Genomic DNA, 72089 nt, shown 5'->3' with positions numbered 1-72089 from the left:
AGATGAAAAACTTTTGGAGACCGATGGTGGTGATGGCGGCCTGTGAATGTGAAGGCTTAATACCACTGAACTGCAACTTAGAAATAATTTAAATGGTAAATTTTATGTTATTACAACTTGGGGGGAAAAACACTCACCAGAATAAGACTGTGGTCCAAAAATGCTTGACTTTTTAATAAAATTCCCACTGCAATGAAAGAAAAGTTGCCACGGTTTCTGAGGAAAAGATGTGCGCCATCTCAGTGGATGGGAATGAGGACCTTGGAGGAAAGAGTATCTCAGAGGTGTCCAGACTTGCAAAGAAATCGAGAGCGGGGGAAATTTCAAAGCTGTGGTCCTTGTGCGCTGATGGCACGACAACGAACTCTGAGCAGAACATCTCCGTGCAGGCAGCCACCAAAGAGCCTTCACTGCCAGAATCACCGCCCGAGGACAAAGGCTAATGGCAAATTTTACCTGAAACCTCGACAGCTGCCCTTCTCCTCCTCGGTAGACAGAAAGAACCTCCGCTCCAGGTCTGCACTGGGCTGCAGCCAGGATGCTCCCTGCGGTAGAAGAAAATGCCGCCACTGCATCTGCTGCTTCACGGATGACACATCGCCCGTGGTGTCTCCAGGGCCAGCCAAGAAAATGGAGGAAAAGGACCTCATTGTTCACCAGAGCCCAAATGGATAGGTGCCGTCCCACCTAACATTCTAAGCAAGAGCTGACAGGATGTTCACGACAAAGGAAAGAATAAGTGAAAAGTCAGTCACCCAAACTCTTTTCTTATTACTTCTGAGGGATACAAGCAGTCTTTTCCATCTTCAGTTACAAGAACTGAACTTACAGGGCTGACGTGGTGAAACACCTATGGGGGAGATCAGGGAGAACACAGAATTTCTGAGAGCTGAGATCTAGTACCCAAAATAAAATTGGTTGGGATGATTTGGTAATGGGTCTGCTCAAAACAGTGGCAGGGATTCATTGACGATCGAAAACCCCTTCTGTGCTTGGAAGTGTTTACAACACACGGAATTCTGTTCCCCAGCTGGGGCTATAGAGTACACAGAATACGGAATATTAAAATCCAGGAATAAGTTATGAAAAAACAAATTTTAGGAAATTAAATAACCTTTCTCGGAAGCCCAAAGGTTGATCCAGAGGAGGAAATGGTGTCCTGTTCTAAATGCTACTTCCTACAAAGAGGCTAGCTCACCAAATCACAGACCTGAAGAGAAAGAATCAGAGGTTTTGCTTGTTTTCTCCAAAATTCAGCCTAGAACAGTGATTGCCACCATCCAGCAACACCCTCCAACAAGCATCCGGGATGCTTCACTCATTTATTCATTTGATTATTCAACACGTATTTAACCCACACAGGTCAGGCAACATGTGTCTATCAAAGAGGAAAAAAGATACAAACTCAATGAGTGATAGTTATAACTCGGTGGTCTTAGTAAGCCCCTCAATTTTTTAGCTTCCTTTGCCTTAACAGCAATTCCCAGGCTAGAGACAAACATTTGGGAAGACAGTATTACTGCTGTGACTTTCCAAACGCAGCAAAGCAGAGAGGGCTTCACCTCTCTGATCATGACCCCTCCATGCCCCGGGCTCACGGGTGTGCCCACTACCAAGACCCTAGGGCCCACATCAGGCATGCCCCCTTGTGCTGGGCTCTGTTCAGCTCACACTTGCTGGCACAGTAGAGCGAAAGAAGTAATTCCCTCCTCTAGGTTCTGGGCCTGACCTCCTAAACCTGGCTCCCAGCTCCAGAAGCAGGCAGCACTCAGAGCTGTGCTCTTCTAGTTCCCAGCACACTGACTGGGGCAGACCTCCAAAGCCAGAGCCCTGGGCTTTGTAGCAGGGAAGCCCCTGAAATAGAGATGCAATGCAGGTTACCATCTATGTCTTCATGGGAGGGACAAAGAGCCTATCAGGAACTGAAAGACACCTATTGTAAATTCACATCTTTTTTTTTTGCACCGTGCAGCTTGCAGCATCTCAGTGCCGTGACCAGGGATTGAACCCAGGCCATGGCAGTGAAAGCCTAGAATCCTAACCACTAGGCCACCAGGGTACTCCCAACATTCACATCTTGTGATCTAGGACTTCCATATTCTGACACACTTAGACCCAGACAGCCGAATTCCAAGGTGTCAAGAGAAGACTTGTCAGTGTGGCCATGAGCAGGCATCAGTACATACTTGCTCTCTTGAAGACTCAGATCCACTCATGGGCCCCATCATTTACCTAAAGCTTTACCCTGCAGTGTCCTCACAAAGGAAACAGAGATGAAGGGAAGACACAGCTGAAGCCTGAGTTAGGAACTGATAGCTCTATCTCCCCTGTACCATCCAAGCTGTGAGTAAACTAAGTTTCTTTTTGTTTTTGTTTTTGTAGTTAGTATAAAAAAAAAAAAAAAAACAGGATATAAATATGGCTAGGTCCTAATGGGGAGAACCAAAGTTAGGATAGTTTCTCAGGAAACTATTTTCCAAAGGGAAAAATATCCTGGTTCTCTGGAAGACTAAAAAAATAATGTCAATTACCACTTAGGCATCTCTTTCTAGGATGGCTGGGTGGCAAGTCTATGTTGGGGGGGGACTATTTCCTAACTATCAGATCTATGCCAAGCAGAGATTCGTCAATCCATTTTAAGCTTTCAACTTCACCAAAATTTCTTTTTTTTAAATCTTCTGCGACCTGTATGGATCATTTGCAGATGGAGAGTCAGGAGACAAGCCTTCAGAAACAGGCTTACCTCAAGCCCATCACAGCCCTAAACAACATGAAAACACAGTAATACGAAATACAGCCTCTCAACTAGCACTTAACTCAATAAAAGTCAGGTCTGAATTCTGTACATTTGCAAATAATTCAACTTTAGATTTTAAAATGTGACAGGCTGCATCACTAATCAGCTGCTCAAGTATTAGAAAATGACTGATATTTGGGAGAGTCATACATTAGGTCACACATTCTTTCATGATGTTACTTTCATTTTAACTTAAATTTCATGATAACATAACAGCACAGAGTAAAATGTGCATGCACAAATTTAGAGCATTCACACATGAATGGAAAACTGTCTACAATAGCCATTTCTGTTATTTAAAAGTAAGGACATTAAAAATTCGTTCTCACTTTCTTATGAAAACTTTGATGAAAACATGTTGTTACACTATTGTTTTTGGTAACAAATTGCATGAGTCCATAAGAGCCCTAATTTTTTTTTACTTTTTGTTTTCTTTACAAACTTTATTATATACTTTCAATGACTAATAATTCATGAATCCCTACCACTGTTTCTCATTATATACTTTGTTTTCATTATCATTCATTTATATAAGGCTAATCAAGATACCCATTCAATCAGAACTATCTATAGACATAATTTTTCCATATCCTTTGAGCATATCAAAAACAACCAAACAAAAAACCTAAGTATTGCTAAGTACTGAGGGCAGATGAGAGTTTCAAGATCTTTGGACATCTGGCCAGTTCATCACTTGTCACTGAAATTTAAAAATAGGTTTTAAAAGATGTTACATTTATAATTAAGAAAAAAATAACAGGAGGAAAATGGGCATCGAAGCAAAGGAGATTTCCTGAACAATGAATAGATTGCATTTGACAAGGGCAATAACCCGCCCAATCACGTCTTTTGCTCTCATTTGCTATAAGTATACAGGCCAGCGGAAGCACGGCCCATTGTTTTGACCCTCAGGGCTGTTGAAGCTTCCTGGTCTTACCTAATATATTAAGACATATGGTAAAACCTTCCCTAGATCCAGAGGATTTATAGATCTCCCACAACTGATGAGAATGATCGCCTAGTGCTTGTAATATATTCTTTTTTAAGAAAATTTTCGTGGTTTTATTGTATCATGCGGCATTGAAACATCTGAACAAATCAATATCTCGGTGGTGAGGCAGCTGCTTTCTCCTTCACTTCTTTGGGTTACTAGAGCAACTTGTCAGTAGATTAAAAAAAAAAAAAAAAAGACAACCTTCCGCATTACTTAACTCTTTCCAAGGCATGCGCTGGTACAACACAAACTTCTCCCGTCAGATGCAACTAGTCTAGCGGCCAAACATCATGCACAATACCTCGGCAGCAGTAGCGCACTGCGCCCACTCCCACCGCGGCCCTGCTCATTTGTGTATGATATTTGGAGCATCTGGAGGAGCATGAATAATATCGGGAAGAGGAGGGAGGAGGAAACAGCATGAGTGCCTGGCTGGGAGGAGGTCAGCCGAAGTTGTGCAGGGCAAGCCTGAACATGTCATTGGTGCAAACCCAAGCATCATTGATGTTCTTTAATAGGAACATCTGGTGGAACCCCATGATGGGGTCTTCATCGGCCTTAAGCTGGCCCACAACCATGCTGATGATGCAGCTATGTGGCGTGGGCTGACGGTCCTGCGCCGTGATGCTATGCTGGATTTTCTGGAACGGAAGGCTAGACAATTTCTTCACAATGGCAGCTTTCCCCTGGAATTGCTGTCCTTCCCACATAAGGCATGACGCGTCAATATAAATTGCGTCTAGTTGGGTTCTGTCGTTATCAAATAACTGGTAGTAATGTTGAATGAAGCTGGATCCAATCTGCTCCCAAATTGGCTTGTCTCCCATTCTGGAGCGTCACCCAGCCTAGTTGAGACCCGAGGGGCTGGCACGATGGCTGCAGCGGCGGCAGCAACCCAGCGCCGTCTGCCTTGTAATATATTCTGATTCTGATATTTAAATTCACCTTTTAAAATATTTTTATTCCAAAGAGTTGTTTTCCCAGATGACCCATCTTGGTTTCATTTTTTAACATAAATATATATAAATACATACACGGTTTCTCTACTCAACAGAAAGAAGTGTTCTATATACAGTATAGAATTGACAGTAAGATTTATACAGTTTAAAGAGAGCCATCACAAGCACTTGGGAAATTACATTTACACATGTATTTATGAAAGACAAGCAGTCAAGCTGTATCTGTTCCTATTGCTATGCCCTTAATACAGCTTTTATTGAGAACAATTCTCTTCAATAGTTGGCTGGAAAATCCTTGCAGCATTTCTGTCATTTTCATAACACCATAAGGTCAGCACACTTTATTAAATAGTTATTGAGAACATGAGAAAAAGAAAGACATTGATCATAAATATTTGATAAACATGTTTGCATTATTATACATTCCAATATGATATACTGAATATTTAGATTGGCTTGTAAGAACACAAGTGATGTACAAATCTTGCATGGCCCAATTAGAGATGTTATTCAGCATCAGTATTTTTACTCCTTTTTGGGAATCAGTTACAGCCTAGTATAACGGCAATGCTTTGAAAACTAGAAGTGTAGTACATCAAACAATGATTTGTTTGAATAACGGCAATTTAATTGAACAAAATCATTGAAATTATTTTGCATTCCAATAAATATAAAACCTAGAAATGTCTTAGCCTGTGTAGTGAGCAAGAGAGAAAGCAAAGACTGGGAAGAATTTAACTGTAAAGGAAGTGCAATTCACACAAACCTCAAACATAAGGCAAACAAGCTATGAGATTCTGGTTGTCATCTAAAATACACTACACAGTTTTTGTTTCCAAAAGTCCATTGTTCAGAGAAGAGCTTCTTTTTATACAGACTCTACTCAGGAGTTTCTCTTAGATGGGGGGAGGGGGCGGGGAGGAGAGAAAAAATAATTCAGGGAAGACTTCCATTAGCTCAACCCTAAGGCTAATCTGTTGCACGTGTAGTTTCTACACTAGTAAGCAACTTGTAGGAAACAACACTGCAGCTGAGCAAAGGAGAGCTGGAAACTGTTCCCCTGGGTATGATATCACAAAATGACTTGCCTAGATCCCCTCTCCAGCCTAGCATCAGGGCTCAGGCAGGAACACAACCATTGCGCCCCCAGGGCAGCTTCGTGTGGTTAGATAAGAACCCTCTGCTCCATCACTCTCCCTGAAATCTCCTGACCAGAAAAGCACACAGAAGCAGCTCGACCACGACAAATCAGTCCCTATTCTCTCTGTACATTTTTTTTTCCAATTTGTGTTCCTTTGCCTGGTAGGCTCTGAATGGCATTGTTAAACCAGACCACACAACTGGAAAAATTCACAAGTTTTCACACACATACACACTTTTACACCCCATATTCCAAGTATGGATTTACTGAGTTTCCATTATATAAAATAGCTTACACTATTTACTTATAGCCTACAATGTCACAATAACTACTACGTTCGTAAAACTCCAAGAGAAACTTTGAGCACGATTTCAGTTAGTCTTTAGCTAAATCTATTAGTTAAAGTTTCACGCGGTATCGTACTTTAAAGTACATAACCCTAAAATCACCAAACATACACAATAATTACACAAACCTGAAGCAGTAACTTCATGATTTCTTAATCAACTACATTACACGCAGGAGATTTCCAGTTCATTAAAAAAAAAAAAAACCCTGCTTTGTTTAGCATGCCACAACTTACAACTATGTATTTCCTTTGGCAAACAAAAGGGCAAAACTACCTTTAGTGAAGCTTTTTCGGCTTAGAAGCACGAAAATAGTATTTCTCCAGACAACATGAATTTTCCATTATCCAAACGTCCTCTGGACCCTTACAAGAAGTTTACCCCTGAAAACTGACATCTCTTTCTAGTTAGAAGGCGTAACTAACGCCATGGCTTATCTAGCAACACCCCACCCCCCATCCTAGGCACCACTGCCAACTACGATCCCCTTTATATTAACTTCCACCACGTGCAGTAGATGATCCACAACTCACATGGTTTGGGGTAAAAGCAAAATCCTTCCTGAACTGCATACAATAAAACACCTGAAAATGGGATGACAGCGTGGCTTAAAATGTTTTGTTTCAGATTCTCTAACAGAATAACATATGATGCAGTACAATGGTGAGGAGCTTTTGTGTTTCCTAATAAGACAGCTCCCAGCAGAGAGTTTCCCATGTTTTATAGTGACATCTATCAGCCAGACCCGGGGAATCCCAACGTCACTCAGCTTTCTTCAGCACCACTGTTTGAGAACAGCTTCCGGCCACAGAGTGGTGCAATCTTAACAGGTCTCTGGCGCACAAAGTGCATGGTGAAAATAAGGCAATGGAGGATAAGCAATGCTCTTCCCTGACATCAAAACCAAATCGTTAGGCATTAATTAACCGCAGGCTACAAGCATCAGAAATGCCAATCAGAAATTTAAATAACTGGCCATCACCTGATACGAATTGAAAAGAGCTGACACACTTTGCATCACAGGCAGACTGAGCATGGCATGGTGCTGAGTTTTGTAAAAATTCAATTAACCCAGCCATCTATCAGACGGATACATCAAGACCAGGGGAAAATCTATTATGCATGTTAGAATTTGTGATGTGTAATCATGTTAATTTTTGGTTTGAGAAGAAACCCCTCTATGTTTTAGTGATTACATGATCATCAGGAAATTACACAAATATTTAGAACCTAGAAATTACTTTATGAATGGCATAAACGTAATGCTACTTCAGAAATGTAATCAGATTATCAGCTGATTTCTCAGACCTGATAATACTAAGGAGACCTGGGAAGAACCCTCTGCAGTGGTAAAATCGGGAAAGGTCTTTGAAACACGATTGCTAAACTTATCTTCCGAAATTCTCCTTAAGGGCCTACGTGTGAAGCTCTATAATGACGCTCATCTGTTCCGACGCACTGACGTGCCAAAGCATACTCCAAACGAAAAGACTGGGAAAACAACAATTCTTGACACGATGTCACCAAAAAGAAAACACCCAACTTTATACTTCTCACATACACATTTTCACAAGGTGCAGACTGCACCTGTCTGTTCGGACGTGACTTCGCCAAAATCTCTGCCACATCGCAAGGGGAATCGCAGTGCTCCGTCCTGTTCTTGTTGGACTCTCCACAGACACAAACCCCTGACCAAGTCCACACTCCGGACTCGAAGTGATGGGAAGACTTTACAGTCCTGTCTGACTCACCTTTCCTCCTTCAGAGGAAAAAGCCCCTCACGGCTGCCCTTAACAGCAACTCCTAACGAAAGAGTTCAAGAAGGCACGCGCAAGAAAGCAGCCGGCCCATTTCCATTCTACTTGGCGAATGAAACCCCAAGGAATTAAAAAGTTTGAGGCGGCCCCAACCGAGGACCAAACTTGGGCTTTCAGCAATGGCAATGCCTCGAAACAGGGACACTGGAGAAGGCGCTGCCCGTGGAATCCAATCCGCGAACCTTCCTCCTCTGAGGATCGCCCAGAGTCTTCCAAGCCCGAAACTCCACCGCTCAGACCGCGTCCGCCCGGAAGCCGTCGAAGCCCGGCGCCCGCCACGCCCCGGGAGTGCGCCCTCCCCGCCCCGCCCGAGCGCGCCCCGCGAGGCGAGGAACTTACCGCACCGCTTGCACAGCACCCGGCTGACTTCCTTCTTGAGGTTCCGGTCCGTCTCCAGAGGGGGGAAGGCTGCTCGGAAGGCGGCCGGCGCGCGGCCGCTGCTGTTGGCATCGGGCTCCATGAAGAAGATGTACCTGCTGTCCTCCTTGAGCCGCCCACAGGAGGGGAACGCGGGGTGGCCCCAGGCGCCCAGGCGCACGGTGAGCAGCGAGTCCTTCTTCAAGCCCCCGGCTTTCACCGCCCACACCTGGTGCACCTTCACCAGATAGGACGCCTCGTCTCCGGGCTCGGCGGCGCTGGGCGCGGGGCCCGCGGGCCAGTGGGACACGGTCCCGTTGGCGGCGGGCAGCGCTCCCGGGCCCGCGGCTGACGGCTGGCGCTCGCCTCCCCACGCCCCTGCCTCGCCCGCCGCCGCCGCCGCCTTCCTGTCGAGTGCCCCCTGCTGCCGCCGCGGCGCGTGCACCTTTCCCTCGATCACCACCGCGGCGCGCTGAGCCAGCTCCTGCACCGAGCCCACGCTGGGCGGGGACTCGTAGCACACCGAGGCCCCCGCGGGAGCCACCTCGTCGCTGGCGGCCGCCTCAGGCGCCAGGACCGCGGTCCACAGCAGCGGCGGCGGCGAGCGGGCGGCGGGGCAGGGGCGCTGGGCCCGGGGGCCGATCCTCCCGGAGCGGCGCGGGGCGCGTCGCCATCTCATGGTGCGAGGTGCGTGCGGGCTCCTGGCTGTCGGTTCCGACTCTGCCTCGCTCTCTCGCGCTGCCTCCCTTTTCCTCTCCCCTCCTCCCCCCGCACCCCTCCCCCATACCCTCCTCCTAATTTATTTATTGGCGGGAGCTGTGGGAGAGTTGTTTACGGGAGGAGGAGGAGGAAGAGAGAGAAGAGGTGGGTGGAACCACAGAAAGGCCAAGCAGTATAAGGGTTAAAAAAAAAAGTTTTTTTAAGCAAAATAGAAAAAAAAAAAAAAGCCGCCGCCGCCGCCGCCGCGGTTGCTGGGAGTGACAAGTCGTCCCCGCGCCGCCGCCGCCGCCGCCGCGCCCGAGCCCGGCTGTCGGGGCTGCCGTCACCGGAGGAGGACGTGGAGGTGGAGGAGCGGCTCGGCGGGGAACAGTCCTTTGTGTGAAGCGATGCTGCGGCGGCTGCCGAGGCTGCGAGCGGGCGGCGGGGCGAGCGCGCGAGGGAGAGAGCCCTGGAGGCGGAGTTGCGTGCCTGGAAATCGCTGGGCGGCCGCGGCGACAGCGCCCTGCGCCTCGCCGGCCTGTTTACCTGCGGGGCGCGCTCGGCCCGTGCCTCCCTTCCCCGTGCTGATGCCCGAGCCCGGCCCGCGAGTCGGTCCTCCCGGGTCTTCCCCGGCCTGCGCGCCGCCTCCCTCTCCGTCGCCCTGACTGCTGCACTGGGAGGCCGGGCGGCGACCAGGCTGCAGTCCGAGGGGGCTGCGGAGATTTCCCGGGGGCTGAGAGGTGACGCTTCGGTGACCGGGGACCTGTTAGCCGGCGCAGGAAGGAAGGGGGCACGCGGGAGATGCGGGGCCTCGTGGCAGAAAAGTTTTGGGTGAACTGGTTACCGGAGAGTCCAGAGGGAGCAACACGTTCGCAGGAGACAGGCTGCAATTAGAACAACTTTCTGTCTCGCTCGCTCCCCTGCTAACGCGCACACACAGGGAGCTCTTCAGGTTTGCTGCCTCTTCCACGGCTCCCCTCGTGGGACGCTTCAGGCTTGATTACCCTTGCCTTTTCTGCTGTGAAAATTCCCCGTTCGCCGTGATTTTCTGACCTGTGGGGTACTGCTGATCTGAGCACTGCTTGAATAAAATAGTGGCTCAATAATGCCGCTTGGTATAAAGTTTCAGGCACTTCGTCAACTAGTCCGTTTTTTAAAAAAAATAACTGAATGAAACGAAGGACGCCTCCGTGCCTGCTGGTACAAAGGATCCCAGGCATGAGGGGCTGTAGGTTAAATATTGTTCCATCTGAATATCACACCCGCCCCACCCTAACTCATCCCATCCCCCTCTGAACCCTCCACCCGCTGTCCCGCCAAATTTAAGAGGCTACTTTTATTTTTTTAAGAGTTTTTTTTTGTTTTGTTTTGTTTTTAATATTTTGGGGATTGATTTTACTTTCTTTTTTTTAATTTTTACTTATCTTTTATTTATTTATTTATTTTTGGCTGTGTTGGGTCTTCGTTTCTGTGCGAGGGCTTTCTCTAGTTGTGGCAAGCAGGGGCCACTCTTCATCGCGGTGCTCGGGCCTCTCACTATCGCGGCCTCTCTTGTTGCGGAGCACAGGCTCCAGACGCGCAGGCTCAGTACTTGCGGCTCACGGGCCTAGTTGCTCCGCGGCATGTGGGATCTTCCCAGACCAGGGCTCGAACCCGTGTCCCCTGCATTGGCAGGCAGATTCTCAACCACTGCGCCACCAGGGAAGCCCCATCAACAGAATTCTTTTATTCAAACTACCCTGAACAAAAATATCTTTCGATTCATTTTCAAGGGCCCAAGTGGTGTGCAAAGTGAGAAGACACACACTAGGGAATTTGATCCATACCCTTCCAAGTCTTAAGGTCACCCAGGAGGCATTCTCGACCTCTTCACCCATGAGGCAGCACCAAATTGTCCTCCAGAGAAGGACTCCCCGACTATCACGTCCCTTTTGTCTTATGGCTGAAAGGGGGTTGGGATCTGGGAAGGACATTTACCTCTGTGAGCTGCACACCAACTCCGGCTCACACAGCCTTGATTTCTGGTAAAATAGGATCAAGCCTCCAAAAGCAGACAGGTGAAGGCAGGCAATGCCTAGCAGCAGAGGTGTCCAGTGAGAGGGCAGTAGGCTTTGCCAAGGGGGAGGATGGAGTCAGGACGTGTAGATGGTTATCAGAAGCAACTGCCGGAGGGACCAGCTTGTGCTATGAGAGCACGCCCTCCAAGGACCTGCCTCTCCCTTTCTTTGGGTTTTTCCTATTTGAATGTGACCCCCATGGGACCAAGAACCTGGTCAAGATTCTTGTGGAAACTGGCCATAACCCTCAGATTTTCTTGAACAAAGCCAATTTCACAAAATATTCTTTCAACAAGGTCACTTTGATAGGTGTATAACTAAACTATGATTTCATGGAAATGTTCTAGAAGACTTTCTATACAAATGATCTTTTTTAAATTAAAACTATTGTTTAAAGTCTTAATTGTTTTAAAGCAAAAACAACGGGGCAATAGCTTATTATGAAGATATGAACAATCATTTATGGAGCCCCTCTGTGTGAGGTGCTAAGGTACAAAGGTGAGTAAGCAAAGCCCATGCACTCAAGAAGTCTAAAATCGTGCTCTCTGGGTCCTACCATCTCTGCCTTTTAAACAAAGGAAGAACGGGATGGACCCCCTGGGAGTCACTGGACCTAGGTCCCGAGACCACACCTAAACTGTTCCCACCTTTTAAATAATCCAGTCCTCCTGCTAGAGGCGTATCATCCAACTACTGCCAACTTCCGTGTCCCCTCTGGACGCCTGCAATAACTTCCTGCTGGTATCCTTCATTCAGGGTACCGGGGTTCTGGTAACTGTCCTGTCCGCAGCCCCTCTCTTGGTGACTGTCTTGAACTCACTCAACGCACTGTCCTGCCTTTGGATATCAGCACACCAGGAGGGCACCTCTAGCCCGTGCCTCTCTGGGCTCCACGCCCTGGGCTGGCCCCTGGGTGTCCTCACCCTCCATCAGAGAGGTAGAAAGGCTTGATTGGGAAGAAGCTCTGAGGACAAAGCCCCCTGGTCCCTCTCCCTTGCTGCCCCATACCCCTTGGCTGGGGGCAAATTCACCTCTATGCCACTTTAGCCCTGCTCAGCCTGGAGCAACATGGACAAAGGGTTTCGTCATGTCCTTCTCCCTGCTTCTCAGATCTTTCTGGTCTCTGGGTCACAACCTCAAGGTTATTGTGGCGGGGGGGGGGGGCGGGTAGGGTGGAGGTGGGTGGGAGCGGCCACCATCCAGTGGTGTAAGTTCTAAGCTTGGAAGTCATTCAGAAACCACCTTCTCTTTCACACCCATTATCCACTTCATCCATTTTTACCTACTTCATTGTCCCTCAGATCTATTTATCGCTCATTTTTCTCCACTGCTGTCACCCTCATCCAAGGCCATACTCTTTCAGTTGATAAAAGAAATGTTCACATACTGAGGTATGGGGCAGTCATTCTGGCTTAATTTGAATTTTATGCTAACTAGAACAGCCCGTTTGTGGCTATCAAACCTACTTTATACATCTGCTTTAGTTATTAAAGAAAAGGGTGCACTGACCAAAAGTAAAGAATGTCCATGTTAAAAATAAAGATGAAATGCCCCCTCCCTTCCTGGGACACCACTGCTGGTGTTCCTTCCATGAGAAGACCCCCTTCCCAGGTGCCAAAGTCATACTGACTCGCTGTGTGCGTGCTGATCTGGTTTTTTGAAAACCTAAAGGAATGTATCCCTGACTTGTTTGATGATCTTTGTTCTGACAAGACATAAAACTGTGCTGAAATCCATGCTTCTCCAGAGCAGTTTCTCAGAGTAATCTAAGAAGCTGTCTTCTGGGCTACAGCCCTCAGTTTGGCTCAAATAAAACTCTTTTCTACTCCTATTATAGACTGTTTATGGATGATTTTCATCGACACAGGAAACAATTGAAAGTCTGACAGTTGACAGTTCAAAGTAGATGACACTCTTGTTTCCATCAATCCATTCTCTGCACCTCACCGCACGGCTTCTAGCCATGCTGGCTTTCTTGTTATTCCTTAAACGCTGTGATTTCTCTGACTGCAGACGCTTTGCATATGCTGTTCCATCTGTCTGGAATTCTCCTGTCTCCCCTCACTGCTCTGACTAATCCTTACTCAGAGAAGACTTCCCTGTTGCCAAAGACCTTGTGATTTCCCCTTTCTCTACTATTCCATTACGTTCCTTCATTTAGATATTTGTATGATTTTTTAAATTAGTGTCCATTTCCCACACTATCCTGTAAACACTATAAACAGAAACTGTATCTGTTTCATTTGCTATTAAATTCTCCGTAATTAACACAGCACCTGACTCTTGGTAGACAGCCAATTAATATGAAAGATTAAGTAAATGAAGAATATATAGTAATTCAGAGCTCACATTCGAGAGCTAAACTGTACTGTGTTTGAACCTTGGCTGTATCACTTACAAGGTGTACGATTTTGGATGAGATACTTGACCTAAGCTTCAGTTTTCACATCTTTTTAAGATGAAGGCAATGAAGATTCCTACTTGCACTTGTAAAGTTCAAATGAAATAAATACCAAGTATTTAGTAAAGGGCCTGACACATAAAAAGGGCTTAATAAGTCGTCTGCTAAGGAGAGGATATATCCAATGATAACAATATAATAATGGGATTACAGAGTACAGGAGGAGGCCACAAGGCTTACAATAATCAAACACCCATGACACTACCTCCACCTTAAAAAAATTACTTTCATAGCTGTCATTTTGGGGAATTCTTTCCTCTCCTCTGAATCAGATTCTAGATGGAAGTAATGACTATGATATATATTTTTTAGTATAAATGAGCTTCAGAACCAGACTCCCAAGCTACAGATCTTGTCGCAGGCCTAGGAAGTTGTATACAGCTCAAGTGCCATACTACACATTCACATCTGTTTTTTCATTTAAATTATCATCTGTGTGTTTGTATAACAAAAGTGTTACTCCCCTGTTGGGTACAGTTTGGAGAGGAAATACTAGATTTTTCAGGACATATCATTGATCTGTAGTGACAAGAAAAAATATTCTACATCAGGGCTGTCTCAGAAAACTCAGGAGTCCTGGTTACCAGAAATTCAGTTTGGTGGGAAGATGGCAGAAGAAACAAACCATCCTCATTGTTTCCACAGTGTGGCAGACTTCAAACTGATTCTTACAACATAAAATGTTCGTAAATTTCAATCTATCTTATTGAAAGAAACAAAGCAAAATAGCAACAAAGTTCCTGTTCAGGGGTTGGGAATGATACTTCTTATTCCCTACAACCTTCAACCTGCTGGGCCCTAACAAAACGAAACTCTGGAAATGAACAGAAGACAAGGCAGCTTTAGAGTCTGGAATGTTCCAAAGGAATCATTCCTATGAGTAGGGAGACAGCCACCCAGAGGGATGACAACTCACCTCCTCCTTCACCAGAATCATCCACTTCACACAGGGGTGGGCAAACATTTCCTGTGTGGCGGCCAGAGAGTAAACATTGCAGGCTTTGTGGGACAAGAGTCCTCCACGGCAACTACTCAATTCTGCTGTGTGATGTGAGGAGAGCTCTAGACAGTATGGAGAGGATTGAGTATGGCTGTGTTCCAATAAGGCTTTATTTATGAGCCTTAATTTTTGAACTTCATGTAATTTTCATGTCACGATGTATTATTCTTCTTTTGATTTTTTCCAAGCATTTAAAAACGTAAAAACCATTCTTCGCTTGCAGACCTTACAAAATAAGTAGTGGCTGCATTTGGCCGGTGGCTATGTTCTGACCCCTGGCTTAAGACACATAAATAAATATTAAGTCACACCTATGGATTTCCTAACTGCTCTTCGAGTCTTCAGGATGTGCACAGCAGGCCTGCCCCTAACTGGAAGATAGAAGTTGTATATTGCACTGCAGAGATGAAAGAATGGAACTAATAGACAATTTTTTTAAATCCCATGAAGGAACATTTTACACACACTTTACAGTTTATTACACAGCTTGGCAAACAGGAAGCTTCTAAACAAGCAGGGCAGTCATTGTAATCCCTGATTATAAAACCATGGCAGTGAAGGTTTAGAAAGTTCAAAGCAATGCTGTAAAACTACTAGGCAGCTGAGCCAGGGACAGAATCCCTGCTTCTAGCTCTACATGTGCAACTGGAAGCCAAGGCACTGCATCCTCAGTAGATGCACCCCTCTTTGAGAATTCCCCACGAATTCGGCAACAGACCAGTCGAGAAAATGGAAAATGTTGACAAAGTAAATGTCACTATTATGCACAGTATGGGTCTGTACCTTTGTCTACCATCCAATCCCCACTTTTGTCTCTACTGCTGTGCTGCGAGAGTACCGTCCCCCCAAATTGAGGTCCACCTCGGACATGTGACCTTATTTGGAAATAGGGTCTTTTCAGATGTAATTACGATGATGTCACACTGGATTATAGTGAGTGCTAAACCGAATGACTGGGGTCTTTTTCCGAAGAGGAGAGGACACCCAGAGACACACACGGGGAAGAGAGCAGGCTGGCGTGACTCAGCTGCAAGCCAGGGAACAGCAAGCGTTCTCAGCAGCCACCAGCAGCGAGGAGAGAAGCGGGGACCTGACTTTCAATCAGAGCCTCCAGAGGGAGGTCCTGCCTACACCTTGACTTCAGATTTGTAGCCTCCAGAACTGTGAGAGAATAAATTTCTATTGTTGTAAGCCAAGCAGTTTGTGGTCATTTGTTACAGCAGCCCAAGGAGATGAACACAGCCACCCGCTAGCACTTTGCATCTAGAAATACCTTTGAATTTTGTTTCCCTGAAGACATCACTCATGTCGAGGCCACACTCAGGAGAGGCCTTTCCCACCCTTCTTCACTGGCATCATCCACATCCCACCCTTCAAGAATCAGCTCAGGGTCCCTTTCTCCAGGAAACACTGTCCTGCCCCGTCCTGCCAGGAGAGATTGGGGACCCCTCCCCTGTGCCCAGATGGTAGTGAGAAAAGAAATTTTCACATACTGAGGTATGGGAAAGTCATTCTGGCTTACACAGGAGTTAACTTGAATTTTATGCTAACTAAAACAGCCTGTTTGTGGCCTATCAAACCTACACTGTACATCTGCTTTAATTATTAAAGAAAAGGGCACAGGGACCAAAAGTAAAGAATGTCCATGTTAAAAATAAAGCCGGTTTCAAAATAGAGCCGGTTTCAAAGCCTTACGTTGAATGTCCTCTATCACGATAGAAATCTAGCAGATCGGCATCGGTGGGAGGGACCCACGATTTTGCTACCTGTCCCCGGTTCTAGATACCCCTCCAACTCCAAAGCATGTTCTCGTGTTATCACTGCCTTCATGAAAACCAAGGTGCCCCTTTTCAAAAGCTCCCACCTGCTGGATGTCTTCTCTCGTGGGCTCTCTGGGGGTCACCTGCCCCAGACAGACCACAGAGGAGAAGGTCTTGGGCCAAAGATGCCCCAACAGGCAAGACAAGTTCAGCCTCCACTCCAGCCTCCCAAACACAAAGGCATTCTCCTCTGCGGGTTTGCAAGCTTGTTTTGTTTACAGCCAGGCAACATGTGCAGAGGAGAAAGCTGACTGTATCCTGACCAAGAAAAACAAAAGTCGGGCAGCCGGTTTTTTTTTAAGCATTGTGAGTAGAGCTTCGGCAATAACATCTCCCACCCGAAATAGCTGTGTAAAGGAGGCGGAGGAGAAGCCCTTGTGGAGGTTAAAGAAAACAAGAATTAAAGAGTGAATGTGATTTGTGGAGCCGGAGAATGGAGGCATCTACACCTCGGCGGGAAGGGTGTCCTGGGGACCAGGTGTCCTGGAGGAGTCCTCCCAGCACATCCCCATCCTGCCAGGACTGGGAACCGAACTTGCCAGCTTCGGGTCTAGGCTAGAATTCAGAGGGACTCAGGGATGTGGAAGATCAGTCCTGGACCAGCTGCTTCTGAGGACCCAGCAGGTGGGAGGACACACCTGGCCAAGTGCTGTGGAACATTCAAATAGGAGCTGCCTGCACCAAAGCAGGAAGGAAGTTTAAGACCAAGCACATCACCTTCTCCTATGGGGACCCTGCTTCCTAGGAGGCCCACTGACCTAATACCTCCCGGGTGGCAGAACGTGGGGAGAAGGGCTTCTCCTCAGGACCACCGGTGGGACTCAGAGCAAGCAGGGCCCTTGTGGTCCTAACTGCTCAGAAAGGAACAAGGATGCTACAAGCCTGGCCCAGCCTCCTGCCGTGGCCAGCCCTTCCCTTGAAGAACAGTCATCACAGGCAGCAGGGATGGCGGTGCGAGCAGCCCCTCAGCCCCCATGCACCCAGAGCCTCGGGCTTCCTTAGCACCCTACGGCCTGTCCCTGGTGAGGGCGTAACCTTCACACGGGCTGCAATTTCACTCCATCCCCTTTATTTCAGTACACACCAAGCCCAGACAGTCTTCCAGAGTTTTTGGGAGCTAATCAGTGGAGTGACGGCTTTTCCTCTGGGAACCGTTTTGTTGCTTTCTCACCAAGTTATGTGACAGGCAGACGCCCATCAGGTCAAACAGGACAGTCGCCCACACCCCAGGAAATGTCTCCTTCCACCACATTAAATGAGCGCAGACAGAGTCGGCAAGCGGGAGGGGCGAGGAAGGAGACAGAAGTTTGAGGAAGGACTCAAACTGAAGGTCACAAGAGTTGGGGGACAGCAGGTCAGGATAAAGTCAAGGGGGAAGACCCTATGGTGGAAAACCCAACCAACCCATCACGCTTCCCAGAGTCAGCCTCCCAGCAATGCGCCCTCCAGGAAGCAGCACATCCAGGGTTCAACCCCCTTCACCCAACAAATCCAAATCTACACCCCAACAGGCAGGCACCCTAGCCCAAGACCAGACCTATTTCCACAGACCTGAGCGCGGCTAATTGAGAGAGTAGTAAACCAATCCAGTTCTAGACAGCACAGAAGTTTCCCAAACCGTCAGCTTGTTTTCCTCCCAACAAAACACGGTGATTTCCCTCCGTTGTCACATTTCCTCCCCTAAACTTTTCTTTCTGCAACCCCTCTACAGAGGCTAAACTGCAAGCCGCTGAGGACGGAAACGCAAGAGCAGCCCCGCCGGGATGCAGCAGGAGTACCTTCTCCGTGGAGCAGAGGGGCCGGTGCCCAGAGGCTCGCTGCCCTGCCGAGCCGTGGAGGGCTGCTGTCGGGATGGAGCACGCTGAGGATTACGCGTCCCCGTCTCTGCGACCAGACCTTTCGGCGGCTCGGACCAACTGTGCTAGCGAGGCACTTAGCAATTTTCTGCTGGCGCTGATGCCCCGCCCTCTGCTCCTGCGATTGGCTCCCGGGTCCCGGGCAGGACTGCATTGGTTTCAGACGACCTCACTCATTGCCTTGGCTCCTACTATTACCTGAGCCATCAAAGGAAATAATTCCAGGTTTCATTGACAACCTGTAAGGCTCTCCTCCAACCCGGTGTGGGAGCGGCCCTGGGAGTCCAGTGGAGGGAAGAGGGGAGAGTAGAAAAAGTGGGGGTGGGAGAGAGGGAGAGCCGAGAAAGGGTGGAGGGTGAGAGAGAGAGGGAGAGGGAGAGAGGGAGGAAGGGAGAGAGAGAGAGAGAGAGAGATGAAGAGAGAGAGGGAGCTATCAAGCAATCAGATTCCTGCACCAGCATTTTAACTTCCACAAAACAGAGCCCATAGCAACAATTTTCTGGCTTTATTTTTCCCCCAACTGGTGAATGTTCCTGAGGGCAGGGAGAAATATGACGGTGGTGTTTCTGCCGGTGTAACACAGGCTCTGGGAAGCAGAGCAAGGTAAAGCCTGGAGGAATCTAGTGATGTATTTCCCGGGGCCACCCTGGAGGGCATGTGAAGGTCATTTTAGATTGTTTGGGAGGACAGATTATGCACCTTCTCTGGATTTATCCATCCGTTCTTTCCCTCATGGTCCACCCAACCTGAGAAGACAGTTTCCTTTTGCACCTTATTCAGTCTCAGGAGAGCTGATTTTAAAGTCTGCGAAAGTCTGGAAATCCTCACTGGTCTCACAGGGAGGTCCAGAGAGACAGGCATTCCCCAAGCTAGTAATTCTGCTTGGACCCTGACTTTTGCTTGTTCTCACGTGGCTTCAGTGAATTGCTTAGACTCACATCATCAACCAAAGCAAGGAAGGAGAGGAAAAGAAACTCATCACGGGGTGAGAACAGTCCAAATGCTTTTCCTTGTTCAACAAGGAATCATAGAGCATGAGTCTTACCCTTTTTCTTTCCTTAGTGTATATTTTTCACTGTATGGAAAGGACATCATTTGATAGCGGACAACATTTGATAGCTGAATTTTTTAAGAGGAAGGGAAAGAATTTTAAAAGGGCCTTTTAAAGGAAGCTCTTGGAATATCAAATTTCAGATTAGTTAGAACTCGCCTTTCACCCTTTTCCTTCTGGGATCCGCATGTCTCTGAGCACAGGCTATGGTTCCAGTTCGTCCCCTGTAGCCTCAGACAATTGCAATCTTTATCACCATCTGCATCCTTGGAGGCAAAAGTTCCTGCTGCCTTGCTCAGTGAGCTTCTGCTTCATGGGGATATGCCTGGTTTCCCTAAACACATTGCAAGCTCTGTAGGGGCAGAGCTGGTATCATGTATATCTTTATAACTCCAGTGACAGCACATAGCACTCAATAAGTGGGCTGACTAATAAAACCCAATTCAAAACGCAGAGTGTACCTCTGAGCCTCCTGGCATCATTATTCCACTGTGATCACTCATCCAGCTGGCGGGGTGGGGAAGGGGCCCATCCTGGATTCCAGGAGGTAAAAATTCAGGACTGTGACAGCTACCGCCGTCCCTCCAAGCTCTCAGTGCCCCTATTCTCTCTGGAAAATGAGGCAGCTCTTCACTCCATGTCTTCTTACTCCCTGGAGCGCTGGAAGGAAATGAGAAGATGAGGGACACACATTTTATTTATGAGACATATACCTCAAAAATTAAGTCATTTCCATAGTGGCTTTCCAAATATCAGCATGGCTAAAAGGAGAGTGACCCTCTACTAGGAGTCAAAAAATAGGACAAGGGGTGTAGCAAAGTATTTGTTTTTTATTTCCTTCCTTTGTCTAGGTGAAATTCTTACAAAGCCCCAAGGATGAAATTAACCTTAGCTGTTCCTTTGAAATTGACCCTGTCCCAGAAAATCTGGCACGTTCAGTCATGGAGTAAAAGCCATAAATAATACTTTTATGATTTAAGCCGTAAGATTTCCACTTCCACAAGAAAGCAGAGAGCGAGAAATAAATGGAAGAAATAAATGAAGGTAAAATGAAAAAATAAAAAAATGCAGGCTTCAGCTCTGTGCCTTCACACTATCCCACTTCTCCCCCTTAAGAAAAAATAAGAGAAATAAACTAAATTATAAGAACTCTCTTGAGCACCTATCAAAGATTCAGTCATCCTCAAAGGAAAAGGAAAGCATTTCAAGTGACTTTCTAAAATGCTTTGTCTGCCAAACAGCAAGTCCTTACATGTACTTTTTGCCTTTTGAAGATGAAAGAGAGAGAGAGAGCTGTAAACAGTTGTTTATGTCAGTGCCTTTTAAACTGCCTGGTGGTGGTGGGATGAATTGGGAGATTGGGATTGACATACGTACACTACTATGTATAAAATAGATAACTAATAAGACCCAGCTGTATAAAAAATAAATAAATAAATTTCAAATAAATAAATAAACTGCCTGGTCATAAAATATTCTCTTTGAGAGAAGGATGATCCCTTTGTGTCCCATAGATCAACTGCTTAATTCTGAGAGTTGGAGAAGGCAGATTAAGTATGCGGACTCCACTGGTGCTTGCATTTGTATTAAATATCAGCTCCATACCATTTAAATGCACTGAGGTATGAAATGTACCGAATTCCACCTTGTGGCCAGTGCCCTGGCTAAAGTAGTCCGTTTCGATTTAACAATTTCAGTGCATTAGTGACCTGAAAGGCTTTGGAGGGGGTTCGCGTTCCATTGTCAGCAATTAAGGGAAGGCTGTGGGTTGCTTTATTAAAATACAAATTAAACAGCAGCCGTTGGAGCTCCCGTCCTTCTTGTGGGTAACCACCTGCTGCAACAAATTACCCCGACCTGCAGCGGAGGCTGGAGAAACCCTGTGTTTACCCTCCTGCTTATACCATTTTGTCAGTTATTTATTTATGCCAAATTCTGTTCCTAAAAGGGAAAAGAGGAGAATAAATCTAGGCAATGCCAAGAAAAAAGGAAATGTGTGAAAATGGGAGAAAAAACAACAACAGAAAAAAGAGAGGGTGACTTTCAACCTTACATCTTTGCTAATTGAGTTGAGCCACACGGTACTGTCTTGGAAAACATGATATTAGCAAGATTTCTGAAAACCAGCATTGGATGGATGAAGGCACAGCTTCCGAAGTAGAGGAACTTGGAGGAACACACGCACAGCTTTCTGTTCTGGCTGATGGCTGTTGTGAAACTTTATGTAATCTGATTCCTGCCCCCTACAGCTACCCACTCCACTCCCCAAATCAAACCTGTGGAGCCAGTGGCATTTCCTCTAAGTACAAGAGGAGATTGTGGTTGCCAGGAAGGTGTCAGTCACTGTGAACCATTCTTAATGACTTCATTAATTACTAATGAGCCTTCAGAAAGTTGGTATTAAAATAGACAGGGCTTCCTGAGCTTTGAAGACAGTAGTTTACTATTTACAATACCCTGCTAAATAAAAGCAGGTGATTCTGGGGGTTTCAAATCATGATGATATTGTCAATAACCTGAAAGAGAGAGAGAAAAAGACAGAAACAGACAGATGGACAGACAGCAATCTCCAAGGCTAAATTGCCCACCTAAATTCTGTTTGCTTCAGTTAAATTCTTCATAAGAAACATGGGGCTGAACGCTGTCATGAATTCCTGTCCAGCAATGCACCAGTTGACAGACGCTGGAGAACTGAATGAGGAAGGGCGGCTGCCTTCCATGAAGCTGGCGGATGACCGTGACAGAAGGCACCTTCCAGATCAAAGGGCTGCACACATGAATATGACTCTGGGGCCCCCTGCCTGCCAGGACCCATGTCCTGACATACAGTCTTCTCGAAAGTACCCATCCAACTTGTTTACAAAACCTGCCGCACATCATTCCCTCATTTGTAAATCAGGGTAATATTATTATTTCTAGGGCTGTGGAGAGTATGATGGCAAATCAACCTACAAAGGACCGTACAGATGTCCTAGCACTTGATATTAAGGGACCACATCTTGGCATTGGCGAATATTCGTGGGACACACAGTCACTCTGCTCTATTAGCCCAGATGTCAGATCAGCTCTTGGAGTGGGACCAGAAGATGCTCACAGGGGCAGAAAAGATGCTCCAGGCACAGAGCAAAGCCTTGGGCAGTGAGGTCTCATTTCCTATTGCTTAAGGAAATTCTCAAACTGTCCCGTGATACACCCCATATGGAGAAGAGTCCCTGGGGGTGTGACAGTGTCATGCAAGGGACCTGCCATAAACCAAAGTGGCTTCAAAAATGCATATTTTATTACGAAAGTCACGTCAATTTTGTATTCTACTCCAGAACGTTTGTTTTAGTACATGAGTTAAAGAATGAGTTGCCCCAAATATTTGTATAACACTGAGTTTCCAGGAAGATGCTGCATATTTATGAGTAGCCTGGGGTTTGAGAAACACAAGCCTCAAGTTTCTAGTCTGCCTTCTGCCTGGCTTTCAGAGTCAGGTGAAACCTGGCCCCATCCCACCTGTGTAACTTCCTCCACCCTCATCCTCACGGACCACGATCCCACCACAGCCTCTCTGAGCATGCTCACTCCAGCCTCCTGGCCTCCCGGTGGCTGCCCCAGGGTCTCCCTCGCACCTGCTTCTCCTGTGAGATCGCAGCCCTCCTCCAAGGTCCAGACGCAGCTCTCCTTCCGTCACTTCTCCTGTCTGCCAGGACGCTTCAATTTTACCCTGCACCACACAAGTTAAAATTAGTTACATTCTTGTTTGTATTTTCATTATTGTTTCCATACGGCCATTTTCATATCTGCTACTACATGTTATGTTTATTTGGTAGCCTTAACACCACCCCCATGTCACCCCCAAATCCACAGTGATACCCACAGCAGTTAGGACAGTGCCGGCCCAACACTTAGAAATCCCAACAATGAACAGTTAATGACAACGTGGACAGATCAACTTCTTTCACAGTTGGAAGAAATGGACATCTGGTAACATCTAGCACAAGGGTCATCCCGACCTGTTCAAAACGTTCAGGGGAGAGTGTAGCATCCCATCTCGGCCTCTTTGGCCATCCAAATGCATATCACACTTAGCATCCGGGGAAAGCAAAGAGCTGAAAACATCACAGTGACATCAGGACCGGATTTTCCCTCCTTCTACTCCCTTGTTCTTCCTCCAGCAAGAAGGGAGGCTGGGTAAGGCCAGAGAGGTTTCTTTTAGCCTAAGAATGCATTTAAGTTACCGAGGAAAAGTGATAAACATTAACAAGGAAACACTGGTCTGTCATGAAGACGTATTTGAAGGGAGTACTTTCTATCAAGCATATTTGCCTCCTTTGAAATGAAGAGAAGATCCCGGGGGGAAGGCAGGGGCAGAAAAACTGCGGGGCGTTGGAACTGAAGAGGAAGATGAGGGATGGAACTCTTGGGCTCTCATCCAACATGGTCACCGTTAGCACTGAAAGGTGTCTGATGGAAAAAGCAAATTAGTGTTTTTGCACAATCCTCTGCATTCTATGTTTGGGATTGGCTGGCACTAAGAATGTCTTCAGGCTGGACTTGGGCTGCACACCTTTCCAATTGCTGTGACATAACCAGCAGTTTCCATTGCAATGCCAAAATCGTATCTATTAGGATAGCTATCAGAGTACTCCAAATACTACTTCTTGCAGTACCCTGTCCCAACCATTTGCCTTCCTCTTCCCATTAGTCCTTAATTCAGAAACCCCAGAGATTTGTTCACTAATTTATGAACATATTTCTTCATTCAGCCAAGAAAATTGATTGATCCCTTACCAAATTTCAGGCACCCTTCTTCAGTATGTTTTATAGGCATGTTCAGGAAACACAGCAGTGATCAACACAGATGAATATAGCCTCTCTCGAGCTGAGGGGAGAGACAAAAGTAAAGAAGCAAATATAAAATCATAAGTTTAAATATGTAAATAAAAATTAAATAAATGGGTAGAATAACTAGTATATCAGGTAAGTGCTGGAGAAAAACAGCAAGCAGGGAAGGGAGATGGAGATTGTTAGCTGGTAGGAGGAGGCTGCGATCTGAAAGTAAGTGATCAATGAGGGCTTTCTGGGGAAGATAAAATTTAAGAGGGAACTTAAGGTTGTGAGAAGGAGCAAGGTGCATATCTGGGAAGTGAATAGTACAAGCATAGGAAACAGTCAGATGGAAGGGCAATGAGGCAAGAGTGGGTTTGGAGTATCCAAGGAGCAGAAAGGATGTCAGTGTGTGGAAAACAGAGGGAGCAAAGTGGAGAGGAGAAGGAAACAGTCAGAGAGGAAACAGAGGCCCAGATTTCTAGGGCTGTGGAGGCACTTTGAGGACTTTGCTTTTCCTGTGAAGAAGCCATTGAAGAGACTTGGGTGACATGATCTGACCTGTTTTAATAGGATCTCTCTGGATGCCATGTTGATTAGAGACTGTAGGAGAATAAGGACAAGCCCCAGAAGACGAACAGTTGATTCAAAGAAGTGATTTACTCAAAAATGCGCCTCCTCCTCAGTGAGGACGCAGAGCCGGGATCGGCAAATACTGGCCACAAATCAAATCAGGCGCTCAGCCTGGATCTGTGTGACTGTGAGCTAATAATGGTTCTCACGTTTCGAAAGGTTGTTGAAGAAAAAAGGGGAGGAGAAGCTACAGAAACTGTATATGGCCCACAAAGCCTAAGACATTTAAAATCCAGAAAATGCTTTCCAACACCTGATGGAAGGCATCTGGCTGGTAGGAGGTCCTCAGCAAAATTTGGAAGAGGAATACATGAGTCAATTAGTTCCTGAAAACATTGTAAAGTGATAGGTGTCAAGAAACATTTATGCCTTCACCCTTAACCTTCACAAATGATGCCATTTCCATTCAGCTATTGAAAAATATATTCTGGCTTTCAAAACAATAAACCAGAAGGCATTTTCTCACATAAGCCAGGTCATAAACAACTGTCAGCTAAAGTTGAAATAGCAACAAATCAAATAATAACAAAAAGCATTTTTATAGATTTTTAAACCTTACAAAGCATTTTCATGTTCATTATCTAATTTAATCCTCAAATCAACTCCATGAGATAGTTATTATTTTCCCATTAGAAATGACCACATATTAAATCCTTAGTGATTGCTCAAGAAAAGCTGAAATCTTGACTGTTACATCTATTAATGCCAAGGTTGGGTTTTTTCCCATGGGAACACTGGATGCTAAAATCAACAGGGATTTTCAGCGCAAGATGGCAGACTAGGAAACATTTACTTTCTGTTCCTCCTGAAACCATGTTTAAATAAAACTGTAGAAATACCAAAATTAAGCAACCAATAAAAGCCAAGACATTGTGGAAGTCATCAACCACAGAAAGATTTCAACACATTTTGAGAAGGCAAACAATGAAATGGAGGAGCCATGAATAAAATAATTAAGAAAAGACTACCCTAAGTAGGGTCTGCACAAAGCCAGTCAGCTTTTGCTGAGCTCTGGTTATAGTCAAGGGCAGAGGAAAGAAGAGGGGCCGAAAACAAGGAGACAAAAATCATTTTAGGAACAAAAGTTCATTTAATGAGCTCCAGGGAACACTCAGCCTGCTGCCATACAAACTCATGAATTACAATGGATTGTTGGTAAGCAAGACAAGAAAACAGGGAACAAACAAAACAAACAAAAATCAGGACATTGTTTCTTACTGAACTCTTCTCAAATGAGATCAAGGAATTATGGTTCAATGCCACAGCTGGAAATCATTTCTGCTCCTGGAGAGGTTAGAAAGGGCTTATAATATTTACCCCTTTTTTTCAGACAGAATTTAGGTCTGAGCAAAACCTTTTGTGTCCTCAAACCTCAAAGTTTATTGGGGATGGAAGTCCAAATTAGCTGTCACATATCATAAAAAGAATCTCATGGGCAGAGGGTCAAACTAATTTTGGAATATATGAATTATGCCCAGTGTTATTTTCAATAGATTTTAAACTAAAATATATAAATAAATTTTTACTCATCTATATGACTCTGGGTTCTGAAACTTCTACATGTCACATGCGTGATACAGAACACACAATGTCAGCCCCAGGAGAGAGAAAACACTCCAATGAAGCAAGCCAAAGAAACAAGTTTCAAACAAGGTAAAGTGATGTGTAGACCAGGATTTTTCAATTCTTTCCTGTCATGCTGAAGCTTCCAGCTCCTGAATAACAACACATGTTTCCCTTGCCCTAGACACCCAAGAGTATGTCTCCTCTCTTGGGCATAAGAATCGCTAGAGTTACATATGTGTAGTAAACAGTGGACCCAGCTGGCATACTGACAATGACCAAATTGTGTTGATCGTACTTTAAACCAATACGTCGCTCCACGATGAAGTTGCAATAAATGATATATTTGCTTTCCAGACATGAATGAGATGCCTTACTGGATATACTCCAGGAAGGCCAGAGAAACTGGAATAACTTACTGGTGAATTTCTTTCCGGATAGCCCATGATTTATCTAGAATATAAGCTTTACATATCTGGATCCTTCAAACTAGACCAAAGGGAAAATCTGGGCTGCAAGCCTCAATTAGAAATGTGGGACGCTGCTATGCTGACAACTGGTGCTCCCTGACCTGTATCTTCTGAGACTAGAACCCAGTGTGGTGGATGAGCAATTCATGCGTTGAACAAAAGAAGACCTCCTACATGGCAGTGTATGTGTTCATCACACGTATGGCACTTAGGGCTAAGTACCATAAGGGCCACAAGAAAAAAAACAAAAGTAACACATGAAGCATATATGATAAGGAGGCGCCACAGTCCAGAGCACGAGCTCTGGAATCACACAGGCTTGCTTCGAATCCCGGCTAAGCCACTACCATCTGTATACCCTGAAGAACAGTCGAAGGTTTAAATGTTGTTTTACCAAATTTCGAAAAAGAAGTGAAGAAAGAACCTATCTGCCAGGAAGGGACATCGTGGGGTGCAGCACCCAGTCGGGTCAGGGCTCTGCATCCCCTGCTCAGAAACCTTCGCCACCTGGCTCATGGTGATGCTGGCAGCTGAGCAGCCCTGGAGAAGGTGCTCCCGTCATCAGGCCTCGCAGAGAAGCTGGGGAGGTCCCTGGAGGAGGCGGGCCACAGCCTGGCAAGCTCTGGGTGCCTCCTGCACTTAGCTCTGAACAGGCTCTGGCCCCTGGGCCCCTTGTGGGGGAAGGGCTGGCCGATACATACGCAGGGCTGAGGGGCCTGCAGAGCCGGTGCCCAGGCAGGGTGAGCTCTGCAGGAGAAGGCTTCCACAGTCCCCAACAGTCTCCGCATGGTGGCCCATCCGGTGCCAAACACCTGTCACCCACAGTGAGAAGTCCCAGCCACTAGAAAGTCCAGAAGGGGTCGGGCTCTGGGGCCCCGCCCTTTGCCCTTGGGCCGGGGTTTCTCCACGGGCTGGGCTTGCATTCGCCCCCCGCCCCACCCCCTGCCCCGCCCACCCTTTCTCTGTGACGAGTACAATGGGCATGTCACAAGCGCCAGGCTGAGCCATCCAGTGTCCAGTGCGTGCTAGACCTTGAGAGGAGGTGAAGCTAAGGAGAAGCTCTCCTAGTTTCACACTCTGTTCTCAGATCGCTTGGCGCACAACCGGTCCTACATGGGCAATTTACTGTGTAACTTTCGTACCTGGCTCCGCCACCGCCGCCGGCCCCACCGGCCCCGCCGCCCGCCCCGCCGTGGGGCCCCGGTGGGCTGTCACCCGCTGGTTTTGCCCTCCTGGGAGGCTGCCACATCTGACCGGGACCACCCTGCTGCTCCAGCGCCTGCCATCTGCCCTGAGCAGGGAGTCAACGTCAGGAAGCCGGTACCATCCAGTCACCTCCCACTGAGGAGACGGGGGCTGGGGAAAACAGGGGCAGAATGCAAAATGACAGCTTGGGAAGGAGGTGAGAAGAGGGAGGTGAAGGTCCCATCCCATGCCGTGGTGTCCTCTGCCCCAACCTCATGCTGCTCCCTGCTGCTGGAGAGGCCAACAAAAAAAGTGCTGGGTGAAGACCACCGGCCCAAATCACCAGGCTCACCGACGTCTGGGAAGGAGCTGCAGCGTGAAGAGTCTTCACGCATCCCAACAAGAAGCTCCCCTTCCCTGCTATCTACCAGCAGTAGGCCCTGGAAGCGGAAGATTCCCCTGCCGCTTTTTCTGCCGCTGCCAGGGCTGAGGTCGCCCCCGTCGGGGAACGAGGCACTGACGTGGGATCGAGGTGAGCTGCCCCCTCCTCCTAAGCTTCCGTGCTTAGCTGCTGCCAAACACCCAGGCACCTTGGAGAAGAACATTCAGTGTCGCTGGAAAAAGATCCCCAAGAATGTAAGGAAGGTCCAGCCACCGTCCCATGAAAAAGAACCCCCAACACCCATCTGTGTAGCTCCTACCCCTCCTTTATACTTACCTACCCCTCTTCCAGCCCCTACCATCAATCCCCCTATTGTAACTGGGCAGCCCAGGACTTCTGTGGCAATCCCTTCCACCAGCATGGTCACGGCATCTGGAAGTGTGACCTTGCAGCCTAGCGTCTACATGGACACTGCTGCCCCTTCCGGAGCTGTCATTTTCCATTCGGCTCCTGTTTTCCCCAGCCCCCCATTTACAGCTTCGGCCAGCATCGGTGCTTCAGCAGGCAGCACCTCTGACACTGTACCTATGGACACCACACCTCCTTCCCAGGCTGTCATTTTCCATTCGGTTCCTGCTTTCCCCAGCCCCCCAGTTACGACTTCGGCCGTCACCAATGCTTCAGCAGGCAGCAGCTCTGACACTGTACCTATGGACACCACACCTCCTTCCCAGGCTGTCATTTTCCATTCGGTTCCTGTTTTCCCCAGCCCCCCAGTTACGGCTTCGGCCGTCACCAATGTTTCAGCAGGCAGCAGCTCTGACACTGTACCTATGGACACCACACCTCCTTCCCAGGCTGTCATTTTCCATTCGGTTCCTGCTTTCCCCAGCCCCCCAGTTACGACTTCGGCCGTCACCCAAGGGAGAAAAAGAAAAAGAACGATAAAACCACCACACTGAGCAAATTACTAAAGCTTTTCTACTTTTAACAGGATTTTCCATCTGGTAGATTTATTGTCATATCCCCTTCAAAACAGACAAGATGCTCACCATATTTTAAAGATTATAGGTTGCCACTGAAAGAAAAATTTTACACAGTCACTTCAGCCGTCACCAGCCTTCGGCCTGTCTCCAGGCAGAACCAATAGGCATTTCACAGGGCTGTTCCTAGTTCTGGGAACACACCTCCCAGTAGTAGCAATGCCTCAGCCCATGCCTCAACGCATTTACCTGCAACGTGGCCAACAGATAGACCAACACTTCAAGCTTCCTTGGACCCAGGTCTCCCGTCTCAGGCCACATTGGGGGCCAACGATGGGCAGAGGCCTAATGATAATTTTCTGTTGGGAAACCCAGCAGCTTCAGCATAAGATAAAGTCCTAGTCGCCCCTGCAGCCTAGCCACCGCGAGTCAGCATCATGCCGGCAGCTTCGCCAGCTTCCCTATTCGCCACCACCAGCAACACGCAGCCGGCCTTTGGCGACAAGCCAGGCATTCTCCCCAGGGCTGTGTCCATTGCTACTGGCTTCGGACTTGCCACCAGGATGCCCAGTACTGGGGAGAGTAGCTCGCTCTCTGCCGACACCACACCGGGCCCACTGTTCATGGGACCTGCAGCCCCTACGGCCGGTGGGAGCCTTGGGGTCGGTGTGTCAGCCCCAGGCCTCACTCACTCACAGGCATCCAGACCACTTAACTTCGGGGCAGGACTAAGTGGGGCACCCAGCACCGCTTCTGTTCCTACTTTGGGCCAGACAACCTGCCATCTACCTGACCACGGCAAGGCTGCTGCAGTAGGAGGGGCAGGCACCATCCCAGCATTTGGGAACATACCTGATTCCACCTTAAATCCAAACACCTGGGGCCCACCTGGGCTGAGTACAGGTGGTACGGTGATGGCAGGGGACAACACCATCCCCACAATGGGAGGCCCTAGGGTTCCCACTTTCCGTCACTGCACACAGGGCCCATCTGGACGGAGAAAATCTACATTTAAAAGTTCCATCACCAAGGAGGAGAAATCTGTCAAGGGACATGTCAGTTTCCACCTTCTAACAGAGCACACCACATCTGTTGCAGTTGCAAGTGTGGTTATCACCCGTGGGTTTCAACACACTTCTAGTTCTACCTTATTTCCAAGCACAAGGGGCCCACCTGCCCACAATCTAGGTGGTGGTCCTCTAGGAGGGAACAACATCATGCCCATGATTGGAGGACCTGCTATTCCCGCTTACAACTGGGACCCACCTGGCCAACACACAGGTGGTGCGGATGGAGGGCACAACATCTCACCGGTGCTGGGAGGCCCTGTGTCAATAACTGCCATCAGACTTGGAACCCATCTGTGCAGAGAACGGGGGGGGGGGCATGGGGGACAGCACCACACCTGCTGTGACTGGATACACTTCTGGTGCCGCATTCATACAAAGCACCCGAGGCCCCCCTGGTCAACACCCAGGTGGTGGCATGGGGGACAGCAGCATCCATACTTAGAGAGGAAGCGCCACGCTCAGGAAGAACACTGGGGCCCCCGAGTCACGACACCCCTCTGACTTAGACGAGCCAGCATTGTGTTTGCAGGCTCCTGGTCAGGGCAGCTGTGCCTGTGCTCACAGGAGTCTGGCAGCCGCATAACCTGCCCAGGGCTTCATAGGAGCCACCAGCGAATTCCTTTCTTCTATGAAGAAACTCAACAAATGAAGAGCAGATCTTATTCTGCAAACTGTGTGTCACCATGAATGGACTTTGCCTCACTGGAAAGCGGCTCAGCCCCTTTAAGTGAAACTTAACCTCCTCTCTTCCTACAGCAAGCCGGAGGACCACACCTCAGGGGTGTGCAAGAGTGTGTGTGTGTGTGTGTGTGTGTGTGTGTGTGTGTGTGTGTGCTGGAGGGTGAGGAGCATATGAGCCCACTTCAGAACTACACCAGACTTGAGACGCTCCAGTCAGGAGAATGGAAGACAGCTGCCTGTACCATCCTCTGTGCCATCCCTGGCTTGACTGTTAACTTGGCGGACCCAAGTTTTCCCTAGACTTGGAACTGGCAGGATGCCCACTGCTGTTTTCAGATGCTTCCTCTCCCCCTGTGCATTTGCCTGAATGGGCCCTTCTCTTTCCCAGCTTTATGGACATATATATATATGTCAATAAAACCTTGTTCGTATTAATCTACTTCTGTTTATGTGTCTTTACTCACTGACTCAGCTGTAGAGGAAGAACTGACATATGTGAGTGGTGATGTGTGAGCCAGACTTAAGACACCAAAATTTTGTGTCCCAGTGACTGGGATGTGGAATTAGGCACACATTATGGCTGCATGTGCTGACTCCTGAAATCTGTTTTCAGTGTAACGAGTGACAATCAGGAGGAACTAAGGTCCAGAGGAGGGAGAGATGGGGTGACTCACCCTGGCTTCTCTATATGTCTCTCTGTCCCCTCACCACTCCGACCACACTGGAGGCTAGAGAATCCCTGATGTGTGATAAGGAACCACACTTAATGATTGTACTTTTCAAAAATGTTGAAATGTCTTTTGGGGCATCTTTTTATTCAATTGAGACTTAGGCCAGTCAACTTCATAATCCCCTTTACACCCAGAGAGGACAGATTTGGCATCCAGGTCCATGTGTCTAGAGAAACAAAGGAAGAGTTCATACCTGCTCTGTAATTATTGAAAATTTAAGTTGACCTCAAATGTACCATGTTGCTTAAAATAGCAGAAAAGATCCTCTTTAATAACTGGCTTGGCTCTGAGCTAACCCACTAAAATATCAAATCACAAGAGTGACAATTGTGCCCAGTTCTGGCTGGCCCTAGAGTTCTACTGGGCCTCAACTAGGTTTAATAATGGCAAAATTCCTGAGTCTGTGCAGCCTATCTTCCAGTTGGAAGGGAGAACAGAAACCTATGTACATTATCTGGTAGGTTTGCCAGGAATAAATGCTATGGAGATTAAGCAGTATATGGTGAGGTGAGATTGTGGGCAGAGAGGAGCAAGGCTTTCAACGTAAACGGTAGACAGGATAAGTCTTACTGGGAAGGTGGAATTTGAACAGTCTAGAGGGAGGCAGATGAGTCAGACATCTGAGGGAAAAGCATTCCAGATCATGGGAATAACCTCTGCAAGGCCCAGAGGAAGGATGCCAGTGTCCTCAGGGAAGAATTAGTAAATAATGTGGCTGGAATAGAGTCAGCAAGTAGGAGGGAGGGAAGGAGGAAAGGAGGACAGAGGAGATGTGTGTAGAATTCCCTGCATCACCATTTATTGACTGAGTGATCACAAACAGTTAATTCAACCTTCAAGTGTTTCAGTGAACTCAGTGCTTTTCCTATGGCCTACTGACCTCTCAAGAGTTTTGGAAGGATAAAATAATGTAGGGAAGTGACTTATAAGCCACTGTTACTGTTCTATACATAAGGATAGATGGATAGACAGGTAGATATAGATAGACAGATACATAGATAGATAGATACATAGACAGATAGAGAGAGAGATAGACACAGAGAGAGAGAGAGAGATAGATAGACAGATAGATAGATAGAGAGATGGAGAGATAGACAGATAGATAGATAGACACAAAGATAGATAGATACACAGATAGATAGATAGAGAGATAGACAGATAGACAGATAGATAGGTAGAGATAGATAGATAGATAGATAGATAGACAGATAGAGAGATAGACAGAGACATAGATAGAGAGATAGATATAGATACATAGACAGACAGATAGATACAGAGATAGAGAGATAGAGAGAGATAGAAACATAGATAGATAGACAGATAGATACAGAGATAGAGAGATAGAGAGATAGATAGATAGATAGATAGATAGATAGATAGATAGATAGAGTTAAGGAGTGAATTTCTGTGCCCCCCCCAACCAAATTCATATGTTGAAACCCTATCCTCTTATGTATGATGAAATTAGGAGGTGGAGCCTTCAGGAGGTAATTAGGTTTAGAAGAGGTCATGAGGGTGAAGCTGCCATGATGTGATTAGCTCTTATAAGAAGAGGAAGATACACCAGAGCTTTCCCTCTCCACCATGTGAAGAGACAGCAAGAAGGTGGCCCTCTACAAGCCAAAAAAGGAGGACTCACCAGGAACTGGATTTGCCTTGATCTTGGACTTCCAAGACTCCAGAACTGTGTGAAACGTCTGTTGTTCAAGACACTCAGTCTATGATATTTTGTTATAGCAGCCTAAGCAGACTGATACAGATAGGTAAACAGGGAGATAATGATTGATAGATGATAGATAGATAGATAGATAGATAGATAGATAGATAGATATACATACATTCATACTCACTTCAGTGACAGGTGGAGATACTGCACATATATGTATGCTTAATGAATTCCTTCTAAAGCTTTCACTTGGCAATTCAAATGGGAGATCCCCTTTTTAAAGGGAGCATAAAAGTGCTTACTTTTATGAAGTACACAGGTGGAAAAATATAACAGTCTAAAAATGCACAGCACTGAGCCTAGTGCAACATTTATGAGATTAGACCTGTAAAAACAAAGAACACCATCACAGAGAGGCTTCCAGACTCCTCCAGGCACCCAGGCGCCTGATTCATTTACTCTAAGTTGTTTGTTACGGTTCCAGAGGATCAAAACTCCTGCTCCCGAACCTTTTCTGTTCTGTTCTTTTTTAGATTCCATATATACGTGTTAGCATATGGTATTTGTTTTTCTCCTTCTGACTTACTTCACTCTGTATGACAGACTCTAGGTCCATCCACCTCACTACAAATACCTCCATTTCATTTCTTTTTATGGCTGAGTAATATTCCATTGTATATATGTGCCACATCTTCTTTATCCATTCATCCGACGATGGACACTTAGGTTGCTTCCATGTCCTGGCTATTATAAATAGAGCTGCAATGAACACTGTGGTACATGACCCTTTTTGAATTATGGTTTTCTCAGGGTATATGCCCAGTAGTGAGATTGCTGGGGCAGGACAGGAATAAAGACGCAGACGGAGAGAATGGACTTGAGGGCATGGGGAGGGGGAAGGGGAAGCTGGGACAAAGTGAGAGAGTGGCATGGACATATATACACTCCCAAATGTAAAATAGATAGCTAGTGGGAAGCAGCCGCATAGCACAGGGAGATCAGCTTAGGGCTTTCTGACCACCTAGAGGGGTGGGATAGGGAGGGTGGGAGGGAGACACAAGAGGGAGGGGATATGGGGATATATGTATATGTGTAGCTGATTCACTTTGTTATAAAGGAGAAACTAACACACCATTGTAAAGCAACTATACTCCAATAAAATGTTAAAATAAAAAACAAACTCCTGCTACCTGGCTTCAGAGAATCTCCTGCCCTTGTAGTCAGAACTGCCTCCCAGAAGCAGGGTTGATATCCAGGTTGCTTCTAATAGTTCCACACCTTCTCTCTGGGGTGCCTGGCAATATTATCAGGGACAATTTTTAATTTTAAAAACTCATACTTCTTGGCTTTTTATTTTTAAAAAATGGCCTTCAAAACTGATAAGAACGATCCTGATAAGGAAAGCATTTAACAAATGTATGAGAGATTTAAAGATAATTTTGAATTTCATGTTTTGATGCATTTACACAGTTGAAGCGATTTCTAAATAAATTAAAGTATTTTTAATGAAAATAATACATGAACATGATAGCAACTCAAATAATACTGAAATTCAACCCGTCTAACCCCCGTTCCCCTCTCCAGAGACAGGTTTTCGCTACTTCAGTGTCACCCCCATAATTCTAAACATTATGTTTATCCTGCTATATCCATTTTAGATCCATTTTAACACCTTAACATGAAGGAGGAAGATAAACCCCTACCCCCACTACTACTCATCACTCTTCTTTTCCAATACATCATATTCATGTCATTACTCATGCTGCTTCTCTTTTGTAACTTCATGGAGTTTTGCTAGCTTTATTGATGGGAGAAGTGGTAGCATAGTAGCTAAAAGCACTGGATCTGGACATGGACCACATGGCTTGGAAGCTTTCTTCCTCAGTTAACTAGCTCTGCAATCCTGAGTAATTCATATAACCTTCCTGGGCCTCTATTTCCTCACCTGTAAACCGAGGAAATGGATGATACCCATCGCATGGAGTTGCTCATGACGATGCAAATAATAATAAGGCATTTGCAGCCTTTAGTATCCAACACCCAGAAGCTCTCAAGAAATATTATTAGCTCTAGTATATAGCTATACTCTCAACTTTCTTATGGTATCAACTTTCCCCCTAATCTCATCATTTTCTTTCTGCCTGAGACTATTTGTGTCCCCACAGCTCTCTGTCTTTCCTCTCCCCTTGTACAGCTCACCTTCTGTCAATACCATGTTTGTTTCGTTTGTCTGTGCTGATCACATTTACATTTTCTTATGCAATCACAGCAAAGGGTCCTGTGTTTTATCTACAGGTTGACAACAAGGGTTGAAAACCAAGAAGTTATATTAACTATTTAAGTTTTGCTCAGTCCTGGGGACAAGAGTATGGTAGGACTGTATTTTCTTCTCTCTAGGTATGACGCCCCTACTTCTGTCGTTACTATCAATTACTTAAACTCATGCTATATTTTCGTTTGCTTTTGATTTCAACTATTATCTTCTCCCAAGATTTCATTACTTTTCCTAAAATTTGACCCACCTTCTTCTTTTTTTCTCCCTGCATTACTTGCCCATAATAAATTATTTTTTAAATTTTCAAATTCAATATTGTTTCCTTGGCTGGGTCCCATCCTGTGCCAGAACGCTTGTCCCTCCCCTACTCAGTTTGGAAGCTGTAAGACCAAAGTAAGGATAAGATCTTAAAAGAAAGGGGACCAACTTGCTTTTAGGCTAGGCCGGATGGTGGCCTCAAAGAACGAGTTTGGGAGTGTTCCTTCCTCTGCAATTTTTTGGAAGAGTTTGAGAAGGATAGGTGTTAGCTTTTCTCCAAATGTTTGATAGAATTCACCTGTGAAGCCATCTGGTCCTGCACTTTTGTTTGTTGGAAGATTTTTAATCACAGTTTCAATTTCATTACTTGTGATTGGTCTGTTCATATTTTCTGTTTCTTCCTGGTTCAGTCTTGGAAGGTTATACCTTTCTAAGAATTTGTCCATTTCTTCCAGGTTGTCCATTTTATTGGCAAAAAGTTGCTTGTAGTAGTCTCTTAGGATGCTTTGTATTTCTGAGGTGTCTTTTGTAACGTCTCCTTTTTCATTTCTGATTTTATTGATTTGAGTCCTCTCCCTCTTTTTCTTGATGAGTCTGGCTAATGGCTTATCAATTTTGTTTATCTTCTCAAAGAACCAGCTTTTAGTTTTATTGATCTTTGCTATTGTTTTCTTTGTTTCTATTTCATTTATTTCCGCTCTGATTTTTATGATTTCTTTCCTTCTGTTAACTTTGGGTTTTGTTTGTTCTTCTTTCTCTAGTTTCTTTAGGTGTAAGGTTAGATTGTTTCCTTGAGATTTTTCTTGTTTCTTTAGGTAGGCTTGTATAGCTATAAACTTCCCTCTTAGAACTGCTTTTGCTGCATCCCATAGGTTTTGGGTCGTCATGTTTTCATTGCCATTGTCTCTAGGTATTTTTTGATTTCCTCTTTGATTTCTTCAGTGATCTCTTGGTTATTTAGTAACATATTGTTTAGCCTCCATGTGTTTGTGTTTTTTACGTTTTTTCTCCTGTAATTCATTTCTAATCTCATAACGTTGTGGTCAGAAAAGATGCTTGATATGATTTCAATTTTCTTAAATTTACTGAGGCTTGATTGTGACCCAAGATGTGATCTATCCTGGAAGATGTTCCGTGCCCACTTGAGAAGAACATGTAATCTGCTGTTTTTGGATGGAATGTCCTTTAAATATCTATTAAATCTATCTGGACTATTGTGTCATTTAGAGCTTCTGTTTCCTTATTTATTTTCATTTTGGATGATCTGTCCATTGGTGTAAGTGAGGTGTTAAAGTCCCCCACTATTATTGTGTTACTGTCGATTTCCTCTTTTATAGCTGTTAGCAGTTGCCTTGTGTATTGAGGTGCTCCTATGTTGGGTGCATATATATTTATAATTGTTATATCTTCTTCTTGGATAGATCCCTTGATCATTATGTAGTGTCCTTCCTTGTCTCTTGTAACATTCTTTATTTTAAAGTCTATTTTATCTGATATGAGTATAGCTACTCCAGCTTTCTTTTGATTTCCATTTGCATGGACTATCTTTTTCCATCCCCTCACTTTCAGTCTGTATGTGTTCCTAGGTCTGAAGTGGGTCTCTTGTAGACAGCATATATATGGGTCTTGTTTTTGTATCCATTCAGCAAGCCTGTGTCTTTGGTTGGAGCATTTAATCCATTCACGTTTAAGGTAATTATCGATATGTATGTTCCTATGACCATTTTCTTAATTGTTTTGGGTTTGTTTTTGTAGGTCCTTTTCTTCTCTTGTGTTTCCCACTTAGAGAAGTTCCTTTAGCATTTGTTGTAGAGCTGGTTTGGTGGTGCTGAATTCTCTTAGCTTTTGCTTGTCTGTAAAGCTTTTGATTTCTCCATCAAATCTAAATGAGATCCTTGCCGGATAGAGTAATCTTGGTTGTAGGTTCTTCCCTTTCATCACTTTAAGTATATCATGCCACTCCCTTCTGGCTTGTAGAGTTTCTGCTGAGAAATCAGCTGTTAACCTTATGGGAGTTCCCTTGTATGTTATTTGTCATTTTTCCCTTGCTGCTTTCAATAGTTTTTCTTAGTCTTTAATTTTTGCCAATCTGATTACTATGTGTCTCAGCGTGCTTCTCCTTGGGTTTATCCTCTATGGGACTCGCTGTGCTTCCTGGACTTGAGTGGCTATTTCCTTTCCCATGTTAGGGAAGTTTTCGACTATAATCTCTTCAAATATTTTCTCTGGTCCTTTCTCTCTCTCTTCTCCTTCTGGGACCCCTATAATGCAAATGTTGTTGCGCTTAATGTTGTCCCAGAGGTCTCTTAGGCTGTCTTCATTTCTTTTCATTCTTTTTTCTTTAGCCTGTTCCACAGCAGTGAATTCCAGCATTCTGTCTTCCAGGTCACTTATCCGTTCTTCTGCCTCAGTTATTCTGCTATTGATTCCTTCTAGTGTAGTTTTCATTTCAGTTATTGTATTGTTCATCTCTGTTTGTTTGTTCTTTAAATCTTCTAGGTCTTTGTTAAACATTTCTTGCATCTTCTCGATCTTTGCCTCCATTCTTATTCCGAGGTCCTGTATCATCTTCACCATCATTATTCTGAATTCTTTTTCTGGAAGGTTTTCTATCTCCACTTCATTGAGTTGTTTTTCTGGGGTTTTATCTTGTTCCTTCATCTGGTATATAGCCCTCTGCCTTTTCATCTTGTCTGTCTTTCTGTGAATGTGGTTTTTGTTCCACAGGCTGCAGGATTATAGTTTTTCTTGCTTCTGCTGTCTGCCCTTTGGTGGTTGAGGCTATCTAAGAGGCTTGATGGGAGGCTCTGATGGTGGGTAGAGCTGACTGTTGCTGTGGTGGTCAGAGCTCAGTAAAACTTTAATCCACTTGACTGTTGATGGGTGGAGTGGGTTCCCTCCCTGTTGGTTGTTTTGCCTGAGGCAACCCAACACTGGAGCCTACCTGGGCTCTTTGGTGGTGCTAATAACAGACTCTGGCAGGGCTCACACCAAGGAGTACTTCCCAGAACTTCCGCTGCCAGCGTCCCTGTCCCCACGGTGAAACAGAGCCACCCCCTGCCTCTGCAGGAGACCCTCCAACACTAGCAGGTAGGTCTGGTCCAGTCTCCCCCAGGGTCACTGCTCCTTCCCCTGGGTCCTGATGCGCACACTGTTTTGTGTGCGCCCTCCAAGAGTGGGGTCTCTGTTTCCCCCAGTCCCATCGAAGTCCTGCAATCAATTCCCACTAGGCTTCAAAGTCTGATTCTCTATGAATTCCTCCTCCCGTTGCTGGACACCCAGGTTGGGAAGCCCGACGTGGGGCTCAGAACCTTCACTCCAGTGGGTGGACTTCTGTGGTATAAGTGTTCGCCAGTCTGTGAGTCACCCACCCACCAGTTATGGGATTTGATTTTACTCTGATTGTGCCCCTCCTACCGTCTCATTGTGGCTTCTCCTTTGTCTTTGGATGCGGGGTATCCTTTTTGGTGTGTTCCAGTGTCTTCCTGTCGATGACCGTCCAGCAGCTAGTTGTGATTCCAGTGTCCTCGCAAGAGGGAGTGAGATCACGTCCTTCTAGTCTGCCATCTTGGTTCCTCCCATTGTTTACATTTTTATTTTCTCTTCCTGTTGTCTATAAACATAATTCCACATAGCTTCAATATAATTTGCCATTCTTATCTTTTCATACTAAATTTAAATTTTATGATTCATAGTTATACTTTTTAACATTGGATTCAGAAGGTTTCATTGTGTTGGTCCATTTTTTAAATTGGTGAAAAATTGGAAATAACCTAAAATAAACTATTGTAAACATCTTCATAAATACAACTTTTCTTTTTCTACTTAAAGATGTATGTTTTTGATTCTCCATTAATCAACTTGCTTGGACAATAGTGTATTAAATAGAAGTTGTTAAGAGTGTTTATGAAGTCAAAAAAAAGCTTATGATTTGTCTGCCAATTGTTATTTCAAGACAGTGATATTTTAATAATCAAATAGTACATACAAAGAAGTTAAGATTTGTGGTATCACACTAATTACATATTATCATTAAAAATTTATATGATATGTAAAGCATTCTTAAAATAGCTAAGTTGCCTTTTGCTATAATATTAGAAATGGAAATATATATAAATAAAACATGTATATGTAAAACATATTAGGAATTCTGTAATATTAGTACCTGGTGGTATATAATATGGCATCATGGAATGAGAATACAATTAAATTTTTTTTTTTTTATTTAGCATGATTAAACAAAGTGGAAATGTAACTGAAGTATACAAGCTCATAGAGCTATTTTAAGAGTAATTTTATTTCTTGGGCTATTTTTTGTATTGGCCTCAGTTATTTGGAGACATAGAGGTAAGCCAAATCAATAGCTGGGTATATACTTAGATCCAGGTGAGTATAGGGGTAAGATAATGGTGTGAATTGTGTCACGTTTATATTGTAATTATGTATGCCTAAAAAAGATGGGAACTTTTATTAGAAATTTTTTTTTTATCTCCTAACACGAAAAGTGTAATTAAAAAAATTTTTAATACAAATGTATTCGCATTAGTTTCTGAAAGTAAAGGAAGGGTATACACATACAAACCACATGCATACAGACATTTTTTTGGAGGGTAGTTAAGTTAAAAAACAAAATAAAATAGCACAAAAAGAACTGAGCTCCTATATATTTTTAAGAGGCATGTTAAATCACACAGAATCATGTGGTGATTATCAATAAGCTACACTCTATGAAATATTTCTCCTATATTACCACATACACTCTATTTTACACTCCATCCTAATGCCGCTAAAATGTAGAAAGCAGCAGCATAGCACAGGGAGATCAGCTCGGTGCTTTGTGATGACCTAGAGGGGTGGGATAGGGAGGGTGGGAGGGAGGCTCAAGAGGGAGGGGATATGGGGACATGTGTACGCATATGGCTGATTTGCTTTGTTGTGCAACAGAAACTAACACAGAATTGTGAAGCAATTATACTCCAATAAAGATCTATTAAAATAAATAAATAAAATAACATGAAATAGTAGATTTGAAGGATAAAAATAACCATTTTAACCTATGATGTTTGTTTTCAGTAAATTCAAATTAAATATTTAAATGTGAATTTTAATATATGGCTTGTTCTAAATAAAATATTAACTCGTAGGTCTAGTTTTTGCAACCAAATATTTCATATAAAGATACTTGCCTCTTTACTACTGAAATACAGGATAAGTCTCCACATTTCACTCTTTTATCCAGTGGGTTACATTTGTTTTTTTGTGTGTTTTCTATATGAAATCAAAGGAGCAGTGAAGGCTGACAGGCTTATAGGAGAGTAAGATTGACTCACCTACCACCCAGCAACTTGCAGTCTTATAACTTTTACTGTTTTTACATAGAAAAATTCATCTTAAATTGAAATTTTGGTCCAATTCTGAAGATTCTGTTTGGCAGAAGTCATGGGTGTACCTGTGTTTCGCTATCCTTGAGATTCAGAAATGCCAAAGGTGTTCTAAGATTCAATAAACTTGAGTGTTTCTGCATTATACATAAAATGGATCATACTTTGGGATTTTTTAAAAATTTATTTTTCCATTTCTGCACATCTCAATACTTTTGTTTTAGTTAAAATAACTTGTTAGTGTAGAGAACTTATATTTTTAAAAAATGCTGGCTTATGTAAAACCTTTTTACAAAACGATCCTTTTTTTAATGGCCTTGGCATCATTGTCCAGTGCCTGTTTGATTCCTTTCAAACTGTACACTTTTGAGAGTTGCTCTGTAGACCTTTGGTGCATCTTGATTCTTTCTTTCGTGCTTTGTCAAACATAGGATTGGCCACAAACAAACCTGTAAGTAATGGAAGGAAACACTCTGCTGGTAAAGAATGTTAGGGTCCTGAACCTCTACCACCTGGTGTGTCTGGTTTCCTGCCGTGGCGTACTGCAGAACGTGCAAAAAGCAACAGGTAATGTGTTTGCATCCCCTGTCTTTTTCAGTCGTTCAGAATTCTTTATTTTGGAACTTCCATTACGTGGGCGGTCTCTGGTGCTTTCTATAGAGGAAAAAAGATAACTCACACATGGCTTCTGCCTAATGAGCCCTCTAAGGAAGTAAAACAAAAAGTAACAGAGTTTCAAGTTGTTTCTCAAGTGTCACAACAGAGGTAACCCCGTGGGAGTCATGAGGAGACTAAAATTATCTCCAATTGTGCAGGTGAGAAAAGTTTCACTAAAGGCAGGTGTAGTTGAGCCAAGCCCTACAGCACAGAAGTAGGAATTTGGATATGTACGAATGGGAAAAAAGACATTTTAGGCATGGGAAGTAGTTTAATGCAGAATGAATGAGAAATCTGCATTAGACCTATTCTAAATCAACTGGCTTATTAACTCAGTAAATCAGATTTAGTGAGTCAAACTAGCTTTAGCTGATTACTTATCCAGGGGATAGCTGTTCATAGTAATTTTTGTCATAGAACAGTAAATAAAATTGTTGAATTATAGCTTTAGGCTTGCTAAGTGAAATAGATTGCTCTAGATGATTTTCAAGTGACTTACTTGGTAGTATTCATGAAATTGGGGGTTAACAATTGCTTAAGAAAACAAAGAGAATTGATTTTAAATAGTACTTGAAGGAGTTACTGTGTAAAGTATCTGTTCAGTAGCTCATGTTAAATGGATGTTTATAATCCCTATTGGACAACCAACTAATTTTTTGCAAATGGTAATGTGAACTGCTGTTGCATAAACTATAGTGTTGAATCCCCAGTCTTTGCACTTGAGTTTAACAACTCTGTGGTTTCCTATCTTCTTGGTGAGACACTTAATCTCAGGTCCATCCTCATCACACAGAGTGGTAAATTAGAGAACGATTAATATCACCATTTAAAGAAGTGAGACTGAAATCTCAACCATCCTGAACATAGGAGCTGAAGGGGCCTCTCAGCAGTTCAGAGAGTTATCACCAAGCCAGTGGGCTGAATTCTGTTCAGTTTTCTCCGTAGCAGAGCCCTCCAGGTCCTTCTTTTGAGCTTATTTATTTTTATACACAATTCTGTATGGATACTGTACATAATACTAAATAGTTGTATTAACTGGATTTAACTGGTGATGTATTTACATCAAGATCTAACTTCGTTTTGTTGATATGTTTTTAGGGGCTTTCCATTCATCAGACTCGTGATGTATGTAGTCAGGTGCGTATTTATGATATGTAGGGGTTGAATTGGGAAAGGTGGGTGGTCATTCTTTTTGCTTTTTAAACTGACAGAGCCTTACAAGAAGCATTTCCCTCTCTGAAATAAATCCATGTAAAACTTGTCTGGTCGCTCTCCCAATGCAACTGTGTAGTTGTGTGGATTTCACACACAACTGGCAGCCTTGTGGTTATGTCTGTAAACAAGGAAGCCTGTTCTCCAGTCTGCAAATCAGCTGTTACCCAGTGAAATGAACTTGACTGCCATTTCTGACCCCTCACATGGAGCTGTCATACTCAAGAATGTTCATATGTTTTCAAGAAATGTTGTTTGCAGGCTATATGTACAAATTCCTGATCTGAAAGCCAATATAAAGCAACATCTCCCAAACCTCTGCTCTCTCACCAAGGCCACACACATTCCCTTGCTTATGGCCTCATGGCTAGTACTGTCAGTATCAGATTCTCCTTCGCAGTGGTCTTGGGAGACTGCATAGTTGCTCTGTGAAAGGCACCACTGCTGAGATTGAGAGAAGAGCACCTTGGGTGTCAGTCCTGCCCTTGCATGCCCAGAGGGAGGGGTGTGCGCCTCGTTCTCCTGTTGGGAATTTCCTATGCTGCAGGTTTGCTGCTTGTTGTGAAAATGATGTCCTAGTGACTTGTCTTCTGCGTAGTTATATAATCCCAGCACACTTTTTTTTTTTTTTTTTTTTTTTTAATGAGGATCTTGAATCAGATGCGTATGTTTGATTGATTGATTGATTGATTGATTTTGGCTGTGTTGGGTCTTCGTTTCTGTGCGAGGGCTTTCTCCAGTTGTGGCAAGCGGGGGCCACTCTTCATCGCGATGCGCGGGCCTCTCTCGTTGCGGAGCACAGGCTCCAGACGCGCAGGCTCAGCAGTTGTGGCTCACGGGCCCAGCCGCTCTGCGGCATGTGGGATCTTCCCAGGCCAGGGCTCGAACCCGTGTCCCCTGCATTAGCAGGCAGATTCTCAACCACTGCGCCACCAGGGAAGCCCCCAGCACACTTCTGTATGATCTGTAGACTTTTATGGGGTTGTGGCCAGGTCAGTTTTTAAATGTTTGGAAATGTCCTATGGAACAACATTGCAGTGGCAGTGAAGCTTGACAGGAGAACTGTATTACTGTTACCCTAGTTTTGGCTTAAGGGTGATGAGAAGATGAAATTTTTGATGTGTCAGTTTTAGTTGTGTATGTGTATGTGATTTATTTTTTAAAATTCTAACGTCTGTTATTCACAGCTTAGATATGTTGACTTTCTGATTATTCATCAGTCCCTTTACTGATGTATTTTCCTCCGAAAAACTACATTTGCTTCCAGACTGTTTTCGTCTGATGGTAAAGAATAAATTTTTCATTTGCAGTATAAAGTTGATTTGAGAAAAAATGTTTACCTTGGCTCTTCACTTGGCTTCTGTGAAAGAAACTTAATAACATGGGCAATTCCCATTACTAATCCTAACCATGTACAACAGAGGTCTGTACAGTAACATAGCAAAAATAAGTTACTGTACTTTTACTTAGTCATTGCCTGTTTTAGACTAAGGAGCAGTGAGAGACATTTATAAATAATGATACCTCAGATCACTTTTGTTAAATGTCCTCTAATATGTGGATATTTGGTATCTGGCTTGTGTTATCTTTTATACAATCTTGTCTTCTTTCTTTGCACTTCAGTTTAACAACTCTGTGGTTTCCTATCTTCTTCTTGTGACACTCAGGTCCATCAGAATTTCCTGTGACTGTGACAGTAGAGAGTCCTTCCTCCTCACAAACTGAAGAGGTCGAAGATTCCTCAGAAAGTGTTCAGGAAGAGCCAGAGAAAATCAGTTTGAAACAAGAAGCATTGCAGGTATGAAGTTATCACTTTAAAGCTATAGAGAAGATTATTTTTCAAATGGAAGCCTGATTGCAACACTGCACAGCTTGAGTGAGGGTTCTGTCTTCTCCTCCCATCTGCATTGTATCCCCTTGAATGGTTCCTTAAGCTTAGACCAAGGTGAATGGTGGACATTTGAACTCTAAGAAGTAAAAATCAAATCATGTCGCTAGTAATATAGTTTCCTTTCCTTACAACCTTCGGATATTCGATTTAGGGAGAACCTTAGTGATCATAAGATAAAGAAATTGAGTTCTGAATGAATATAGTCAGCTGATTCAGTGCTCTTGTTTTACAAATGAGAAAATTGACAGTTCTAGTTGAACTCTCTTTTTATAAGAGGAAAATATGGCCTCATTTTAAATAAAAGTAAGGTTGAAAAATGTTTTGATGTTAATATTCTCCTTTCCTAAAATAAAAAACCTCAAGAAGCTACATTATATTCCCTCATAAACCTGACATCTAATGTGATTCCATACTTTTGTTTGTACAGACAGAAAAGAAAAATTGATTTTCATAAGAAACTTTTGCACCTCAAAAATAATATATTTGTTTTATTTCAACTTTAATGCAGAGCTGAACATTTCTAGTAAATAAGGGAATACCATTTGGGGGAACCTTGTCTTTGTGCTACAAAGTCCATGTTTAATTTTTAAAAATTATTTAATATGATTCTCTTTTCGTATGAAACATGAAACTTGACAGGTTTCAGAACTAATTATCCCCTTATTGTAGGACTATGGTAATTACTCTTTGATTTTCAAAAGAGAATGTTAGATTTTTATGTTTTTAATTAAAATTAATGATAATATAGAGAAATTTTAAGAAAACTTAGAAAATTATGAAATGTTACAGTAGGAGAAATCTATAGTTCATGTAGAGTTACCCCCTTTCGTTTTATAAATGAGCACCTACAATTTGTAGCACGTAAGTGGTTTCTTAGTAAATTGCAGAGTACGACAAGACCCTAGAGCATCTAACCCGCATTCCTTGTCATTTTAGATGCGTTGTATTCGTTTCCTTCATGAGTAGAACAGGAGATTGTATTTCTAAAAGCAGTGATAGACTGGGGAAGACCAAGAACTTTAAACACGGGGACCACAGAATAGCAGATTCAGAATGCACTGAGAACCCTTGCAGCTCTTCTCCATTTTGACAAGACACTACAAGGATGGTATCAAAGTGTTTAAGTACATAAGCCAACAACAGTCAAGAGATTTCAACATAGTTTTGAAAGACGGAAGACAAGTGGAGGAGTGTGAAACTGAAACAGTAGAACAGAGGAAAAGCATCACCTAGAATATGCACAGGGACCACCTGCAACTGAGGAGGATTCTGACCCCACCTGCAGAAGTAGCTTCATGCTTTGATGCGCATGTAGGAGAGAGGGTGGAGTTAGTTAAAAGTGTGACTGAAATAGGGGAGCTCATTGAAGGGTTGTGTTTGGAGGAGTGGACTCCCAGCCCCGCCCTCACGCTCCTGAAATGAGATGATTTCATTTTGAAAACAGTGAAACTGGGGAGAACTAGGGCAGCTAGTGTGAGTTTTTACACCCTAGAAAAGAGTGTTTGGGGGGGGATCCGATTACAGTCACTCCCCACTTCTTCCTGCATAAGAAGCCAATCAATCGTTGACTTCAGGGAGCTTTCTGCGCTCGTTCTTAAATAGAAAATAACTGTCATTTGCCTGATAGTTGAGTAAAGCTTACAACGTGAGAGAGGGGGAAAAAGAGAGAAAACATACCCTGGTAGGACCGGGGACAATTTAGGGAACAAAATAGTTTAAGCAAAAACCCTAATTAGTATCCTGAGAGAGGTTTAAAAAGAGCTAGCAACTATAAAATAAGACTAGGGTGTTAAATAAAAAGAGAATGGTCAGAAAGCAAGAGAGGTGTCTTGGAAATGAAAATATGGTTGCTGAAATAAATTCAGTAGGAATTTAAAAAATTTCTCAGTATATAAAAAAGAATGACACATGGAAAATGTGATAGCAATATGTTAGAGAGGCTGCATCTGGGAGATCCAACATGTTACTACTAGAAACTCCAGACCCAGACAAAAAATGGAGGGAAGCTGTCAAAGGGCAACAAAATTCCCCATAGCTGAAAGTAGACATCAGGCCTCAGATTGAAAATAGTTACTCAAGTTTTGAGCAAGATGAACAAGAATAGACTCATACCTAGGCACCCTTCATTGTGAAACTTTAAAATACTGAAAAAATAAATTAAAATAGATTGGGCTTCCCTGGTGGCGCAGTGGTTAAGAATCTGCCTGCCAATGCAGGGGACATGGGTTCCATTCCTGGTCCGGGAAGATCCCACATGCCGCAGAACGACTAAGCCCATGTGCCACAACTACTGTGCCCGCATGCCTCAACTACTGAAGCCTGCACGCCTAGAGCCTGTGCTCTGCAACAGAAGAAGCCACTGCAATGAGAAGCCCGTGCACCGCAACGAAGAGTAGCCCCCGTTCACTGCAACTAGAGAAAGCCCGCGCAGCAATGAATACCCAAATGCAGCCAAAAATAAATTAATTAATTAATTAAAAGAAAAATAGAATAAAATACTGAGAGGATACATCCATTCCAGAGAGAAAAATACTGGTCACCTAAAAAAAAAAATTTAAAATCTGACTTTATCATAGTTGTCATCAGCACCATGGATGCTGGAAGGTATTAGAAAGATACCTCCAAATTTTTCCAGCACATAATTTTCACCCTAGGGTTTTGTATCCAGCCAAACTATCAGTCATAAGTGGAGGCTGAATGAGATATTTTGTACGCAAAGAAATTTGAAAAATTTACCTCCTGTGCTACACCTTAAGCTATTTATAGAAATAATCCAGCAAAATGAGGCAATAAACCAAGAAAGAAGGTAATAGGGAATTCAGTGCAGAGAGCAGCTAGTCTAGATTGGAGAGGCTTCTATTGATTGTGTGATTGAGAGCTTAGAAACACCTTGAGGCATATTGTACTTACTAGGTATTAGGCACTGTTGGAAGGGAGGAGGGAGAGGAAGAGGAGAAGGAACTTGAACTCCAGAGGAGAAAAGGCTATACTGACATAAACATGAAGCAAACTAAACTATAGTTGACTTTTAACCTACTATTGGTGAGGAAGAGAAGAATCCACTTAAACTTGACACTATAGATGCCCCCGTTTTCAGTGACACACAGGGGTAATGACCACCTATCTAATTTGTTGTCCAAACCAGAACTTGTCCAAACTCCTTACACTTCAATAGTGTAAGGAGGCGCTCTAATGCTGTAACATCAGGACAACAGGTATAAACTGGAACAGCCCAAGGTGGCTTGGGGTATGTGGTCACCCTGCACAAGGGCAGTGACACTGACATAGTATGGAACGAGGTGTAGTCTATACACAGAGACACAGTACATCTGCAGTGGGCAATATTAATTTAATTGTAATAATGGCAATACTGTCTTGGTTTGCAGCTTTTATTGTCAACTTGCATGTAATAACAAATAACTAACCTAAACTATACTTAGTATGTATTAGTATTAACTTGGTATGTACTGAAATGTATTGTGTACTAGTATGTACTTAGTATATGTTAGGCTCTAAGTGTTTTTGCATATATTAACTCATTTAATCCTCTGAATAGCCTTATGAGATTGGTGCTAATATCATTCCCACTTTTGAGAAAAGGATGCTAAGACAGGGAAGGAACTTGCCCAGGTTGTACCGAATTTAGGGTTGGATCGAGGCTTTGAGTTTAGGCTCTCTGCCTGTTCTCTTAAACCTTACTCCCTACTGACTCTCAAATGACAGAAGACTTAACTGCACATAGAACAGAATATAAATTTCAACTTTGACAACGTAAAAGCTAGGTTTGGAAGGTAGACAGGAGGTAGAAAAAAGGGAAGATGGTATGAATGTCCTCATTTTACAAAGTGTGACGTTGAGAGAGTTTATAGTGGATCAACAATGTAGGTTTTTAAGTATATCACTAAAGTCAAAGAGATCATGAGCAGTGGAATAACTAATGATGACATAACTTTACTGAGCAGTGTGGACATAGGAAAGAGTGTAAAGGAACTAAACCCTTACTTAGTAAATCAGAAAGTGAACAGATAATGCCTCAAATTTAGTCAGAAAATAGTCATGTAAGAGTATTACTTGGAAATGGAGAAGAATTCAAAATAACAATAGTTGGACCTCCCTGGTGGCGCAGTGGTTAAGAATCTGCCTGCCAAGGCAGGGGACACAGGTTCGAGCCCTGGTCCAGGAAGATCCCACATGCTGCGGAGCAATGAAGCCCGTGCGCCACAACTACGCAGCCTGCGCTCTAGAGCCTGCGAGCCACAACTACTGAGCCCACGTGCCACAGCTACTGAAGCCCTCGTGCCTAGATCCTGTGCTCCACGACAAGAGAAGCCACTGCAATGAAGTGTAGCCCCCGCTCGCCGCAACTAGAGAAAGCCTACACGCAGCAACGAAGACCCGACACAGCCAAAAATAAATAAATAATAATTAAAAAAAAAGAATAAAAAATAACAATAGTTGACGTCAACCTCATAAAAAAGGAAATCCAAACAGCCAGTAAACACAGTAAAGTATACAACTTCATTAAGTAATAAGAGAAAAGTGAGTCAAAACCAATGAAACTACATGCCAATCAGATTGACAAATACATAAATAAAGTCTGGTAGTATCAGGTATTGTAGACCTGGAGTACTATGGGAATCTTCTACCCTGCTTATACTGGAGTATAAATCGACACAACTACTTTGGAAAGCATTTAGCACTCTCCATCAACTGAAGGTATATAAATAGCCTGTGACCCAGCAGCCCTCACCCCCGCCCTGTGTAAATGCACCAGACTAACCGGTACAGCAGGATTCCTGTCCATGATTTGCATTAGCACAAACTGAAAACAACCCAAATGTCCATCAAGAGTCAAAAATTAAATAAATTATGTGTATTCATACAGTGGGAAAACTATCAAGCAATAAAACTGAATGAACTAGAGCTACAGGCTGCAATGTGGATGAATCTTTTAAACCAATGTTGAGTGAAAGAAATAAGATAGAAAAGACTTCATATACTATGATCCTCTACATAAAGTTAGATGTTGACAAAACTAAACTCTTTTGTTAGGGATGCATGCAGGTTAAAGGAAATGATTTTCAGAAATGAGGATGGTGTTTAACCGGGAAGAGGGAAGGAGCTTGTGATGAGAAAACGATATGAGGGGTTTTTGAGATGCTGACAAGTATCAATACTTTCAGATTCGAGTAGTGGTTATGTAAGTATTCTCTTTTGATTTGTCACATTGACAGTTTTGTCCTGTGCACTTCTCAGTACACATATCGTATTTTACAATTAAAAACCTGTGTACAGAATCGGTCGCTTCTTGAGTGCTGGATGTGGGAGTGGGATGAGACTATTTCATTTTAAGCCCTTCACTACTGCTTGCGTTCACATGTTCATTCATTCAGCATTAATTGAACATATGCTGTGTACCAAGCACTCTTCTAATTTTATATGTGTTTTAACTCATGTAATCCTCACAAGAGCTCTGTGATATGGGAGCTTATCTCCATTTTATAGATGAGGAAGTTGAGGCCTAGAGTTATAGAACTTGTCCAAGGTTATCTAGCTAATGGGTAGTGCCAGGCCCATTTGCCTCAGAGAATCTGAATTTTTACAATATAATATAAAAGAGAAATTTAATTACTAATTATAAGCCAAAAAATTGCACATTAAAGAAGATGACAAGTTTTCATCTATCCAGTTAGAGAAAAACACACAGTCTGTCTTTCACACACGTACATCTTGTATTGGCAGGGATTTTCCTTATTAAGCAATTATTTATTGACCGTCTACGTTGTGCTAGGCACAGGTGCTGGGGATAAACACTTAATAAAATACACCCCCTATCTTCAAATAACTTGCACTCTAGGTGAGAAGTAAGCCAACAGTTATAGTAGAGGTTATATACCAAGTGATACATCGCTGATGGCAGTATACAATCTCAGAAATCTTTTGGAAAGCGGTTTGGAGATAGGTACCTCAGAGCCTTAAAAATATTCATTTGCTTTGATCTCAAACTCATTTTTATGCATTTATTGTAAGAATGTTATTCTCAATATGGAAAAAAGCCTTCATGCATAAAAACGGTTATTTTGTCTTATAATATTGAAAAGTTGGAAAGAATTTAAATGTGTAAAATGGTTAACCAGTAAACCCACTCAGTGCAATATTTTGTAGCCCACAAAAAAAAAATCAAGGTTATGAATCCCCTGATTATATGAGAAATGATTGATTTCAATGTTAAGTGGAGAAAAGTTGAACATAAAATTTGATATCCAATATGATGGGAGCTTTGTCCCAGAAAAATCACCCTAGCCAGTGTACAGAAGGGATGAAGGAGAGCAGATGACAGGAAGGAAAATTATTCCAAAGCCTTATCATTAGTCTTACTTAAGTAATAGAATATCAAGCAATTTTACTTTCTAACTTTCTTGGTTCCATATTTCCACGTAAGGGACATGAATTATTAATACTTTGTAGGAGAGGGGTACACTTTTTCACAAAAATTTCACACTGTGTTCTAATTCCCTCCATTAGAGGGAGAAACTATTTCATGTAATTGCACTTTGATGTGCTATTTAGAACCAGTCAGGAATTTTAGTCTACTTTCCTCTGACTGTGGTGAGGGTTTTTTGTTTGTTTGCTTATTTGTTTAGAATTTCTTTGAAATCAGTTTTAGAAGATTGATTAAACCATTATGTTAAAAGTAGAGGAATTTTGCAATTTTTTTCCCTTTTTTCCCATTGAAAACTTGACTGGCTTTAGTAATGAAACATTAAAGAATTTGAAGTTCTTAGACTCTCAATTTTTTAAACATGTTCTGAATATAAAAATATATGTTCATTGAGCAAATCTTTGAAAACAGTGAACAACTTATTGAAGGAAATAAAAGCCACCTCTGCATGTACACACACCTAATCTGCTCTTTTGTCTTCAAAAAGTATCAAAAATATTTTGCCATGTCACTAAATACTCTTCTACATCAGAGAATTTGATTAAGCTTATGCATCATCTCCCAGGAGAAACGCACAGATATATTTTGAATGTAGAACTCCTGAAGCCCGTTCATTAACTCTGGCTGAGACCTCTTGTCATTCTTTTCTTAGTGGCTTCACAGCGCATTCCTTCATACGGTGAGCTATTTTTATTGAAACCAATCCCAATTTGGAGGCTCTTAGCTTTCTTCTAGGGTTTGGTTATAAACAATCTTATGACATCATGTTGGTAGATAAATCTTTGCCCACATCTTTAATTTTCTTAGGGTAAACTCCTGATGTAGGATTGTTGTTAGGTACCAAAAGCTACTCTCCAGAAAGTGATACCAGTTCCTCTCCCAATGATGGCATATAATAGAGTTCCTCATTAAGTGATTGTTCAAAGCAGTTAAAATGTATAAATATACCTTACTGTTTTCATAAGTATAGGTATTCTGACTGTTTATCGCTGCATAAGAAACCACCCCGAAACAGTGGCCCAAAACAATGACAGTCATTTATTTTGTCCACGAACCTGGAGGTTGAGTAGAATATTAATTCTTTTACTACACTCTCACTGACTGAAAACAATACCTATTTGACTAGCTCACAGTTCTGCAGGTCTGAAGTCCAGGCACAGCGTGACTGGGTTTCCTGCTCAGATACACACGGGAACATGTGGGTTCCCTCCTAAGAGTGTTAAAGCACGTGAAATTTAAGTGTAAACATTGAGCCCCAAATGTTGAATGTTCACCATAGTTTGTGTGGGTCACAGACCTGAAATCAAGATGTCAGTCTGGCTGTGTTAGTATCCAGAGGCTCTGGGAAAGAATGCCTCCAAGCTTCTTCGGCTTGTTGGCATAATTCAGATTCTGCAGTTGCAGGACAGAGGTCCCCATTTCCTTGCTGGCTGTCAGTCGGGGGACGGTCTCAGCTCCTAGAGGCCTCTCGCTTGCCTTCCCTGCCGCAGCATTGGACTTCTTCAGAGCCAGCAATGGAGAGTCTCCCTCTTGTCCCTTTTGTACTTCAATTCAGGAAGAGTTCAAAGTCCTTTTCATGGGGTGCCTGAGTAGGTCACATCCACCTAGAATAATCTCCCTATCTTAAAAAATCAACTGATTTTGAATCTTAATTCCGTCTGCAAAATCCCTTCACTACAGCACCCAGATTTAGGGTTTGATTGTTTAAGTGGAAGGTTTGTGTACTTCAGTAAGTAGGAGTCTTAGGGGCTCTGTTAGAATTCTGCCTATTGCAAGCAGTGTCCCCACTTCAAGGACCGAAGTGTCTTAGTTCCTAAAACTCCTAAGAGAGCTTATCAGTGTTCATTTTATTTGATTGACCTTGGTGAGTGGGAAGACTACCACCTCCGTGAACAGGAACGGCACCCAGCTTCCTGAGTCCACAGTGTGGCTCTGCTACTTAGTGGTGTCACCTTGGCTGTGCTGCTCTACTTACTCTACTTCTCTGCCTCTGTTTCCCTCATCTGTAAAATAACATGGAGTTAGTGATTGTTCTTTCCTCGTAGGGTTTTTTTTTTAAATAAATTATTTTATTTATTTATTTTTGGCTGCGCTTGGTGTTTGATACTGCTCACGGGCTTTCTCTAGTTGCGTCGAGCAGGGGCTACTCTTCCGAGTGGTGTGCGGGCTTCTCATTGCGGTGGTTTCTCTTGTTGCGGAGCACGGGCTCTAGGCACGCAGGCTTCAGTGGTTGTGACACGGGGGCTCTAGAGCGTAGGCTCAGTGGTCGTGGCGCACGGGCTTGGTTGCTCCGCGGCACGTGGGATCTTCCCGGACCAGGGCTCGAACCTGTGTCCCCTGCACTGGCAGGCGGATTCTTAACCACTGCACCACCAGGGAAGCCCCCCTCTTAGGGTTTTGATGATTAGATTATTTAATGCCCAGGGAACTCCAGGAACAGTGCTTGACTGTAAATTGCTTTAAAAATGATTACTTTTAAAAAAAAAGTTTTTGAATCTGCAATTATGCAATTCAGGTATATTAAGCATGTTCATTAATAGGACTTCCTACTATAAAGAGACCCACAAATAAAAATAGAAGTTTTCTTTCTTGGTCTTAACTATTTATTTCTGACTTGCTATGTTATACGCATATGCCTTTTATGGTGGGCTGCCACAAATTTATGTTGGAAAAAGTGGAATTTAAATAAATCTTTACTATGCTAATTTGATAGATTTTGATAATTCATTTCACTAGCATGGTATGATATTACCAGTAGCAGACTAAAACCTGAGTTCACTTCTGGCTCTGCCCCTAAATCCTGATGAGTCCTATAGCTGGAAAGGCTTTTGGGTATTATACTACGAATTAGTTATAATATTTACTCTGTTTGTTTAGGAAAAACTGGAGGAGTGCCTAAAGCAGTTAAAGGAGGAAAGAGTAATAAGACTTAAGGCTGATAAATGAGTCAATGAGGCAAACAATTTCTAATACTTTTGAGAGTGTTTTCGTTTTATTTTGATTTGATTTTAAGCCGTACACACATAGTTTGTAAACTTTAAAACTGTAATATGTTGCAAATTGGTTGTATCATATGGACTTTTGCATTTACTGGTATTTAGTGATCATATGATCTATATTCCAGAAAGCATGTTTTTAAAAATGTGAAAATCTCATTTTGTGTGTGTGTGTGTGTGTGTGTGTGTGTGTGTGCTTTCATATGACACTAGCTTATTTTCTGTTCATGATTCTTTGATTCAAGAAAGCACTTTTTGTGCATATACTGTATATACAGTAGCATAAAAGACATGATGAGACTCTCCTGGCAATGAATTAGGAAAGTGAATCATTTAAATAAATTTAAGATATTGGAAAACTTGTACGAATGCAATGCAAGATAAAAATATATACTATAAGAATTACATTAGGTAATGTGCATGAAAGCAGGGCATAATCTAAAAAGTTCCATCTAAATATACTTTATCATAGGTTGAACGTAGGGAGGAATTTTTCAAAGTGCATCCATTGGATTGGCGGACACTCATTCAATAAGTGTTGAGCACCTGCTTATATAAGGCAAAAGGGGCATCATGAACATAACAGTCTTTCTGAGAAATACTAGAGTTGAGCTTATAGGGGTTTTAAGTGCATAGGTGATGAGCGGAAGGGGAAGAGTGCACGGGAGTGAATATTTTCAAGAAGCCAAAGAAAATATTGGTGATCGTACATTTAATAAATTGGGTTGGGTATGATTTAGGACTTTTAAACGTAAGCATTAGATAGTTTGCTCACTAAAGTTAATTCTTAACATTCAGCAGAGTTGTAATATGTTTTGTTCAAATCAGATTCTATAATTCACTTTCTAATTTAAGGGAAACTTAAAGCAGGTAATTTTCTAATGTGGAATGAGGCTCCATTATGAATTTAACCAGTTAGAAATGTGATCTTTTGTGAAAGATCATTAATAAAACGATAACTTTGGTTTATTTATGTACCAGCTAAGTGTTATATAGGAAACTTTGTTGGGTGCCTGGGAGTTTTGGTTATTATGTGATATGGTCTCTGTCTTTACTGGTGGCGAGTTAGGTTAATTACAGGTTAATTACATTTTGAGTGTTTTAGTTTTGTTCCTTGAAACTAGACAAGACTACTTTTGATGACAATGAGAAAAAAGCATGTCAGACATTTTCAGTCTTCTTTTATAGCTGGAACATGAAAATGCCCAGTTAAGAAATATAAAATTCTCTTTGTCTGAAGGCCTTCATGCCCACTCATTGACAAGCATGATCCTGGATGATGAAGGTGTTTTGGGCAGCACTGAGAATTCTTTTCAGAAGTTCCATGCTTTCTTGGATCTCCTTAAAGATGCTGGGTTAGTTCATTTCTCTTCATGGCATTCTTCTCTTTGCGACTATAACGGTAGTTTGCTGAGGAACTGGAGCGATTTTCATCACTTACGTGGCCATATTTAGCCAAATTTAGTGTAATTATAGGTAATATAGTTGACGTTTTAAAATGAGGAATTAAATGTTTTAAGAAATGCAAATAGGGCAGCCTGCTTTGGTAGAGTGGGGAGCCCATTATAAAAGAGTAACCTGTAGACAGAGTAATTAGTAGGTATAGTTTTTTGTGAAGACTAAATTGAAGGCAGTGTCCATTGAAAATATTTGGGAATGGATAAGAATTTTCCTATCTTTCATTTATTTTGCTTGTTTGATAAGTTTGAATTAAAGTTATTTTTGTCTTAGACATAAAAATTATTATTAATCTTCAGGGAAGATATAGGTCAGTGGTTCTCAACCGGGAACAATTTTGCCACAATGGCTGGTATAGATCAGTCAGATTTTCATTTACTAGGTCGTCCCCAGATGAATTCTACTGTTAGTAGTCCCCTAAAGAAGAAAAGAAGGCACTTGAAGAAGAAAAATCAGAATCAAAGCAGAGTGCCCCAGTACAAATGCAGAATCTCCAAGTAAGTGGACAGGACAGCACTTAATGATTCTAAGAGTGATTAGCAAAAAGGAAATGACCAAGTCAGAGAGAAAATAATAATGGTCGGTCTCTAATAGTTCACATGCTCGGGAGCTAGAGGACTGTGGAGTCCTCTCCAAATCTGAGATTAGTAAATGTGGGCCCATTTCATGATACTGTATTGTTGTACATAAGAAAACTGGAAGTTCTTTAGAAAATTTATGAGTTAAAGCAAACTCTCCTTAATGAAGAAAGAAAACATTACAGAAAATATTCCAAATTTTAAATTGTATAAATGTCTATTCTATTCATATTTTATCTAGGTTTCTGTTTGTATGCAGTCAGCTTACAATGAAGGAACACTAATGAAGGTACACGTATTGACAGAATTTTTAAAATAAGTAATCTTGACATAGCTAATACGTAAGATATTATAGTGACTCACCTGGTCATGGGAATGGGAGGGGAAACATGTCAGCTTTTCCTCTAGCGTTACTTGGAGCCCCCTTCACCCACCTCAGCCAATCTCAGACTGGTCTTGGGAACTGACAGCTTGAGAACACAGTCTGGTCACAAACTATATACTGTTTACATGTGCCTGGAGGATAGAAAAGAAATTAATTTTCTTACAGAGTAGGGTTTCATTTTTAGTGAGGGAAAGGAAATGGGTAATAACTACCCCAATCACCAAAGTCTGAAAATGTAGCAGACATAGCCTTGGATATAGCTAGGTTAAGTTGAGAATCACTTGGCAAGATATAATTAGAAAAAAACTGGCTCTGAAATCTTCTGAATAATCAATTACTGTGTTAATAATAAGATCACAGAATAACATTGACGTTTTGAACTCTACTTTTTAATGGTTGGCTTTGTTCATCACTGAATTTTTGTCTTGTCTTTTGTCTTTCCCTCCAGTTTCAGAAAATTACAGGTGATGCTGGGCTTCCTTTGCCTCTCGACTCCTTCCATGTCCCAGTCTCTACTCAGGAGGCCTTAGAAACTTCCAAAGACAACCTGGGGGTCCCAGTCACAGAGCAGCAGCAGGAGTCTTTTGAAGATTTCATTGCTAGAACATGTTCTCCCTTCAGCAGACGTCATTTCTGGAACTGGAAGTCAAAGAAAAGAAGAGGAATTATCTAGAAATAGCAGGTCTTCTTCAGAGAAAATGAGCAAAGCAGGTGAATAAACCAAAAAATACTCTGCTAAGAAACAACCTGGGAAGGACCTGCATTCCTGCTCTGACTCACCTGTAAAGCAGAAAAGCAAAGGAATTGGGCAAAAGAATTCTTTGGTTAATAAAGCAATTAAAAGTGAGTCTTTGAAAAAACACATTTCTGTTAAGAAAGAGAGTAGAATAGTGACTGTTTCATCAAAGACAACTAAAAGTAAACTCAGTCTACTAGAACATTCTGAAAGTGATACTCTTGGATCTGACTGTGAATTTTAAGAAAGCATCCATACTCTATCACGCCTAAAATAGGACTAAATCTTTTAAAATTATGTTTTTGCCTTCAAATTTTAATGAACTACTTATGTTTTTATTATAGCATATGGTGTTTTCAATTACTTGACTGGAAGCCATTAGAGAAAGATTTATCTATACTTTTTTATTATAATGAAAGTTTTGGTGTATTTTTCCTTGTGACACTTTGCACCATTCATTCAGCTAGTGTTTTCTGAGGTCTTCATATGTACAGTACTTTTCTGGGTGCCATTGCTTTCAGCAGTGAACAAAATAAAGCCTTTACTCTCCTGGAACTAGCACTCTGTGGTGGGAGAAAACATAAACAACAAAACAGGGTAAGGGGTAAAAAGAGATGGGAATAATAAATGGAATAGTTTTACCATTTGGTTAAATGTCAAACTATTATAAATCACATGGCCAGAAGCCATTGACGTATTTTAATTCACAATAACCAGAGAGCCTCAAACATTTACCAAGGCACTTAACCGTGTTTATGGATTACAGCAACGCTATGAGATTGGGAACTATTACCATCCCCATTTTATAGATGAGGAGTCGGAGGAGACATTATGTGAGTTGCCAAGAATTACACAGCTATAAGTAAGTGGTAAGCTGCGATTTGACCCGAACCCATGCTCTTTTTTTTTTTAAATGTACGGACTTTATTATGTTTCATTTGTTTCTGATTTATGTGATTATTTTCTTTAAAGATGTTTTTTGATGTCGACCATTTTTAAAGTGTTTATTGCATTTGTTACAGTATTGCTTCTGGTTTATATTTTGGTTTATGGCCACAAGGCTTGTGGGATCTTTGCTCCCCGACCAGGGATCAAACTCTCACCCCCTCCATTGGAAGGCGAAGTCTTAACCACTGGACTACCAGGGAAGTCCCCCTTATGTGATGATTTTTATGGCAATTTTTTTAAATTTTATTTTTTATTGACGTATAGTTGAATTACAGTGTGTGTTAATTACTGCTGTACAGGAAAGTGACTCAGTTATACATTTATATACATTCTTTTTCATATTCTTTTCCATTATGGTTTATCACAGAATATAGAATATAGTTCCCTGTGCTCTACAGTAGGACCTTTTTGGTTTTTTTTAAATACATCCACTTTTTTTTTAATAAATGTATTTATTTATTTTTTTATTTTTGGCTGCGTTGGGCCTTCGTTGCTGCACGCGGGCTTCTCTAGTTGCGGTGCGCAGGCTTCTCAATGTGGTGGCTTCTCGTGTTGCAGAGCACGGGCTCTAGGTGCATGGACTTCAGTAGTTGTGGCATCAGGCTTAGTTGCTCTCTGGCATGTGGGATCTTCCCGGACCAGGGCTCGAACCCGTGTCCCCTGCATTGGCAGGCGTATTCTTAACCACTGTGCCACCAGGGAAGTCCCATGTAGGAGCTTTTTGTTTATCCATCCTGTATATACACCAGTTTGCATCTGCTAATCCCAAACTCCCAATCCAACCCTCTCCCACCCCCTTCCCCTTGGCAACCACCAGTCTATTCTCTATATCCTTGGTTATGTTTCTGTTTCACAGATAGGCAGAACCCAGGCTCTTAATTACTTTGTTATCCTGTTTCCTTGTTAAGAGAGGAAGGGTTTAAGGAAGGCACCGAGAGAGCAGCCAGTGAGCAGTGAGCAGTAGAAGTGCAAAACAGTGGGGCTATCAGAAAGCACACCTGTCTCCTTTCCCCATCGTGAGCCAAATTTTTAAACGGCAGAGTATGTAAGAGTATGTGATGACACATCTCTGGATTAAATTATGTCTCTCTGGTAAAACATGTACAGATAAGTCTTTAGTTCATTCAGACTGAAAGGTGAGATCAGAGAAGAGCTGGAGTGTCAGATTTCTTCTAGAAGTTCCTGCCTGATTGTTACTAAGAGGGCTACTACAGTACTAGTTAGTTCATTAGTCATGGATTGAGTGTTAGAGGAGCGAAACAATGAGCAAGATGTAGCGTTGGCCCTTTAGCAGTGGAGTGAGAGGGGAAGACACACAGCAGATGTCTCATCCTGCACGTGACAGGCATGTTCAGGGCGTTTCATCAGTGTTTGTGGAAGAAGAGGGGGAGCTGTGAGGCAAAGAAAAGTCATCGAAAGAGGCAGTCCCTAAGCTAAGTCTTAAAGGACTCGTGAGAAACTGGTGAGTCAGCCGGTGGAGGGCAAGGGCACTCGAGGCAGAGAGGACAGCGGAAGTCCAGAGCCGTGAGTGTGCGAGGCGTGTGTCACGGAGGCACAGGCGCAGGCTCTGGCGCGTCGGTGCAGTGTCACCAGGCAGTGGCAAGCGCCCCTAAAGGAGGCAGCGAGGAGGAGGAGAGCGGGTCCTAGCCATCCATGTGCGTGGAGCTGGTTTCCTCAGAAAATAGCTAAGAATGGAAAGGACAAGCTCAGGTGGCATTTTAGACCACTGACGTCAGTATGGATGAGGAATCTGAAGAAGCCTGGAGACAATTATGCCCCACTCTTCTGAGGAGCAGTGTTTTTTATTTTCGAGTGGGACTTTCACGCTGCCACCTCCTCTCCTGTCCCTACTGAAAGGTTTATAGGCCGGCAGAAGGGAGAACCTGGCTTAAGTAAAGGTAATCAGGTTTCTTTACTGCGCAGCTTCTCGGGGCTGCTGTCGGCTAATGTTCATTCTGGATCGTCACAGCAGGCGTATGGTACACAGCCATCCTCAAAGCTATTTGACTCTAGAGTCCTTTTTTAATAGAAGTGTCTAACAACTGGTTCCAGCAAACAGCAATTTGGTAACTTCTAGACCAGGTAATAGCAAGAAGAAAGGGGTCTGAAATAAGGTATAGATGAAGGGAGGAAATAAGTTCTAATTGTATTTAGGAAATTACAAGCAAGACTTGATCTTGGGAAGTAAGGAAGAAGTAGGAGGCGGAGGCTGAAGCCCCATCTGTGTGACTAAGGTTGGGTGGTGGTATCATTGAGTTTGGAAATAGGGGATAAAGAACTGAATTGGGGAAAAGACTTTAGTTCTGGACATGTAGAATTTTAAAGCACCTGTAGAATTCGGGAGACAAACTGGTAGATAACTGGACCTGCACGTGAAGACATGGAAAGATAAAAATTTCAATGTCATCAGCACTCAGCAGTCATTAAAATCATGAAAATGGATGAGATTTCAGAGAATTGTGAGTACTGACAACGTTTAAGTAATAAGCAGAGAAAGAATTCTGGGAAGGAGAGAGGTGATAGAGTTTCAAGAAGGAGGAAGTAGATGACAGTGTCATCCTTCAGAGAATGTAAGTGTCCATTGGATTTGGGCAGTTAGGTCCCCAGTGACCTTAGAGCAGTTCAGTGAAGTGGTGGACAAGAAAGCCAGATGGCGATAAATTGAGGGTGTAGGGCTGCCTGTGGGGGCCAGGCGGGGCTAGTGAAGACAGTGGGAATACGCTACTCTGAAGGAGTTTGGATGAAAAGAGAAAATAATTAGCAAAAAAGAACTTTTTAGAATGAGAAGGACTTATATTTTATATGTTGAAATGAAGGAACCGATGAAGGAGATCCTGAAGATGTAGATAATAATTTAGAGAACTGGGGAAACATGGACATAGGAATAAGAAAAAAACCTTGCACAGTATGTAAAAATCACTTGTATCCTTCGAGTTGGATGGATACTGGTAAGTTTGGGAGGAAATAAAGGTAAGAAGAGATAGAAGTTAAATGAGTTTATACTGATAGCCTCAGTTTTCTTTGACACAGATTTTTCAGAGACACATATATACACATACATAATTACAGTCTTAAAATTCTTTCATAGTTACATGTTTTATTAATCATGTCTGAGAAAAGTCATTGATTTTCATTTTGTACAGCATTATCTTGTAAGGACAAGATACAGTGACAACTTCCAAGCTTTTTGCATATCAGAGCTGAAACTGAAAGTATCTCCATAATTGAATTTTCACTTCTTATTTGTAATCAGTTTATCCTTAGGAGGATACTTTCATAGTGTTTGATCACAGATGAGTTTGGACATTGCTATCACTCAATAATGTTAAGCATCTGACAGGTTCTCTCCTATACTATATATTAATTTTTTCTCCATTAAGCAAATATTTATTGGCGGCCTGTGGGAATAAGATACACCTAGGTCCTCTTTCCTTGGTATATTCACAAAAGCCTCTGAAACTAAATTTCCAAGTCAGGCCATACTAAGGCCTGGCATAATAAGTTTTCATCGTTAACAGTTTTTTTGTGTTTGTGGGGTTTTTTTGTTTTTGTTTTTATGAAGCAAGGATAAGACACTGTCTTAACTCAGTAGTTGTCCATTGATGAATAAGTCAAAGAAGACACTGATGAAGCATGGTATTTTGAATATCCTTTCCACAGAATAGGTAACGGGCCGTCCTGAAACTCTGGTGAGATGCTTATCATTTTCAGATTTTGGAGTGGCAGAGAAAACCCTATTACACCTTGAATTATCACTAGAAACAGGAATTCAGCCAAATAAAAACAGTGCCTCTGCCTACTGAGGTTGTCAATTTCCATCTTAACAAAAGTGAATATTTCTCCTTTAGATTAAATCAAGAAAAATCCCCTCTGTCCAGGATGCAATAATGAGGTACAAGAAAGAGGAAAGCTGAAGGTATTCCCTCTTTACACCTGAACAGTGAATTCATTCTGATATCAAATATTTGTTATGATTCTGCTATGACCAGGTGCTTTATTGTGTTTAGAGATCAAGTTACCGTTCCTTCTTGGTAAGTAAGAAAAATCCGTTTTAGGACTCTGAATAGTAACTTTATATATTAAAACACATATATATTATATATAATATATATTCCACCTATTCAACAAAATTGTAATTTTCATCATCTCTTACGAATGATGAACTGTATTTACTCTTTGGAAAGGGCTTATAGGGAATTAAAGTCTCCATATACTTTTCATATAAGACCATGGAAACCAAATTCTCAAGTGGGAGCAAACTTAGGTTTTGCTATGAAGGTTTATGCTTGCCTGGCCTTAGAGTGGTAGGCCAGGAACTCAAGGTGGAGTTTTCTTCCTCTAAGTTACTTTCATTGATGCCACCCTGAAAACATTTGGAGGGAGTATTTTTTGAAATAGCTTTATCTCAGTAACCCTTTAAAAATGCTTCAGGGTATGGGGAACATAACTGTCAAAATGTTCAAGCAACTCTTGTTGATTTAAGTGTAATTGATCAGGAGCAATACAGGAAAGAGCTGGGTACAAAAGACAAAAGGCCTGAGGCTATTTCATGTATAGTTTTTGCTTATTGTACAAAACAGAGAAAGTTTCATACACTCACACAGCCAAGGTCCCCTACTGTTCTCTCCTTTTAGCATAAATAAAAGAGAGCTAGTTTCTCAATAGCAGCATTCTATCCTTAAGTGGGTACACAGTGATATTCTAATGGTCTCTGGAGCAGGGAATAATTCCGTGGCAGCTCTGACCTCCAGTCACCGGGCTCTCTGTAACTTAAGTCTTTCATGGCCAAGGACTATAATCATTATTTCGATTTCTATTTAGCATCTCAAAATTGAAAGGATTCCATGGACAACAAAACAGGAAGTGATTTCATGAAGTGTTTTAGTATGGATAAAGTAATAAACTATAAAAATACAAATCATCAGTAAAGCTTTTTCTTTCCGGAGAACTATATTCAGAAATTAATGCAAGCATCTAAGGTGCGCATGTGTGTTTTTTCACCCGTGATCATGTTTGTGTGTGTGTGTGTGTGTGCATTCCACTGCTACAGGAGACATGCAAAATAATATCAGATTTGCTACTCTATGAAGTACTGGTTTCTCCCAAGAACTGTGCTCGCAGGGTTCGTTCAGGAATGTGAGTGCCCTACCACCACATCGCAGTCATATCTCATCACCTTCGGCAGCAATAATTTACACTTTAACCTTACATGCAGGCGTATTAAATTAGTATTACTCATCAGAACTTGCTTATTAATAAAACAAGCTGAATTAGTCACTGCAGAATCATATTTGGAAATTCAATGACAATTTTACATTTTTAATAAAGGCTCAGAAATATTATTGCAGAGCAGGTGGTACAGAAAACTGTGGTCAAATTTGACATTCATTAATAATTGAAGTGTGGAACGTGACAGGTGAAAATTGATATTGATTTCTTTCCTCTAATATTTGGAAGAGTTCTAAAAGCTAAATAAAATGAGATAACATGACATATCAAGTCTCACTGATTTCTTTGATCACCTCCTCCCCACATATCACTCCTTTGCCTACCATGTTTTGAATAATTCAATGCCCATAGTCTTTCCAGCTCAGTGCATTATAAAACACACTCAAGCTGGGTTTCAATCATATTAGACTGAAAGCTGAACTTTTTATGAAGGATTATTTAAAACAAAATGCGTCTTGAGCCCAACAGCCTTTGAAACCAAACAATCCTGGCAGTTCAGTGAGGAAATGTCAACACTGTGGAGAACTTTTGGATTCAGAAAATTCAGTAATCCTATTTGATGTATGTTAACCGTATCAATATTAACAACCTTCTGCTTGATTTTAGCACTGATTTGAGAGCTGAGTTACTGATTTGAGAGCTGAGTTAACTAGTTGTGAAAGCACTGAGAGAGTTGTTCTTGGGTTGAACTTGACCTGCCTCTGGGAATGCTCTCTGTTCTATCCATCTTGAAAAGCTTTTATTCAAGTGCATTTCTCTGCCTTCCTTCTTCTCACCTGCACCCCTTGGGAAAATGAAAGATGCTCAAATATAGATGTTAACACTGCAGATGCTCTGTTTGGCAATGGTGTCTTTCAGCTTCCCAATAAAAAAGTATATTGCTGATCACCCATTTGACTGAAAAGTGACTCATTTTACTGACAGATCTCTGGATTGAGATGCCAAAAGAAATAGGTCATTTCAAATTTCCTTTTTAATTTGAAGTCATAGCTTTGTGTTGCAACACTACTTGTTCAAAAGTTAGATCATGAAGGTTCCTTCTTATGACCTCCAAATAATTAATCAAAATGTTCTTCATTCGGCTATATAAAAAGCAAGCAGAATATTCCTAATTATCAATCTTTCTCTTGAGTCATATAGTTCTTGTAATTCCAAGGAAGAGAAACTCAAATGTAAAGTGTTACAATAGCCAAGCATACCAGCACTGTTATCTAACCATTCAGCAATTTTCTCTGCCAAGTCACTCTGAACCTTAGACTAGTGAGAATGTCTTTTTAATTAATTTTTAAGGTTCTCCTCTATTGAGTTAAAAAATGGTCACAGGGCTTCCCTGGTGGCGCAGTGGTTGAGAATCTGCCTGCTAATGCAGGGGACACGGGTTCGAGCCCTGGTCTGGGAAGATCCCACATGCCACGGAGCAGCTGGGCCCGTGAGCCACAACTACTGAGCCTGCGCGTCTGGAGCCTGTGCCCCGCAACGGGAGGGGCCGCAATAGTGAAAGGCCCGCGCACCGCGATGAAGAGCGGTCCCCACACCGCGATGAAGAGTGGCCCCCACTTGCCGCAACTAGAGAAAGCCCTCGCACGAACCGAAGACCCAACACAGCCAAAAAATAAATAAATAAATAAATAAAGTAGCTATAAAATTTAAAAAAAAAAAAAAAAAATGGTCACAATTTTATAAGTAAAATTAAAGAAAAAACACAAAATAGACCATCTGAGATATTTCCATTAGGCATTATATATATATATAAATATACATAATTTTAATATATATACATATATAAATGCACTGGGATAAATCTCCATCTTCTGTGTCAGTCGGACATAGGTCCATTTTCTTAGGAATAGGGAACTCCTTTCTCAATGGAAGTGAGGAAATTGGCTGGACCATCCTTCTTGAATATAATTCCATGAAGCCACCATTGAAGGTTGTCTGGATCTTGGTTCCTTCTAGCAATCTACTACTCCAACAGTGTGTAGTTCATCAAATTCAGGTCTTTCTGAAACCAGGCTAGAAATACAAAGTGAGGTGGATGACTAAAGTAACTGACCAAAAAGGAGGAGGAAGAGAGCAAAACAATTTCCCAATTTCATTTTTTCCCATATTCTCTGTGCTTTACAAGGGAAAAAAAAATTTGGGTCTGAGTTCCTTTCATTCTTAGCCATTGTTGGTTCAAAGTCTGAGAAAAAAAAAAAAAAAAGGTAAAAACGAAAATATGGAGTCCAGAATTCCGTTAGCTCTCTTGCATGCAATATCACAACTTAAAAGGTCTTCCAAAATGAAGGGATAAACTTTTAAAAATATAGCCCAATCTTTTCAATCTAAACAAGTAAACACTAAAAATGTATTTTAGAAATCCAGCAAACACACTAACCACAGTCAAAGCAAAGAAAGGCTTATGGCTTACCAAATGACAGTGGCTGTCTACAAGAGAGATAAAGAATACTCCAAAATTCTATCTGACCTGGCAGAGCTCAGCACAGCTACTATTCTTCTTTCCTAAAAGCAAGGCATAAAGAAATTGAATAAAACTTGCCAAAATGTCCCCCGCTGCCTCCAAAAGCAGATTAAAGAAGGGAATGTCCAGAAATCAGGATGAAGAAAACTACTTAGAGAAGCCCCTTCTCCTATCAGTGGACCACCAGGGTTTATCTGGGTAATAAAATGATAATAGGCCTTTTTGTCATCTTCTTTTTATAATTTATACATTTAAATTTCAGTTAACATTTTAAAAATATCCAATCAGAATGACAGGCATTTCCAGAAGTATCAGTTTTTTTAATCCTCACCCTTTTACAAATGTGAAAACTGAGGCTCAGTATAGCTGTCAAGAAATTTTCCTAAATCATTGAAGCTGTAAATTTGGGACCTAAGTCTAAATCAGTTTCTCATTTTATCTTGGCTATCTTCTTAAAATTCTGTTTAGGGACATGGGGAGAGAGAAGGGGAAGCTGGGACGAAGTGAGAGAGTGGCATGGACATATATACACTACCAAATGTAAAATAGATAGCTAGTAGGAAGCAGCCAAGTAGCACAGGGAGATCAGCTCGGGGCTTTGTGACCACCTAGAGGGGTGGGATAGGGAGGGTGGGAGGGAGACGCAAAAAGGAGGGGATATGGGGATATATATATATACATATAGCTGATGCACTGTTATACAGCAGAGACTAACACAACATGGTAAAGCAATTATACTCCAATGAAGATGTTAAAAAAATATATATGAAAGCTATACTATAAAATAGATACAGTGATAATGTATCTGAGAGGTGGAATTATGGCTGTTTTTTAATCTATTTTTGGATTATTTGATTACTTGATTTCTCTATAAAGAATATGAATCCCTTGTGTAATAAAAGTTACTCAAAACCAAAAAACAAAACAAGAAAAAAAACCAATTCTGTTTAGGAAGAGAGGATAGAATGAAGGTTTGAGCATAGAAATCATCTAGAAATCACTGAAGATACTGGGCCTGTAGTGCAGTTTCATTTGTAGTGGGTTTGGCTTACATTCTTATGTTTAGTTTTATTTCTATACAACTATCAAAGAAGGAGAAAGAAGTTGGGTAATATTTGCATTTGCAACTAATCAAAGCAGAATTGCTTTTAGCTTTAACAAAAAGATCGTTTTGTGATCTCAGATTAACATCTTTATTCTTAAATGGAGCATAAATAACATTTATTGGCTAAGATTATTTGCAATAAACAAGACTGTTTACTGTTTACCACCTAGCAGATGACTATTTGTAAGTCTCACTGAGTATGCTAAAAGCTTATACTGAGCTCTCATTTTACCAGAGTGAATTTAAATTAACTTCAGCAGCCAGAATTAATGAAACCGGGTAAATGATCCAAAGATATTCCACAGGGTATTCTGTTTTAATTAGAGATAGAAAATGTGAGTCATTAGAGGTTTTTAAAAATGTTGCATTCTATTACTTTCTCATATTTTAAATCTAGGAATATAGATGAAAACTAAAACATGTTAGCCACCTTAGTTCAGTTTTTAATGTATATCAGCTCTGAATTTATATTGAGTGAATAGTAAAGAGTCTGAATGAAGGCCATAATCTGGAGGCATTCAGGTACAAGTAATAAACTTTATTAGAAGTTGAGTATCTGTTAATTAGCAGGCAGCTATATAACTTAACTATAAAGCCACTACAATTCAAACATTGTAGCATTACTACATGAATGAACACATATACAAATTAAACAGAAAAGAATATCCACAAATAGTTCTAAGTATGTCTGGGAAGTTTGATTGTGATAAAGTCAAGGTATAATCTTTAAAATTGATGCCTAGAAAACTACACACCCATTGAAAACTAAAGTCTGTACCTCACACTACATACCAAAATAAATTACACCGGTTGCACATGTAAGAAGCTTGCAAGTTGCCACTTTATCCTAACAAGATGCGTCTTTTTTTTTTTTTTTAATAAATTTATTTATTTATTTATTTATTTTTGGCTGTGTTGGGTGTTTGTTTCTGTGCGAGGGCTTTCTCCAGTTGCGGCGAGTGGGGGCCACTCTTCATCGCGGTGCGCGGGCCTCTCACTCTCGCAGCCTCTCTTGTTGCGGAGCACAGGCTCCAGACGCGCAGGCTCAGTAGTTCTGGTTCACGGGCCCAATTGCTCCACGGCATGTGGGATCCTCCCAGACCAGGGCTCGAACCCGTGTTCCCTGCATCGGCAGGCAGACTCTCAACCACTGCGCCACCAGGAAGCCCAAGATGCGTCTTTTACGAATGTTTTCTCCGACTCTGTGGCTTGTCTTTTCATTATCTTGATAGTGATTTTCAAAGAGCAGAAATTTTCTATTTTAATGAAGTCTAGCTTATCAATTCTTTCTTTCATGGATTGTGCCTTTGGTGTTATATTTTAAAAGTCACTGCCATACCCAAGGTCATCCAGATTTTCTCCTATGTTATCTTCTGGGAGTTTTACAGTTTTGTGTTTTACATTTAGGTCTGTGGTTCATTTTGACTTAAGTTTTATGAAGGATATAAAGTCTGTGTCTAGATTTTTTTTTTTTTTTTCACTATGGACATCCAGTTGTTTCAGCACTATTTGATGAAAAGCCAATCTTTGCTCCGTTGTATTGCCTTTGTTCTTTTGCCAAAGATCAGTTGACTGTATTTATGTGGGTCTATTTTGGGGCTCTTTATTCTGTTCCATTGATCTATTTGTTCTTTCACCAATACCACCCTGTCTTGATTACTGCACCTTCATAATAAGTCCTCAAGCTGGGTAGTGTCATCCCTTCAACTTTGTCCTTCTTCAATGAGGTGATAGCTATTCTGGGTCTCTTGCCTCTTCATATGGACTTCAGAATCAGTTTGCCAATATCCATAAAATAACTTGCTGAGATTTTGATTGGGATCGCACTGAATTTCTATAGATTAAGTCGGAAAGAACTGACATCTTGATAATACCGAGTCTTCCTATTCATGAACATGCAATATCTCTCCATTTATTTAGTTATTCTTTGACTTCATTCATCACGGTTTTGTAGTTTTCCTCCTATAGAGGTTGTACTTATTTTATTAGATTTATACTGAAGTATTACATTTTTGGCAGTGCTATTGTAAATAGTGTGGGGTTTTTTTAAACCTATTCCACTTGCTCATTATTGGTATATAGGAAAGCAATTGCCTTTTGTATATTAACCTTGGATCCTGCAACCTTGCTATAATCACTTACTAGTTACAGGAGTTTTGTGTCAACTCTTTAAGATTTTCTACATAGATGATCATGCCACCTGTGAACAAAGACAGCTTTATGTCTTCCTGCTCAATCTGTACACCATTTATTTCCTTTTCTTGCCTTATTGCATTAGCAAGGACTTACAGCACAATACTGAAAAGTTATAATAAAGGAGGACATCCTTGCCTTGTGCTTAATCTTAGTGGAAAAGCATTGAGTTTCTCTCCAGTAAGTATGATGTTAGCTATTGGTTTTTTTGTAGATTGTATTTATCAAGTTAAGAAAGTCCCTCTCTATTCCTAGTTTACTGAGAGTTTTTCTCATGAGTACACACTGGATTTTGTCAAATGCTTCTTCCGCATGTATTTATATGTTTTTTTTTCCTTTTCTTTGTCTTGGATGGATTATATTAATTAATTTTCCAAAGTTGAACCAGCCTTACTCACCTGACACAAATCCCATTTGGTCATGGTATATAATTGTTTTTATGCTTTTGTGGCGTCAACTTGCTAACATTTTGTTGAGAATCTCTGACACAATTCTTATCACATTTCTACTATAAAAGGTTTGGGAGTCTAATGAATTTAAGCTATTAATTAGTCTTATCAAATTGCGCTTTTTATTCAAAGATACACCATAGCAGAACCCTGAGGGAATAGATGGTGAACTGTAAGGCCTGAATTTACACTTCTTTTCTTCTTTATACCCTGAACCTGTCTCTCAACAAGTGTTTACGGCTGATGTTTATTTTTTTGGAAATTAGACATAGCCCACTCCATTCATTCATTCAACAGATTCTACAGCAGAAGGGAGGCTTCTAAGGAGGTAGTGTGTATTAGTGGGACTGCAGGTTATTACAGGGAATCCAAGCAAGGTCTCATAATGGAGACGGTGATATTTGAGAAAAGACCTAAAAAAGTGAGTGGAATACTACAAAGCTACAGTAATCAAGACAATATAGTACTGGCACAAAAACAGAAACATAGATCAATGGAACAAGATAGAAAGCCCAGAGATAAACCCATGCACCTATGGTCAACTAATCTATGACAAAGGAGGCAAAGATATACAATGGAGAAAAGACAGTCTCTTCAATAAGTGGTGCTGGGAAAACTAGACAGCTACATGTAAAAGAATGAAATTAGAACACTCCCTAACACCACACACAAAAATAAACTCAAAATGGATTAGAGACCTAAATGTAAGACTGGACACTATAAAACTCTTAGAGGAAAACATAGGAAGAACACTCTTTGACATAAATCACAGCAAGATCTTTTTTGATCCACCTCCTAGAGTAATGGAAATAAAAACAAAAATAAACAAATGGCACCTAATGAAACTTCAAAGCTTTTGCACAGCAAAGGAAACCATAAACAAGACGAAGAGACAACCCTCAGAATGGGAGAAAATATTTGCAAATGAATCAACGGACAAAGGATTAATCTCCAAAATAGATAAACAGCTCATTCAGCTCAATATTAAAGAAACAAACACCCCAACCCAAAAATGGGCAGAAGACCTAAATAGACATTTCTCCAAAGAAGACATACAGACGGCCACGAAGCACATGAAAAGATGCTCAACATCACTAATTATTAGAGAAATGCAAATCAAAACTACAATGAGGTATCACCTCACACCAGTTAGAATGGGCACCATCAGAAAATCTACAAACAACAAATGCTGGAGAGGGTGTGGAGAAAAGGGAACCCTCTTGCACTGTTGGTGGGAATGTAAATTGGTACAGCCACTATGGAGAACAATATGGAGGTTCCTTCAAAAACTAAAAATAGAATTACCATATGACCCAGCAATCCCACTACTGGGCATATACCCAGAGAAAACTGTAATTCAAAAAGACACATGCACCCGAGTGTTCGTTGCAGCACTATTTACAATAGCCAGGTCATGGAAGCAACCTAGATGCCCATCAACAGATGAATGGATAAAGAAGTTGGGGTACATATATACAATGGAATATTACTCAGCCATAAAAAGGAATGAAATTGAGTCATTTGTTGAGACGTGGATGGATCTAGAGACTGTCATACAGAGTGAAGTAAGTCAGAAAGAGAAAAACAAATATTGTATAGTAACGCATGTATGTGGAACCTAGAAAAATGGTACAGATGAGCCGGTTTGCAGGGCAGAGGTTGAGACACAGATGTAGAGAACGGACATATGGACACCAAGGGGGGAAAACTGCGGTGGGGTGGGGATGGTGGTGTGTTGAATTGGGCGATTGGGATTGACATGTATACACTGATGTGTATAAAATTGATGACCAATAAGAACCTGCAGTATAAAAAAACAAACAAAACAACTAATACTAAACTTTCATTGGGTTATTTGTATGGAAATATGTTAATATAAATGTTTCAGACATTACATGAAATT

The 72089-nt window shown here is 42.3% G+C and overlaps 2 protein-coding genes and 1 long non-coding RNA gene across 9 annotated transcripts; all 3 read right to left on the bottom strand.

Annotated features, from left to right (window-relative positions):
* Positions 1 to 3986: 3986 nt before the first annotated feature.
* On the bottom strand, positions 3987 to 4694 carry LOC130706685 (nuclear transport factor 2-like). Its single transcript, XM_057539371.1, has one exon. The coding sequence runs from the start codon at positions 4616 to 4618 to the stop codon at positions 4235 to 4237; it is 384 nt and encodes a 127-aa protein (XP_057395354.1). The 5' UTR covers positions 4619 to 4694; the 3' UTR covers positions 3987 to 4234.
* Positions 4695 to 6290: 1596 nt separating this feature from the next.
* On the bottom strand, positions 6291 to 9091 carry LOC130706684 (pro-neuregulin-2, membrane-bound isoform-like). The gene is made up of 3 exons (XM_057539370.1): positions 8395 to 9091; positions 7990 to 8041; positions 6291 to 6330 (listed from the first exon to the last, which is right to left on the bottom strand). Exons 1-3 carry the CDS (start codon positions 9089 to 9091, stop codon positions 6291 to 6293), a joined length of 789 nt encoding a protein of 262 aa, XP_057395353.1.
* Positions 9092 to 17184: 8093 nt separating this feature from the next.
* LOC102998687 (uncharacterized) lies at positions 17185 to 58008 on the bottom strand. 7 transcript variants are annotated; one of them, XR_009006850.1, is made up of 7 exons: positions 57044 to 58008; positions 39483 to 39678; positions 34723 to 34826; positions 24133 to 24223; positions 21633 to 23065; positions 19818 to 20016; positions 17185 to 18581 (listed from the first exon to the last, which is right to left on the bottom strand). It is a non-coding gene; the product is annotated as an uncharacterized LOC102998687 (long non-coding RNA). The 7 variants fall into 7 exon arrangements; XR_009006854.1 differs by lacking the exon at positions 17185 to 18581 and having other exon boundaries at positions 18599 to 20016; positions 21633 to 21872; positions 22971 to 23065; XR_009006851.1 differs by lacking the exon at positions 17185 to 18581 and having other exon boundaries at positions 18601 to 20016; positions 57044 to 57196; positions 57438 to 58008.
* Between the last annotated feature and the right edge of the window lie 14081 nt (positions 58009 to 72089).

This window comes from Balaenoptera acutorostrata, unplaced genomic scaffold (assembly GCF_949987535.1).
Source record: "Balaenoptera acutorostrata unplaced genomic scaffold, mBalAcu1.1 scaffold_900, whole genome shotgun sequence".
NCBI classification, from domain to species: Eukaryota; Metazoa; Chordata; class Mammalia; order Artiodactyla; family Balaenopteridae; genus Balaenoptera; species Balaenoptera acutorostrata.
This window is presented reverse-complemented; position numbering and strand designations above follow the sequence as displayed.

Coding starts and splice junctions, on each gene's coding strand:
- LOC130706684 (XM_057539370.1), bottom strand. CDS start 9,091: ATGAGATGGCGACGCGCCCCGCGCCGCTCCGGGAGGATCGGCCCCCGG. Junction 8,042..8,394: donor GGTGCTGTGCAAGCGGTGCG/GTAAGTTCCTCG, acceptor CTCTTTCGTTAG/GAGTTGCTGTTAAGGGCAGC. Junction 6,331..7,989: donor TTTCCTCTGAAGGAGGAAAG/GTGAGTCAGACA, acceptor TGGTGATTTTAG/GGTTATGTACTTTAAAGTAC.
- LOC130706685 (XM_057539371.1), bottom strand. CDS start 4,618: ATGGGAGACAAGCCAATTTGGGAGCAGATTGGATCCAGCTTCATTCAA.